Source organism: Homo sapiens, chromosome 2 (assembly GCF_000001405.40).
Source record: "Homo sapiens chromosome 2, GRCh38.p14 Primary Assembly".
NCBI classification, from domain to species: domain Eukaryota; kingdom Metazoa; phylum Chordata; class Mammalia; order Primates; family Hominidae; genus Homo; species Homo sapiens.
In genome coordinates, this window is record NC_000002.12 from 93,619,898 (window position 1) to 93,691,986 (window position 72,089).

Sequence of the window (72,089 nt, forward strand, 5' to 3'; positions counted from 1 at the left end):
AGTGTATATTTGTCTAGCTTTGAGGATTTCGTTGGAAACGGGATTACATATAAAAAGCAGACAGCAGCATTCTCAGAAACTTATTTGTGATGTGCGCCCTCAACTAACAGTGTTGAAGCTTTCTTTTGATAGAGCAGTTTTGAAACACTCTTTTTGTAATATCTGCAAGAGGATATTTGGATAGCTTTGAGGATTTCGTTGGAAACGGGATTAATTATACAAAGCAGACAGCAGCATTCTCAGAAGCTTCATTGGGATGTTTCAATTGAAGTCACAGTGTTGAACAGTCCCTTTCATAGAGCAGGTTTGAAACACTCTTTTTGTAGTATCTGGAAGTGGACATTTGGAGCGCTCTCAGGACTACGGTGAAAAAGGAAATATCTTCCAATAAAAGCTACATAGAAGCAATGTCAGAAACTTTTTCATGATGTATCTACTCAGCTAACAGAGTTGAACCTTTCTTTTGAGAGAGCAGTTTTGAAACACTCTTTTTGTGGAATCTGCAAGTGGATATTTGTCTAGCTTTGAGGATTTCGTTGGAAACGGGATTACATATAAAAAGCAGACAGCAGCATTCCCAGAATCTTCTTTGTGATGTTTGCATTCAAGTCACAGAGTTGAACATTCCATTTCATAGAGCAGGTTTGAAACACTCTTTTTATAGTATCTGGATGTGGACATTTGGAGCGCTTTCAGGCCTATGGTGAAAAAGGAAATATATTCTCCTGAAAACTAGACAGAAGCATTCTCAGAATCTTATTTGTGATGTGCGCCCTCAACTAACAGTGTTGAACCTTTCTTTTGATAGAGCAGTTTTGAAACACTCTTTTTGTAAAATCTGCAAGAGGATATTTGGATAGCTTTGAGGATTTCGTTGGAAACGGGATTGTCTTCATATAAACTCTAGACAGAAGCATTCTCAGAAGCTTCATTGGGATGTTTCAATTGAAGTCACAGTGTTGAACAGTCCCTTTCATAGAGCAGGTTTGAAACACTCTTTTTGTAGTATCTGGATGTGGACATTTGGAGCGCTTTCAGGCCTATGGTGAAAAAGGAAATATCTTCCCCTGAAAACTAGACAGAAGCATTCTCAGAATCTTATTTGTGATGTGCGCCCTCAACTAACAGTGTTGAAGCTTTCTTTTGATAGAGCAGTTTTGAAACACTCTTTTTGTAAAATCTGCAAGAGGATATTTGGATAGCTTTGAGGATTTCGTTGGAAACGGGATTACATATAAAAAGCAGACAGCAGCATTCTCAGAAACTTATTTGTGATGTGCGCCCTCAACTAACAGTGTTGAAGCTTTCTTTTGATAGAGCAGTTTTGAAACACTCTTTTTGTAATATCTGCAAGAGGATATTTGGATAGCTTTGAGGATTTCGTTGGAAACGGGATTAATTATACAAAGCAGACAGCAGCATTCTCAGAAGCTTCATTGGGATGTTTCAATTGAAGTCACAGTGTTGAACAGTCCCTTTCATAGAGCAGGTTTGAAACACTCTTTTTGTAGTATCTGGAAGTGGACATTTGGAGCGCTCTCAGGACTACGGTGAAAAACGAAATATCTTCCAATAAAAGCTACATAGAAGCAATGTCAGAAACTTTTTCATGATGTATCTACTCAGCTAACAGAGTTGAACCTTTCCTTTGAGAGAGCAGTTTTGAAACACTCTTTTTGTGGAATCTGCAAGTGGATATTTGTCTAGCTTTGAGGATTTCGTTGGAAACGGGATTACATATAAAAAGCAGACAGCAGCATTCCCAGTAACTTCTTTGTGATGTTTGCATTCAAGTCACAGAGTTGAACATTCCCTTTCATAGAGCAGGTTTGAAACACTCTTTTTGTAGTATCTGGATGTGGACATTTGGAGCGCTTTCAGGCCTATTGTGAAAAAGGAAATATCTTCCCCTGAAAACTAGACAGAAGCATTCTCAGAATCTTATTTGTGATGTGCGCCCTCAACTAACAGTGTTGAAGCTTTCTTTTGATAGAGCAGTTTTGAAACACTCTTTTCGTAAAATCTGCAAGAGGATATTTTGATAGCTTTGAGGATTACGTTGGAAACGGGATTGTCTTCATATAAACTCTAGACAGAAGCATTCTCAGAAGCATCATGGGGATGTTTCAATTGAAGTCACAATGTTGAACAGTCCCTTTCATAGAGCAGGATTGAAACACTCTTTTTGTAGTATCTGGATGTGGACATTTGAGCGCTTTCAGGCCTATGGTTTAAAAGGAAATATCTTCCCCTGAAAACTAGACAGAAGCATTCTCAGAAACTTATTTGTGATGTGCGCCCTCATCTAACAGTGTTGAAGCTTTCTTTTGATAGAGCAGTTTTGAAACACTCTTTTTATGGAATCTGCAAGAGGATATTTGTCTAGCTTTGAGGATTTCGTTGGAAACGGGATTACATATAAAAAGCAGACAGCAGCATTCTCAGTAAACTTATTTGTGATGTGCGCCCTCAACTAACAGTGTTGAACCTTTCTTTTGATAGAGCAGTTTTGAAACACTCTTTTTGTAATATCTGCAAGAGGATATTTGGATAGCTTTGAGGATTTCGTTGGAAACGGGATTGTCTTCATATAAACTCTAGACAGAAGCATTCTCAGAAGCTTCATTGGGCATGTTTCAATTGAAGTCACAGTGTTGAACAGTCCCTTTCATAGCAGCAGGTTTGAAACACTCTTTTTGTAGTATCTGGAAGTGGACTTTTGGAGAGATCTCAGGAATACGGTGATAAAGGAAATATCTTCCAATAAAAGCTACATAGAAGCAATGTCAGAAAATTTCTCATGATGTATCTGTTCAGCTAACAGAGTTGAACCTTTCTTTTGACAGAGCAGTTTTGAAACACTCTTTTGGTGGAATCTGCAAGTGGATATTTGTCTAGCTTTGAGGATTTCGTTGGAAACGGGATTACATATAAAAAGCAGACAGCAGCATTCCCAGAATCTTCTTTGTGATGTTTGCATTCAAGTCACAGAGTTGAACATTCCCTTTCATAGAGCAGGTTTGAAACACTCTTTTTGTAGTATCTGGATGTGGACATTTGGAGCGCTTTCAGGCCTATGGTGAAAAAGGAAATATCTTCCCCTGAAAACTAGACAGAAGCATTCTCAGAAACTTATTTGTGATGTGCGCCCTCAACTAACAGTGTTGAACCTTTCTTTTGATAGAGCAGTTTTGAAACACTCTTTTTGTAATATCTGCAAGACGATATTTGGATAGCTTTGAGGATTTCGTTGGAAACGGGATTGTCTTCATATAAACTCTAGACAGAAGCATTCTCAGAAGCTTCATTGGGATGTTTCAATTGAAGTCACAGTGTTGAACAGTCCCTTTCATAGAGCAGGTTTGAAACACTCTTTTTGTAGTATCTGGATGTGGACATTTGGAGCGCTTTCAGGCCTATGGTGAAAAAGGAAATATCTTCCCCTGAAAACTAGACAGAAGCATTCTCAGAATCTTATTTGTGATGTGCGCCCTCAACTAACAGTGTTGAAGCTTTCTTTTGACAGAGCAGTTTTGAAACACTCTTTTTATCTGCAAGTGGATATTTGTCTAGCTTTGAGGATTTCGTTGGAAACGGGATTACATATAAAAAGCAGACAGCAGCATTCTCAGAAACTTATTTGTGATGCGCACCCTCAACTAACAGTGTTGAAGCTTTCTTTTGATAGAGCAGTTTTGAAACACTCTTTTTGTAAAATCTGCAAGAGGATATTTGGATAGCTTTGAGGATTTCGGTGGAAATGGGATTGTCTTCATATAAACTCTAGACAGTAGCATTCTCAGAAGATTCATTGGGGTGTTTCAATTGAAGTCACAGTGTTGAACATTCCCTTTCATAGAGCAGGTTTGAAACACTCTTTTTGTAGTATCTGGAAGTGGACATTTGGAGCGCTCTCAGGACTACGGTGAAAAAGGAAATATCTTCCAATAAAAGCTAGATAGAAGCAATGTCAGAAACTTTTTCATGATGTATCTACTCAGCTAACAGAGTTGAACCTTTCTTTTGAGAGAGCAGTTTTGAAACACTCTTTTTGTGGAATCTGCAAGTGGATATTTGTCTAGCTTTGAGGATTTCGTTGGAAACGGGATTACATATAAAAAGCAGACAGCAGCATTCCCAGAAACTTCTTTGTGATGTTTGCATTCAAGTCACAGAGTTGAACATTCCCTTTCATAGAGCAGGTTTGAAACACTCTTTTTGTAGTATCTGGATGTGGACATTTGGAGCGCTTTCAGGCCTATGGTGAAAAAGGAAATATCTTGCCCTGAAAACTAGACAGAAGCATTCTCAGCAATCTTATTTGTGATGTGCGCCCTCAACTAACAGTGTTGAACCTTTCTTTTGATAGAGCAGTTTTGAAACACTCTTTTTGTAAAATCTGCAAGAGGATATTTGGATAGCTTTGAAGATTTCGTTGGAAACGGGATTGTCTTCATATAAACTCTAGACAGAAGCATTCTCAGAAGCTTCATTGGGATGTTTCAATTGAAGTTGCAGTGTTGAACAGTCCCTTTCATAGAGCAGGTTTGAAACACTCTTTTTGTAGTATCTGGATGTGGACATTTGGAGCGCTTTCAGGCCTATGGTTTAAAAGGAAATATCTTCCCCTGAAAACTAGACAGAAGCATTCTCAGAAACTTATTTGTGATGTGCGCCCTCAACTAACAGTGTTGAAGCTTTCTTTTGATATAGCAGTTTTGAAACACTCTTTTTGTGGAATCTGCAGGTGGATATTTGTCTAGCTTTGAGGATTTCGTTGGAAACGGGATTACATATAAAAAGCAGACAGCAGCATTCTCAGTAAACTTATTTGTGATGTGCGCCCTCAACTAACAGTGTTGAACCTTTCTTTTGATAGAGCAGTTTTGAAACACTCTTTTTGTAATATCTGCAAGAGGATATTTGGATAGCTTTGAGGATTTCGTTGGAAACGGGATTGTCTTCATATAAACTCTAGACAGAAGCATTCTCAGAAGCTTCATTGGGATGTTTCAATTGAAGTCACAGTGTTGAACAGTCCCTTTCATAGAGCAGGTTTGAAACACTCTTTTTGTAGTATCTGGAAGTGGACATTTGGAGCGCTCTCAGGACTGCGGTGAAAAAGGAACTATCTTCCAATAAAAGCTAGATAGAAGCAATGTCAGAAACTTTTTCATGATGTATCTACTCAGCTAACAGAGTTGAACCTTCCTTTGAGAGAGCAGTTTTGAAACACTCTTTTTGTGGAATTTGCAAGTGGATATTTGTCTAGCTTTGAGGATTTCGTTGGAAACGGGATTACATATAAAAAGCAGACAGCAGCATTCCCAGAAACTTCTTTGTGATGTTTGCATTCACGTCACAGAGTTGAACATTCCCTTTCATAGAGCAGGTTTGAAACACTCTTTTTGTAGTATCTGGATGTGGACATTTGGAGCGCTTTCAAGCCTATGGTGAAAAAGGAAATATCTTCCCCTGAAAACTAGACAGAAGCATTCTCAGAAACTTATTTGTGATGTGCGCCCTCAACTAACAGTGTTGAAGCTTTCTTTTGATAGAGCAGTTTTGAAACACTCTTTTTGTAAAATCTGCAAGAGGATATTTGGATAGCTTTGAGGATTTCGTTGGAAACGGGATTGTCTTCATATACAATCTAGACAGAAGCATTCTCAGAAGCGTCATTGGGATGTTTCAATTGAAGTCACAGTGTTGAACAGTCCCTTTCATAGAGCAGGTTTGAAACACTCTTTTTGTAGTATCTGGATGTGGACATTTGGAGCGCTTTCAGGCCTATGGTTTAAAAGGAAATATCTTCCCCTGAAAACTAGACAGAAGCATTCTCAGAAACTTATTTGTGATGTGCGCCCTCAACTAACAGTGTTGAAGCATTCTTTTGATAGAGCAGTTTTGAAACACTCTTTTTGTGGAATCTGCAAGTGGATATTTGTCTAGCTTTGAGGATTTCGTTGGAAACGGGATTAATTATAAAAAGCAGACAGCAGCATTCTCAGAAACTTATTTGTGATGTGCGCCCTCAACTAACAGTGTTGAACCTTTCTTTTGATAGAGCAGTTTCGAAACATTCTTTTTGTAAAATCTGCAAGAGGATATTTGCATAGCTTTGAGGATTTCGTTGGAAACGGGATTGTCTTCATATAGAATCTAGACAGAATCATTCTCAGAAGCTTCATTGGGATGTTTCAATTGAAGTCACAGTGTTGAACAGTCCCTTTCATAGAGCAGATTTGAAACACTCTTTTTGTAGTATCTAGAAGTGGACATTTGGAGCGTTCTCAGGACTACAGTGAAAAAGGAAATATCTTCCAATAAAAGCTAGATAGAAGCAATGTCAGAAAATTGTTCATGATGTATCTACTCAGCTAACAGAGTTGAACCTTTCTTTTGAGAGAGCAGTTTTGAAACACTCTTTTTGTGGAATCTGCAAGTGGATATTTGTCTAGCTTTGAGGATTGCGTTGGAAACGGGATTACATATAAAAAGCAGACAGCAGCATTCCCAGAAACTTCTTTGTGATATTTGCCTTCAAGTTCCAGAGTTGAACATTCCCTTTCATAGAGCAGGTTTGAAACACTGTTTTTGTAGTATCTGGATGTGGACATTTGGAGCGCTTTCAGGCCTATGGTGAAAAAGGAAATATCTTCCCCTGAAAACTAGACAGAAGCATTCTCAGAATGTTATTTGTTATGTGCGCCCTCAACTAACAGTGTTGAAGCTTTCTTTTGATAGAGCAGTTTTGAAACACTCTTTTTGTAAAATCTGCAAGAGGATATTTGGATAGCTTTGAGGATTTCTTTGGAAACGGGATTGTCTTCATATAAACTCTAGACAGAAGCATTCTCAGAAGCTTCATTGGGATGTTTCAATTGAAGTCACAGTGTTGAACAGTCCCTTTCATAGAGCAGGTTTGAAACACTCTTTTTGTAGTATCTGGATGTGGACATTTCGAGCGCTTTCAGGCCTATGGTGAAAAAGGAAATATCTTCCCCTGAAAACTAGACAGAAGCATTCTCAGAAACTTATTTGTGATGTGCGCCTTCAACTAACAGTGTTGAAGCATTCTTTTGATAGAGCAGTTTTGAAACACTCTTTTTGTGGAATCTGCAAGTGGATAATTGTCTAGCTTTGAGGATTTCGTTGGAAACGGGATTACATATAAAAAGCAGACAGCAGCATTCTCAGAAACTTATTTGTGATGTGCGCCCTCAACTAACAGTGTTGAAGCTTTCTTTTGATAGAGCAGTTTTGAAACACTCTTTTTGTAATATCTGCAAGAGGATATTTGGATAGCTTTGAGGATTTCGTTGGAAACGGGATTAATTATACAAAGCAGACAGCAGCATTCTCAGAAGCTTCATTGGGATGTTTCAATTGAAGTCACAGTGTTGAACAGTTCCTTTCATAGAACAGGTTTGAAACACTCTTTTTGTAGTATCTGGAAGTGGACATTTGGAGCGCTCTCAGGACTACGGTGAAAATGGAAATATCTTCCAATAAAAGCTACATAGAAGCAATGTCAGAAACTTTTTCATGATGTATCTACTCAGCTAACAGAGTTGAACCTTTCCTTTGAGAGAGCAGTTTTGAAACACTCTTTTTGTGGAATCTGCAAGTGGATATTTGTCTAGCTTTGAGGATTTCGTTGGAAACGGGATTACATATAAAAAGCAGACAGCAGCATTCCCAGAAACTTCTTTGTGATGTTTGCATTCAAGTCACAGATTTGAACATTCCCTTTCATAGAGCAGGTTTGAAACACACTTTTTGTAGTATCTGTATGTGGACATTTGGAGCGCTTTCAGGCCTATGGTGAAAAAGGAAATATCTTCCCCTGAAAACTAGACAGAAGCATTCTCAGAATCTTATTTGTGATGTGCGCCCTCAACTAACACTGTTGAAGCTTTCTTTTGATAGAGCAGTTTTGAAACACTCTTTTCGTAAAATCTGCAAGAGGATATTTGGATAGCTTTGAGGATTACGTTGGAAACGGGATTGTCTTCATATAAACTCTAGACAGAAGCATTCTCAGAAGCTTCATTGGGATGTTTCAATTGAAGTCACAGTGTTGAACAGTCCCTTTCATAGAGCAGGTTTGAAACACTCTTTTTGTAGTATCTGGATGTGGACATTTGGAGCGCTTTCAGGCCTATGGTGAAAAAGGAAATATCTTCCCCTGAAAACTAGACAGAAGCATTCTCAGAAACTTATTTGTGATGTGCGCCCTCAACTCACAGTGTTGAAGCATTCTTTTGATAGAGCAGTTTTGAAACACTCTTTTTGTGGAATCTGCAAGTGGATATTTGTCTAGCTTTGAGGATTTCGTTGGAAACGGGATTACATATGAAAAGCAGACAGCAGCATTCTCAGTAAACTTATTTGTGATGTGCGCCCTCAACTAACAGTGTTGAACCTTTCTTTTGATAGAGCAGTTTTGAAACACTCTTTTTGTAATATCTGCAAGAGGATATTTGGATAGCTTTGAGGATTTCGTTGGAAACGGGATTGTCTTCATATAAACTCTAGACAGAAGCATTCTCAGAAGCTTCATTGGGATGTTTCAATTGAAGTCACAGTGTTGAACAGTCCCTTTCATAGAGCAGGTTTGAAACACTCTTTTTGTAGTATCTGGAAGTGGACATTTGGAACGCTCTCAGGACTGCGGTGAAAAAGGAAATATCTTCCAATAAAAGCTAGATAGAAGCAATGTCAGAAACTTTTTCATGATGGATCTACTCAGCTAACACAGTTGAACCTTTCTTTTGAGAGAGCAGTTTTGAAACACTCTTTTTGTGGAATCTGCAAGTGGATATTTGTCTAGCTTTGAGGATTTCGTTGGAAACGGGATTACATATAAAAAGCAGACAGCAGCATTCCCAGAAACTTCTTTGTGATGTTTGCATTCAAGTCACAGAGTTGAACATTCCCTTTCATAGAGCAGGTTTGAAACACTCTTTTTGAAGTATCTGGATGTGGACATTTGGAGCGCTTTCAGGCCTATGGTGAAAAAGGAAATATCTTCCCCTTAAAACTAGACAGAAGCATTCTCAGAAACTTATTTGTGATGTGCGCCCTCAACTAACACTGTTGAACCTTTCTTTTGATAGAGCAGTTTTGAAACACTCTTTTTGTAATATCTGCAAGAGGATATTTGGATAGCTTTGAGGATTTCGTTGGAAACGGGATTGTCTTCATATAAACTCTAGACAGAAGCATTCTCAGAAGCTTCATTGGGATGTTTCAATTGAAGTCACAGTGTTGAACAGTCCCTTTCATAGAGCAGGTTTGAAACACTCTTTTTGTAGTATCTGGATGTGGACATTTGGAGCGCTTTCAGGCCTATGGTTTAAAAGGAAATATCTTCCCCTGAAAACTAGACAGAAGCATTCTCAGAAACTTATTTGTGATGTGCGCCCTCAACTAACAGTGTTGAAGCTTTCTTTTGATAGAGCAGTTTTGAAACACTCTTTTTGTGGAATCTGCAAGTGGATATTTGTCTAGCTTTGAGGATTTCGTTGGAAACGGGATTACATATAAAAAGCAGACAGCTAAGCATTCTCCGAAACTTATTTGTGATGGGCGCCCTCAACTAACAGTGTTGAAGCTTTCTTTTGATAGAGCAGTTTTGAAACACTCTTTTTGTAATATCTGCAAGAGGATATTTGGATAGCTTTCAGGATTTCGTTGGAAACGGGATTGTCTTCATATAAACTCTAGACATAAGCATTCTCAGAAGCTTCATTGGGATGTTTCAATTGAAGTCACATTGTTGAACAGTTCCTTTCATAGAGCAGGTTTGAAACACTCTTTTTGTAGTATCTGGAAGTGGACATTTGGAGCGCTCTCAGGACTAAGGTGATAAAGGAAATATCTTCCAATAAAAGCTAGATTGAAGCAATGTCAGAAAATTTTTCATGATGTATCTACTCAGCTAACAGAGTTGAACCTTTCTTTTGAGAGAGCTGTTTTGAAACACTCTTTTTGTGGAATCTGCAAGTGGATATTTGTCTAGCTTTGAGGATTTCGTTGGAAACGGGATTACATATAAAAAGCAGACAGCAGCATTCCCAGAAACTTCTTTGTGATGTTTGCATTCAGGTCACAGAGTTGAACATTCCCTTTCATAGAGCAGGTTTGAAACACTCTTTTTGTAGTATCTGGATGTGGACATTTGGAGCGCTTTCAGGCCTATGGTGAAAAAGGAAATATCTTCCCCTGAAAACTAGACAGAAGCATTCTCAGAAACTTATTTGTGATGTGCGCCCTCAACTAACAGTGATGAACCTTTCTTTTGATAGAGCCGTTTTGAAACACTCTTTTTGTAAAATCTGCAAGAGGATATTTGGATAGCTTTGAGGATTTCGGTGGAAATGGGATTGTCTTCATATAAACTCTAGACAGTAGCATTCTCAGATGCTTCATTGGGATGTTTCAATTGAAGTCACAGTGTTGAACAGTCCCTTTCATAGAGCAGGTTTGAAACACTCTTTTTGTAGTATCTGGATGTGGACATTTGGAGCGCTTTCAGGCCTATGGTGAAAAAGGAAATATCTTCCCCTGAAAACTAGACAGAAGCATTCTCAGAAACTTATTTGTGATTTGCGCCCTCAACTAACAGTGTTGAAGCTTTCTTTTGATAGAGCAGTTTTGAAACACTCTTTTTGTGGAATCTGCAAGGGGATATTTGTCTAGCTTTGAGGATTTCGTTGGAAACGGGATTACATATAAAAAGCAGACAGCAGCATTCCCAGAATCTTGTTTGTGATGTTTGCATTCCAGTCACAGAGTTAAACATTCCCTTTCAGAGAGCAGGTTTGAAACACTCTTTTTGTAGTATCTGGATGTGGACATTTGGAGCGCTTTCAGGCCTATGGTGAAAAAGGAAATATCTTCTCCTGAAAACTAGACAGAAGCATTCTCAGAAGCTTCATTGGGATGTTTCACTTGAAGTCACAGTGTTGAACAGTCCCTTTCATAGAGCAGGTTTGAAACACTCTTTTTGTAGTATCTGGAAGTGGACATTTGGAGGGCTCTCAGGACTGCGGTGAAAAAGGAAATATCTTCCAATAAAAGCTAGATAGAAGCAATGTCAGAAACTTTTTCATGATGTATCTACTCAGCTAAAAGAGTTGAACCTTTCTTTTGAGAGAGCAGTTTTGAAACACTATTTTTGTGGAATCTGCAAGTGGATATTTGTCTAGCTTAGAGGATTTCGTTGGAAACGGGATTACATATAAAAAGCAGACAGCAGCATTCCCAGAAACTTCTTTGTGATGTTTGCATTCAAGTCACAGAGTTGAACATTCCCTTTCATAGAGCAGGTTTGAAACACTCTTTTTGTAGTATCTGGATGTGGACATTTGCAGCGCTTTCAGGCCTAAGGTGAAAAAGGAAATATCTTCCCCTGAAAAATAGACAGAAGCATTCTCAGAATCTTATTTGTGATGTGAGCCCTCAACTAACAGTGTTGAAGCTTTCTTTTGATAGAGCAGTTTTGAAACACTCTTTTCGTAAAATCTGCAAGAGGATATTTTGATAGCTTTGAGGATTTCGTTGGAAACGGGATTGTCTTCATATAAACTCTAGACAGAAGCATTCTCAGAAGCTTCAGTGGGATGTTTCAATTGAAGTCACAGTGTTGAACAGTCCCTTTCATAGAGCAGGTTTGAAACACTCTTTTTGTAGTATCTGGAAGTGGACATTTGGAGAGATCTCAGGAATACGGTGATAAAGGAAATATCTTCCAATAAAAGCTAGATAGAAGCATTCTCAGAAACTTATTTGTGATGTGCGCCCTCAACTAACAGTGTTGAACCTTTCTTTTGATAGAGCAGTTTTGAAACACTCTTTTTGTAATATCTGCAAGAGGATATTTGGATAGCTTTGAGGATTTCGTTGGAAACGGGATTACATATAAAAAGCAGACAGCAGCATTCTCAGAAACTTATTTGTGATGTGCGCCCTCAACTAACAGTGTTGAAGCTTTCTTTTGATAGAGCAGTTTTGAAACACTCTTTTTGTAATATCTGCAAGAGGATATTTGGATAGCTTTGAGGATTTCGTTGGAAACGGGATTAATTATACAAAGCAGACAGCAGCATTCTCAAAAGCTTCATTGGGATGTTTCAATTGAAGTCACAGTGTTGAACAGTTCCTTTCATAGAACAGGTTTGAAACACTCTTTTTGTAGTATCTGGAAGTGGACATTTGGAGCGCTCTCAGGACTATGGTGAAAAAGGAAATATCTTCCAATAAAAGCTACATAGAAGCAATGTCAGAAACTTTTTCATGATGTATCTACTCAGCTAACAGAGTTGAACCTTTCCTTTGAGTGAGCAGTTTTGAAACAGTCTTTTTGTGGAATCTGCAAGTGGATATTTGTCTAGCTTTGAGGATTTCGTTGGAAACGGGATTACATATAAAAAGCAGACAGCAGCATTCCCAGAAACTTCTTTGTGATGTTTGCATTCAAGTCACAGAGTTGAACATTCCCTTTCATAGAGCAGGTTTGAAACACTCTTTTTGTAGTATCTGGTTGTGGACATTTGGAGCGCTTTCAGGCCTACGGTGAAAAAGGAAATATCTTCCCCTGAAAACTAGACAGAAGCATTCTCAGAATCTTATTTGTGATGTGCGCCCTCAACTAACAGTGTTGAACCTTTCTTTTGATAGAGCAGTTTTGAAACACTCTTTTTGTAATATCTGCAAGAGGATATTTGGATAGCTTTGAGGATTTCGTTGGAAACGGGATTGTCTTCATATAAACTCTAGACAGAAGCATTCTCAGAAGCTTCATTGGGATGTTTCAATTGAAGTCACAGTGTTGAACAGTCCCTTTCATAGAGCAGGTTTGAAACACTCTTTTTGTAGTATCTGGATGTGGACATTTCGAGCGCTTTCAGGCCTATGGTGAAAAAGGAAATATCTTCCCCTGAAAACTAGACAGAAGCATTCTCAGAAACTTATTTGTGATGTGCCCCCTCAACTAACAGTGTTGAAGCTTTCTTTTGATAGAGCAGTTTTGAAACACTCTTTTTGTGGAATCTGCAAGTGGATATTTGTCTAGCTTTGAGGATTTCGTTGGAAACGGGATTACATATAAAAAGCAGACAGCAGCATTCTCAGAAACTTATTTGTGATGTGCGCCCTCAACTAACAGTGTTGAAGCTTTATTTTGATAGAGCAGTTTTGAAACACTCTTTTTGTAATATCTGCAAGAGAATATTTGGATAGCTTTGAGGATTTCGTTGGAAACGGGATTGTCTTCATATAAACTCTAGAAAGAAGCATTCTCAGAAGCTTCATTGGGATGTTTCAATTGAAGTCACAGTGTTGAACAGTCCCTTTCATAGAGCAGGTTTGAAACACTCTTTTTGTAGTATCTGGAAGTGGACATTTGGAGAGATCTCAGGAATACGGTGATAAAGGAAATATCTTCCAATAAAAGCTAGATAGAAGCAATGTCAGAAACTTTTTCATGATGTATCTACTCAGCTAACAGCAGTTGAACCTTTCTTTTGAGACAGCAGTTTTGAAACACTCTTTTTGTGGAATCTGGAAGTGGATATTTGTCTAGCTTTGAGGATTTCGTTGGAAACGGGATTACATATAAAAAGCAGACAGCAGCATTCCCAGAAACTTCTTTGTGATGTTTGCTTTCAAGTCACAGAGTTGAACATTCCCTTTCGTAGAGCAGGTTTGAAACACTCTTTTTGTAGTATCTGGATGTGGACATTTGGAGCGCTTTCAGGCCTATGGTGAAAAAGGAAATATCTTCCCCTGAAAACTAGACAGAAGCTTTCTCAGAATCTTATTTGTGATGTGCGCCCTCAACTAACAGTGTTGAAGCTTTCTTTTGATAGAGCAGTTTTGAAACACTCTTTTCGTAAAATCTGCAAGAGGATATTTTGATAGCTTTGAGGATTTCGTTGGAAACGGGATTGTCTTCATATAAACTCTAGACAGAAGCATTCTCAGAAGCTTCATTGGGATGTTTCAATTGAAGTCACAGTGTTGAACAGTCCCTTTCATAGAGCAGGTTTGAAACACTCTTTTTGTAGTATCTGGATGTGGACATTTGGAGCGCTTTCAGGCCTATGGTGAAAAAGGAAATATCTTCCCCTGAAAACTAGACAGAAGCATTCTCAGAAACTTATTTGTGATGTGCGCCTTCAACTAACAGTGTTGAAGCATTCTTTTGATAGAGCAGTTTTGAAACACTCTTTTTGTGGAATCTGCAAGTGGATATTTGTCTAGCTTTGAGGATTTCGTTGGAAACGGGATTACATATAAAAAGCAGACAGCAGCATTCTCAGAAACTTATTTGTGATGTGCGCCCTCAACTAACAGTGTTGAAGCTTTCTTTTGATAGAGCAGTTTTGAAACACTCTTTTTGTAATATCTGCAAGAGGATATTTGGATAGCTTTGAGGATTTCGTTGGAAACGGGATTAATTATACAAAGCAGACAGCAGCATTCTCAGAAGCTTCATTGGGATATTTCAATTGAAGTCACAGTGTTGAACAGTCCCTTTCATAGAGCAGGTTTGAAACACTCTTTTTGTAGTATCGGGAAGTGGACATTTGGAGAGATCTCAGGACTACGGTGAAAAAGGAAATATCTTCCAATAAAAGCTAGATAGAAGCAATGTCAGAAACTTTTTCATGATGTATCTACTCAGCTAAAAGAGTTGAACCTTTCTTTTGAGAGAGCAGTTTTGAAACACTCTTTTTGTGGAATCTGCAAGTGGATATTTGTCTAGCTTTGAGGATTTCGTTGGAAACGGGATTACATATAAAAAGCAGACAGCAGCAATCCCAGTAACTTCTTTGTGATGTTTGCATTCAAGTCACAGAGTTGAACATTCCCTTTCATAGAGCAGTTTTGAAACTCTCTTTTTGTAGTATCTGGATGTGGACATTTGGAGCGCTTTCAGGCCTATGGTGAAAAAGGAAATATCTTCCCCTGAAAACTAGACAGAAGCATTCTCAGAATCTTATTTGTGATGTGCGCCCTCAACTAACAGTGTTGAAGCTTTCTTTTGATAGAGCAGTTTTGAAACAGTCTTTTTGTAAAATCTGCAAGAGGATATTTGGATAGCTTTGAGGATTTCGTTGGAAACGGGATTGTCTTCATATAAACTCTAGACAGAAGCATTCTCAGAAGCGTCATTGGGATGTTTCAATTGAAGTCACAGTGTTGAACAGTCCCTTTCATAGAGCAGGTTTGAAACACTCTTTTTGTAGTATCTGGATGTGGACATTTGGAGCGCTTTCAGGCCTATGGTTTAAAAGGAAATATCTTCCCCTGAAAACTAGACAGAAGCATTCTCAGAAACTTATTTCTGATGTGCCCCCTCAACTAACAGTGTTGAAGCTTTCTTTTGATAGAGCAGTTTTGAAACACTCTTTTTGTGGAATCTGCAAGTGGATATTTGTCTAGCTTTGAGGATTTCGTTGGAAACGGGATTACATATAAAAAGCAGACAGCAGCATTCTCAGCAAACTTATTTGTGATGTGCGCCCTCAACTAACAGTGTGGAACTTTTCTTTTGATAGAGCAGTTTTGAAACACTCTTTTTGTAAAATCTGCAAGAGGATATTTGGATAGCTTTGAGGATTTCGTTGGAAACGGGATTGTCTTCATATAGAATCTAGACAGAAGCATTCTCAGAAGCTTCATTGGGATGTTTCAATTGAAGTCACAGTGTTGAACAGTCCCTTTCATAGAGCAGGTTTGAAACACTCTTTTTGTAGTATCTGGAAGTGGACAATTGGAGCGCTCTCAGGACTACGGTGAAAAAGGAAATATCTTCCAATAAAAGCTAGATAGAAGCAATGTCAGAAACTTTTTCATGATGTATCTACTCAGCTAACAGAGTTGAAACTTTTTTTTGACAGAGCAGTTTTGAAACACTCTTTTTGTGGAATCTGCAGGTGGATATTTGTCTAGCTTTGAGGATTTCGTTGGAAACGGGATTACATATAATAAGCAGACAGCAGCATTCCCAGAAACTTCATTGTGATGTTTGCATTCAAGTCACAGAGTTGAACATTCCCTTTCATAGAGCAGGTTTGAAACATTCTTTTTGTAGTATCTGGATGTGGACATTTGGAGCGCTTTCAGGCCTATGGTGAAAAAGGAAATATCTTCCCCTGAAAACTAGACAGAAGCATTCTCAGAAACTTATTTGTGATGTGCGCCCTCAACTAACAGTGTTGAAGCTTTCTTTTGATAGAGCAGTTTTGAAACACTCTTTTTGTAAAATCTGCAAGAGGATATTTGGATAGCTTTGAGGATTTCGTTGGAAACGGGATTGTCTTCATATAAAATCTAGACAGAAGAATTCTCAGAAGCTTCATTGGGATGTTTCAATTGAAGTCACAGTGTTGAACAGTCCCTTTCATAGAGCAGGTTTGAAACACTCTTTTTGTAGTATCTGGATGTGGACATTTGGAGCGTTTGCAGGCCTATGGTTTAAAAGGAAATATCTTCCCCTGAAAACTAGACAGAAGCATTCTCAGAAACTTATTTGTGATGTGCACCCTCAACTAACAGTGTTGAACCTTTCTTTTGATAGAGCACTTTTGAAACACTCTTTTTGTAATATCTGCAAGAGGATATTTGGATAGCTTTGAGGATTTCGTTGGAAACGGGATTACATATAAAAAGCAGACAGCAGCATTCTCAGCAAACTTATTTGTGATGTGCGCCCTCAACTAACAGTGTGGAACTTTTCTTTTGATAGAGCAGTTTTGAAACACTCTTTTTGTAAAATCTGCAAGAGGATATTTGGATAGCTTTGAGGATTTCGTTGGAAACGGGATTGTCTTCATATAGAATCTAGACAGAAAGCATTCTCAGAAGCTTCATTGGGATGTTTCAATTGAAGTCACAGTGTTGAACAGTCCCTTTCATAGAGCAGGTTGGAAACACTCTTTTTGTAGTATCTGGAAGTGGACATTTGGAGCACTCTCAGGACTACGGTGAAAAAGGAAATATCTTCCAATAAAAGCTAGATAGAAGCAATGTCAGAAACTTTTTCATGATGTATCTACTCAGCTAACAGAGTTGAACCTTCCTTTGAGAGAGCAGTTTTGAAACACTCTTTTTGTGGAATCTGCAAGTGGATATTTGTCTAGCTTTGAGGATTTCGCTGGAAACCGGATTACATATAAAAAGCAGACAGCAGCATTCCCAGAAACTTCTTTGTGATGTTTGCATTCAACTCACAGAGTTGAACATTCCCTTTCATAGAGCAGGTTTGAAACACTCTTTTTGTAGTATCTGGATGTGGACATTTGGAGCGCTTTCAGGCCTATGGTGAAAAAGGAAATATCTTCCCCTGAAAACTAGACAGAAGCATTCTCAGAATCTTATTTGTGATGTGCGCCCTCAACTAACAGTGTTGAAGCTTTCTTTTGATAGAGCAGTTTTGAAACACTCTTTTTGTAAAATCTGCAAGAGGATATTTGGATAGCTTTGAGGATTTCGTTGGAAACGGGATTGTCTTCATATAAACTCCAGACAGAAGCATTCTCAGAAGCTTCATTGGGATGTTTCAATTGAAGTCACAGTGTTGAACAGTCCCTTTCATAGAGCAGGTTTCAAACACTCTTTTTGTAGTATCTGGATGTGGACATTTGGAGCGCTTTCAGGCCTATGGTTTAAAAGGAAATATCTTCCCCTGAAAACTAGACAGAAGCATTCTCAGAAACTTATTTGTGATGTGCGCCCTCAACTAACAGTGTTGAAGCATTCTTTTGATAGAGCAGTTTTGAAAAACTCTTTTTGTGGAATCTGCAAGTGGATATTTGTCTAGCTTTGAGGATTTCGTTGGAAACGGGATTTCATATAAAAAGCAGACAGCTAAGCATTCTCCGAAACTTATTTGTGATGGGCGCCCTCAACTAACAGTGTTGAAGCTTTCTTTTGATAGAGCAGTTTTGAAACACTCTTTTTGTAATATCTGCAAGAGGATATTTGGATAGCTTTCAGGATTTCGTTGGAAACGGGATTGTCTTCATATAAACTCTAGACATAAGCATTCTCAGAAGCTTCATTGGGATGTTTCAATTGAAGTCACAGTGTTGAACAGTTCCTTTCATAGAACAGGTTTGAAACACTCTTTTTGTAGTATCTGGAAGTGGACATTTGGAGCGCTCTCAGGACTATGGTGAAAAAGGAAATATCTTCCAATAAAAGCTACATAGAAGCAATGTCAGGAAACATTTTCATGATGTATCTACTCAGCTAACAGAGTTGAACCTTTCTTTTGAGAGAGCAGTTTTGAAACACTCTTTTTGTGGAATCTGCAAGTGGATATTTGTCTAGCTTTGAGGATTTCGTTGGAAACGGGATTACATATAAAAAGCAGACAGCAGCATTCCCAGAATCTTGTTTGTGATGTTTGCATTCAAGTCACAGAGTTGAACATTCCCTTTCAGAGAGCAGGTTTGAAACACTCTTTTTGTAGTATCTGTATGTGGACATTTGGAGCGCTTTCAGGCCTATGGTGAAAAAGGAAATATCTTCCCCTGAAAACTAGACAGAAGCATTCTCAGAATCTTATTTGTGATGTGCGCCCTCAACTAACAGTGTTGAAGCTTTCTTTTGATAGAGCAGTTTTGAAACACTCTTTTTGTGAAATCTGCAAGAGGATATTTGGATAGCTTTGAGGATTTAATTGGAAACGGGATTGTCTTCATATAAACTCTAGACAGAAGCATTCTCAGAAGCTTCATTGGGATGTTTCAATTGAATTCACAGTGTTGAACAGTCCCTTTCATAGAGCAGGTTTGAAACACTCTTTTTGTAGTATCTGGAAGTGGACCTTTGGAGCGCTCTCAGGACTGCAGTGAAAAAGGAAATATCTTCCAATAAAAGGTAGATAGAAGCAATGTCAGAAACTTTTTCATGATGTATCTACTCAGGTAACAGAGTTGAACCTTTCTTTTGAGAGAGCAGTTTTGAAACACTCTTTTTGTGGAATCTGCAAATGGATATTTGTCTAGCTTTGAGGATTTCGTTGGAAACGGGATTACATATGAAAAGCAGACAGCAGCATTCCCAGTAACTTCTTCGTGGTGTTTGCATTCAAGTCACAGAGTTGAACATTCCCTTTCATAGAGCAGGTTTGAAACACTCTTTTTGTAGTATCTGGATGTGGACATTTGGAGCGCTTTCAGGCCTATGGTGAAAAAGGAAATATCTTCCCCTGAAAACTAGACAGAAGCATTCTCAGAATCTTATTTGTGATGTGCGCCCTCAACTAACAGTGTTGAAGCTTTCTTTTGATAGAGCAGTTTTGAAACACTCTTTTTGTAAAATCTGCAAGAGGATATTTGGATAGCTTTGAGGATTTCGTTGGAAACGGGATTGTCTTCATATAAACTCTAGACAGAAGCATTCTCACAAGCTTCATTGGGATGTTTCAATTGAAGTCACAGTGTTGAACAGTCCCTTTCATAGAGCAGGTTTGAAACACTCTTTTTGTAGTATCTGGAAGTGGACATTTGGAGAGATCTCAGGAATACGGTGATAAAGGAAATATCTTCCAATAAAAGCTAGATAGAAGCAATGTCAGAAACTTTTTCATGATGTATCTACTCAGCTAACAGAGTTGAACCTTTCTTTTGAGAGAGCAGTTTTGAAACACTCTTTTTGTGGAATCTGCAAGTGGATATTTGTCTAGCTTTGAGGACTTCGTTGGAAACGGGATTACATATAAAAAGCAGACAGCAGCATTCCCAGAAACTTCTTTGTGATATTTGCATTCAAGTCACAGACTTGAACATTCCCTTTCATAGAGCAGGTTTGAAACACTCTTTTTGTAGTATCTGGATGTGGACATTTGGAGCGCTTTCAGGCCTATGGTGAAAAAGGAAATATCTTCCCCTGAAAACTAGACAGAAGCATTCTCAGAAACTTATTTGTGATGTGCGCCCTCAACTAACAGTGTTGAAGCTTTCTTTTGATAGAGCAGTTTTGAAACACTCTTTTTGTAAAATCTGCAAGAGGATATTTGGATAGCTTTGAGGATTTCTTTGGAAACTGGATTGTCTTCATATAAACTCTAGACAGAAGCATTCTCAGAAGCTTCATTGGGATGTTTCAATTGAAGTCACAGTGTTGAACAGTCCCTTTCATAGAGCAGGTTTGAAACACTCTTTTTGTAGTATCTGGATGTGGACATTTGGAGCGCTTTCAGGCATATGGTGAAAAAGGAAATATCTTCCCCTGAAAACTAGACAGAAGCATTCTCAGAAACTTATTTGTGATGTGCGCCCTCAACTAACAGTGTTGAAGCATTCTTTTGATAGAGCAGTTTTGAAACACTCTTTTTGTGGAATCTGCAAGTGGATATTTGTCTAGCTTTGAGGATTTCGTTGGAAACGGGATTACATATAAAAAGCAGACAGCAGCATTCTCAGTAAACTTATTTGTGATGTGCGCCCTCAACTAACAGTGTTGAACCTTTCTTTTGATAGAGCAGTTTTGAAACACTCTTTTTGTAATATCTGCAAGAGGATATTTGGATAGCTTTGAGGATTTCGTTGGAAACGGGATTGTCTTCATATAAACTCTAGACAGAAGCATTCTCAGAAGCTTCATTGGGATGTTTCAATTGAAGTCACAGTGTTGAACAGTCCCTTTCATAGAGCAGGTTTGAAACACTCTTTTTGTAGTATCTGGAAGTGGACATTTGGAGAGATCTCAGGACTACGGTGAAAAAGGAAATATCTTCCAATAAAAGCTAGATAGAAGCAATGTCAGAAACACTTTCATGATGTATCTACTCAGCTAACAGAGTTGAAACTTTCTTTTGAGAGAGCAGTTTTGAAACATTCTTTTTGTGGAATCTGCAAGTGGATATTTTTCTAGCTTTGAGGATTTCGTTGGAAACGGGATTACATATAAAAAGCAGACAGCTGCATTCCCAGAAACTTCTTTGTGATGTTTGCATTCAAGTCACAGAGTTTAACATTCCCTTTCATAGAGCAGGTTTGAAACACTCTTTTTGTAGTATCTGGATGTGGACATTTGGAGCGCTTTCAGGCCTATGGTGAAAAAGGAAATATCTTCCCCTGAAAACTAGACAGAAGCATTCTCAGAATCTTATTTGTGATGTGCGCCCTCAATTAACAGTGTTGAAGCTTTCTTTTGATAGAGCAGTTTTGAAACACTCTTTTTGTAAAATCTGCAAGAGGATATTTGGATAGCTTTGAGGATTTCGTTGGAAACGGGATTGTCTTCATATAGAATCTAGACAGAAGCATTCTCAGAAGCTTCATTGGGATGTTTCAATTGAAGTCACAGTGTTGAACAGTCCCTTTCATAGAGCAGGTTTGAAACACTCTTTTTGTAGTATCTGGATGTGGACATTTGGAGTGCTTTCAGGCCTATGGTTTAAAAGGAAATATCTTCCCCTGAAAACTGGACAGAAGCATTCTCAGAAACTTATTTGTGATGTGCGCCCTCAACTAACAGTGTTGAAGCATTCTTTTGATAGAGCAGTTTTGAAACACTCTTTTTGTGGAATCTGCAAGTGGATGTTTGTCTAGCTTTGAGGATTTCGTTGGAAACGGGATTACATATAAAAAGCAGACAGCAGCATTCTCAGAAACTTATTTGTGATGTGCTCCCTCAACTAACAGTGTTAAACCTTTCTATTGATAGAGTAGTTTTGAAACACTCTTTTTGTAAAATCTGCAAGAGGATATTTGGATAGCTTTGAGGATTTCGTTGGAAACGGGATTGTCTTCATATAAAATCTAGACAGAAGCATTCTCAGAAGCTTCATTGGGATGTTTCAATTGAAGTCACAGTGTTGAACAGTCCCTTTCATAGAGCAGGTTTGAAACACTCTTTTTGTAGTATCTGGAAGTGGACATTTGGAGCAGTCTCAGGACTACGGTGAAAAGGGAATTATCTTCCAATAAAAGCTAGATAGAAGCAATGTCAGAAACTTTTTCATGATGTATCTACTCAGCTAACAGAGGTGAACCTTTCCTTTGAGAGAGCAGTTTTGAAACACTCTTTTTGTGGAATCTGCAAGTGGATATTTGTCTAACTTTGAGGATTTCGTTGGAAACGGGATTACATATAAAAAGCAGACAGCAGCATTCCCAGAAAGCTCTTTGTGAAATTTGCATTCAAGTCACAGACTTGAACATTCCCTTTCATAGAGCAGGTTTGAAACACTCTTTTTGTAGTATCTGGATGTGGACATTTGGAGCGCTTTCAGGCCTATGGTGAAAAAGGAAATATCTTCCCCTGTAAACTAGACAGAAGCATTCTCAGAAACTTATTTGTGATGTGCGCCCTCAACTAAAAGTGTTGAACCTTTCTTTTGATAGAGCAGTTTTGAAACACTCTTTTGTAAAATCTGCAAGAGGATATTTGGATAGCTTTGAGGATTTCGTTGGAAACGGGATTGTCTTCATATAGAATCTAGACAGAAGCATTCTCAGAAGCTTCATTGGGATGTTTCAATTGAAGTCACAGTGTTGAACAGTCCCTTTCATAGAGCAGGTTTGAAACACTCTTTTTGTAGTATCTGGAAGTGGACATTTGGAGCGTTCTCAGGACTAGAGTGAAAAAGGAAATATCTTCCAATAAAAGCTAGATAGAAGCAATGTCAGAAACTTTTTCATGATGTATCTACTCAGCTAACAGAGTTGAACCTTCCTTTGAGAGAGCAGTTTTGAAACACTCTTTTTGTGGAATCTGCAAGGGGATATTTGCCTAGCTTTGAGGATTTCGTTGGAAACGGGATTACATATAAAAAGCAGACAGCAGCATTCCCAGAATCTTGTTTGTGATGTTTGCATTCAAGTCACAGAGTTGAACATTCCCTTTCAGAGAGCAGGTTTGAAACACTCTTTTTGTAGTATCTGGAAGTGGACATTTTGAGAGATCTCAGGAATACGGTGATAAAGGAAATATCTTCCAATAAAAGCTAGATAGAAGCATTCTCAGAAACTTATTTGTGATGTGCGCCCTCAGCTAACAGTGTTGAAGCTTTCTTTTGATAGAGCAGTTTTGAAACACTCTTTTTGTAAAATCTGCAAGAGGATATTTGGATAGCTTTGAGGATTTCGTTGGAAACGGGATTGTCTTCATATAAACTCTAGACAGAAGCATTCTCAGAAGCTTCATTGGGATGTTTCAATTGAAGTTGCAGTGTTGAACAGTCCCTTTCATAGAGCAGGTTTGAAACACTCTTTTTGTAGTATCTGGATGTGGACATTTGGAGCGCTTTCAGGCCTATGGTTTAAAAGGAAATATCTTCCCCTGAAAACTAGACAGAAGCATTCTCAGAAACTTATTTGTGATGTGCGCCTTCAACTAACAGTGTTGAAGCATTCTTTTGATAGAGCAGTTTTGAAACACTCTTTTTGTGGAATCTGCAAGTGGATATTTGTCTAGCTTTGAGGATTTCGTTGGAAACGGGATTACATATAAAAAGCAGACAGCAGCATTCTCAGTAAACTTATTTGTGATGTGCGCCCTCAACTAACAGTGTTGAACCTTTCTTTTGATAGAGCAGTTTTGAAACACTCTTTTTGTAATATCTGCAAGAGGATATTTGGATAGCTTTGAGGATTTCGTTGGAAACGGGATTGTCTTCATATAAACTCTAGACAGAAGCATTCTCAGAAGCTTCATTGGGATGTTTCAATTGAAGTCACAGTGTTGAACAGTCCCTTTCATAGAGCAGGTTTGAAACACTCTTTTTGTAGTATCTGGAAGTGGACATTTGGAGCGCTCTCAGGACTACGGTGAAAAAGGAAATATCTTCCAATAAAAGCTACATAGAAGCAATGTCAGAAACTTTTTCATGATGTATCTACTCAGCTAACAGAGTTGAACCTTTCTTTTGAGAGAGCAGTTTTGAAACACTCTTTTTGTGGAATCTGCAAGTGGATATTTGTCTAGCTTTGAGGATTTCGTTGGAAACGGGATTACATATAAAAAGCAGACAGCAGCATTCCCAGAATCTTCTTTGTGATGTTTGCATTCAAGTCACAGAGTTGAACATTCCCTTTCATAGAGCAGGTTTGAAACACTCTTTTTGTAGTATCTGGATGTGGACATTTGGAGCGCTTTCAGGCCTATTGTGAAAAAGGAAATATCTTCCCCTGAAAACTAGACAGAAGCATTCTCAGAATCTTATTTGTGATGTGCGCCCTCAACTAACAGTGTTGAAGCTTTCTTTTGATAGAGCCGTTTTGAAACACTCTTTTTGTAATATCTGCAAGAGGATATTTGGATAGCTTTGAGGATTTCGTTGGAAACGGGATTGTCTTCATATAAACTCTAGACAGAAGCATTCTCAGAAGCTTCATTGGGATGTTTCAATTGAAGTCACAGTGTTGAACAGTCCCTTTCATAGAGCAGGTTTGAAACACTCTTTTTGTAGTATCTGGATGTGGACATTTGGAGCGCTTTCAGGCCTATGGTTTAAAAGGAAATATCTTCCCCTGAAAACTAGACAGAAGCATTCTCAGAAACTTATTTGTGATGTGCGCCCTCAACTAACAGTGTTGAAACTTTCTTTTGATAGAGCAGTTTTGAAACACTCTTTTTGTGGAATCTGCAAGTGGATATTTGTCTAGCTTTGAGGATTTCGTTGGAAACGGGATTACATATAAAAAGCAAACAGCAGCATTCTCAGAAACTTATTTGTGATGTGCGCCCTCAACTAACACTGTTGAACCTTTCTTTTGATAGAGCAGTTTTGAAACACTCTTTTTGTAATATCTGCAAGAGGATATTTGGATAGCTTTGAGGATTTCGTTGGAAACGGGATTGTCTTCACATAAACTCTAGACAGAAGCATTCTCAGAAGCTTCATTGGGATGTTTCAATTGAAGTCACAGTGTTGAACAGTCCCTTTCATAGAGCAGGTTTGAAACACTCTTTTTGTAGTATCTGGAAGTGGACATTTGGAGAGATCTCAGGAATACGGTGATAAAGGAAATATCTTCCAATAAAAGCTAGATAGAAGCAATGTCAGAAACTTTTTCGTGATGTATCTACTCAGCTAACAGCTTTGAACCTTTCTTTTGAGAGAGCAGTTTTGAAACACTCTTTTTGTGGAATCTGCAAGTGGATATTTGTCTAGCTTTGAGGATTTCGTTGGAAACGGGATTACATATAAAAAGCAGACAGCAGCATTCCCAGAAACTTCTTTGTGATGTTTGCATTCAAGTCACAGAGTTGAACATTCCCTTTCATAGAGCAGGTTTGAAACACTCTTTTTGTAGTATCTGGATGTGGACATTTGCAGCGCTTTCAGGCCTAAGGTGAAAAAGGAAATATCTTCCCCTGAAAACTAGACAGAAGCATTCTCAGAATCTTATTTGTGATGTGCGCCCTCAACTAACAGTGTTGAAGCTTTCTTTTGATAGAGCAGATTTGAAACACTCTTTTTGTAAAATCTGCAAGAGGATATTTGCATAGCTTTGAGGATTTCGTTGGAAACGGGATTGTCTTCATAGAAACTCTAGACAGAAGCATTCTCAGATGCTTCATTGGGATGTTTCAATTGAAGTCACAGTGTTGAACAGTCCCTTTCATAGAGCAGGTTTGAAACACTCTTTTTGTAGTATCTGGATGTGGACATTTGGAGCGCTTTCAGGCCTATGGTAAAAAAGGAAATATCTTCCCCTGAAAACTAGACAGAAGCATTCTCAGAAACTTATTTGTGATGTGCGCCCTCAACTAACAGTGTTGAAGCTTTCTTTTGATAGAGCAGTTTTGAAACACTCTTTTTGTGGAATCTGCAAGTGGATATTTGTCTAGCTTTGAGGATTTCGTTGGAAACGGGATTACATATAAAAAGCAGACAGCAGCATTCTCAGTAAACTTATTTGTGATGTGCGCCCTCAACTAACAGTGTTGAACCTTTCTTTTGATAGAGCAGTTTTGAAACACTCTTTTTGTAATATCTGCAAGAGGATATTTGGATAGCTTTGAGGATTTCGTTGGAAACGGGATTGTCTTCATATAAACTCTAGACAGAAGCATTCTCAGAAGCTTCATTGGGATGTTTCAATTGAAGTCACAGTGTTGAACAGTCCCTTTCATAGAGCAGGTTTGAAACACTCTTTTTGTAGTATCTGGAAGTGGACATTTGGAACGCTCTCAGGACTGCGGTGAAAAAGGAAATATCTTCCAATAAAAGCTAGATAGAAGCAATGTGAGAAACTTTTTCATGATGTATCTACTCAGCTAAAAGAGTTGAACCTTTCTTTTGAGAGAGCAGTTTTGAAACACTCTTTTTGTGGAATCTGCAAGTGGATATTTGTCTAGCTTTGAGGATTTCTTTGGAAACGGGAATACATATAAAAAGCAGACAGCAGCATTCCCAGAATCTTGTTTGTGATGTTTGCATTCAAGTCACAGAGTTGAACATTCCCTTTCATAGAGCAGGTTTGAAACACTCTTTTTATAGTATCTGGATGTGGACATTTGGAGCGCTTTCAGGCCTATGGTGAAAAAGGAAATATCTTCTCCTGAAAACTAGACAGAAGCATTCTCAGAAACTTATTTGTGATGTGCGCCGTCAAGTAACAGTGTTAAACCTTTCCTTTGATAGAGTAGTTTTGAAACACTCTTTTTGTAAAATCTGCAAGAGGATATTTGGATAGCTTTGAGGATTTCGTTGGAAACGGGATTGTCTTCATATAAAATCTAGACAGAAGCATTCTCAGAAGCTTCATTGGGATGTTTCAATTGAAGTCACAGTGTTGAACAGTCCCTTTCATAGAGCAGGTTTGAAACACTCTTTTTGTAGTATCTGGATGTGGACATTTGGAGCGCTTTCAGGCCTATGGTTTAAAAGGAAATATCTTCCCCTGAAAACTAGACAGAAGCATTCTCAGAAACTTATTTGTGATGTGCGCCCTCAACTAACAGTGTTGAAGCTTTCTTTTGATAGAGCAGTTTTGAAACACTCTTTTTGTGGAATCTGCAGGTGGATATTTGTCTAGCTTTGAGGATTTCGTTGGAAACGGGATTACATATAAAAAGCAGACAGCAGCATTCTCAGTAAACTTATTTGTGATGTGCGCCCTCAACTAACAGTGTTGAACCTTTCTTTTGATAGAGCAGTTTTGAAACACTCTTTTTGTAATATCTGCAAGAGGATATTTGGATAGCTTTGAGGATTTCGTTGGAAACGGGATTGTCTTCATATAAACTCTAGACAGAATCATTCTCAGAAGCTTCATTGGGATGTTTCAATTGAAGTCACAGTGTTGAACAGTCCCTTTCATAGAGCAGATTTGAAACACTCTTTTTGTAGTATCTGGAAGTGGACATTTGGAGCGTTCTCAGGACTACAGTGAAAAAGGAAATATCTTCCAAGAAAAGCTAGATAGAAGCAATATCAGAAACTTTTTCATGATGTATCTACTCAGCTAAAAGAGTTGAACCTTTCTTTTGGGAGAGCAGTTTTGAAACACTATTTTTGTGGAATCTGCAAGTGGATATTTGTCTAGTTTTGAGGATCGCATTGGAAACGGGATTACATATAAAAAGCAGACAGCAGCATTCCCAGAAATTTCTTTGTGAAATTTGCATTCAAGTCACAGACTTGAACATTCCCTTTCATAGAGCAGGTTTGAAACACTCTTTTTGTAGTATCTGGATGTGGACATTTGGAGCGCTTTCAGGCCTATGGTGAAAAAGGAAATATCTTCCCCTGAAAACTAGACAGAAGCATTCTCAGAAACTTATTTGTGATGTGCGCCCTCAACTAACAGTGTTGAAGCTTTCTTTTGATAGAGCAGTTTTGAAACACTCTTTTTGTAATATCTGCAAGAGGATATTTGGATAGCTTTGAGGATTTCGTTGGAAACGGGATTGTCTTCATATAAACTCTAGACAGAAGTATTCTCAGAAAGCTTCATTGGGATGTTTCAATTGAAGTCACAGTGTTGAACAGTCCCTTTCATAGAGCAGGTTTGAAACACTCTTTTTGTAGTATCCGGATGTGGACATTTGGAGCGCTTTCAGGCCTATGGTGAAAAAGGAAATATCTTCCCCTGAAAACTAGACAGAAGCATTCTCAGAAACTTATTTGTGATGTGCGCCCTCAACTAACAGTGTTGAAGCATTCTTTTGATAGAGCAGTTTTGAAACACTCTTTTTGTGGAATCTGCAAGTGGATATTTGTCTAGCTTTGAGGATTTCGTTGGAAACGGGATTACATATAAAAAGCAGACAGCAGCATTCTCAGCAAACTTATTTGTGATGTGCGCCCTCAACTAACAGTGTGGAACTTTTCTTTTGATAGAGCAGTTTTGAAACACTCTTTTTGTAAAATCTGCAAGAGGATATTTGGATAGCTTTGAGGATTTCGTTGGAAACGGGATTGTCTTCATATAGAATCTAGACAGAAGCATTCTCAAAAGCTTCATTGGGATGTTTCAACTGAAGTCACAGTGTTGAACAGTCCCTTTCATAGAGCAGGTTTGAAACACTCTTTTGGTAGTATCTGGAAGTGGACATTTGGAGCGCTCTCAGGACTGCGGTGAAAAAGGAATTATCTTCCAATAAAAGCTAGATAGAAGCAATGTCAGAAACTTTTTCATGACGTATCTACTCAGCTAACAGAGTTAAACCTTTCTTTTGAGAGAGCAGTTTTGAAACACTCTTTTTGTGGAATCTGCAAGTGGATATTTGTCTAGATTTGAGGATTTCGTTGGAAACGGGATTACATATAAAAAGCAGACAGCAGCATTCCCAGAATCTTCTTTGTGATGTTTGCATTCAAGTCACAGAGTTGAACATTCCCTTTCAGAGAGCAGGTTTGAAACACTCTTTTTATAGTATCTGGATGTGGACATTTGGAGGGCTTTCAGGCCTATGGTGAAAAAGGAAATATCTTCTCCTGAAATCTAGACAGAAGCTTTCTCAGAATCTTATTTGTGATGTGCGCCCTCAACTAACAGTGTTGAAGCTTTCTTTTGATAGAGCAGTTTTGAAACACTCTTTTTGTAAAATCTGCAAGAGGATATTTGGATAGCTTTGAGGATTTCGTTGGAAACGGGATTGTCTTCATATAAACTCTAGACAGAAGCATTCTCAGAAGCTTCATTGGGATGTTTCAATTGAAGTCACAGTGTTGAACAGTCCCTTTCATAGAGCAGGTTTGAAACACTCTTTTTGTAGTATCTGGATGTGGACATTTGGAGCGCTTTCAGGCCTATGGTGAAAAAGGAAATATCTTCCCCTGAAAACTAGACAGAAGCATTCTCAGAAACTTATTTGTGATGTGTGCCCTCAACTAACAGTGTTGAAGCTTTCTTTTGATAGAGCAGTTTTGAAACACTCTTTTTGTAATATCTGCAAGAGGATATTTGGATAGCTTTGAGGATTTCGTTGGAAACGGGATTAATTATACAAAGCAGACAGCAGCATTCTCAGAAACTTATTTGTGATGTGCGCCCTCAACTAACAGTGTTGAAGCTTTCTTTTGATAGAGCAGTTTTGAAACACTCTTTTTGTAATATCTGCAAGAGGATATTTGGATAGCTTTGAGGATTTCGTTGGAAACGGGATTAATTATACAAAGCAGACAGCAGCATTCTCAGAAGCTTCATTGGGATGTTTCAACTGAAGTCACAGTCTTGAACATTCCCTTTCATAGAGCAGGTTTGAAACACTCTTTTTGTAGTATCTGGAAGTGGACATTTGGAGCGCTCTCAGGACTACGGTGAAAAAGGAAATATCTTCCAATAAAAGCTAGATAGAAGCAATGTCAGAAACTTTTTCATGATGTATCTACTCAGCTAACAGAGTTGAACCTTTCTTTTGAGAGAGCAGTTTTGAAACACTCTTTTTGTGGAATCTGCAAGTGGATATTTGTCTAGCATTGAGGATTTCGTTGGAAACGGGATTACATATAAAAAGCAGACAGCAGCATTCCCAGAAACTTCTTTGTGATATTTGCATTCAAGTCACAGAGTTGAACATTCCCTTTCATAGAGCAGGTTTGAAACACTCTTTTTGTAGTATCTGGATTTGGACATTTGGAGCGCTTTCAGGCCTATGGTGAAAACGGAAATATCTTCCCCTGAAAACTAGACAGAAGCATTCTCAGAATCTTATTTGTGATGTGCGCCCTCAACTAACAGTGTTGAAGCTTTCTTTTGATAGAGCAGTTTTGAAACACTCTTTTTGTAAAATCTGCAAGAGGATATTTGGATAGCTTTGAGGATTTCGTTGGAAACGGGATTGTCTTCATATAAACTCTAGACAGAAGCATTCTCAGATGCTTCATTGGGATGTTTCAATTGAAGTCACAGTGTTGAACAGTCCCTTTCATAGAGCAGGTTTGAAACACTCTTTTTGTAGTATCTGGATGTGGACATTTGGAGCGCTTTCAGGCCTATGGTGAAAAAGGAAATATCTTCCCCTGAAAACTAGACAGAAGCATTCTCAGAAACTTATTTGTGATGTGTGCCCTCAACTAACAGTGTTGAAGCTTTCTTTTGATAGAGCAGTTTTGAAACACTCTTTTTGTAATATCTGCAAGAGGATATTTGGATAGCTTTGAGGATTTCGTTGGAAACGGGATTAATTATACAAAGCAGACAGCTAAGCATTCTCCGAAACTTATTTGTGATGGGCGCCCTCAACTAACAGTGTTGAAGCTTTCTTTTGATAGAGCAGTTTTGAAACACTCTTTTTGTAATATCTGCAAGAGGATATTTGGATAGCTTTCAGGATTTCGTTGGAAACGGGATTGTCTTCATATAAACTCTAGACATAAGCATTCTCAGAAGCTTCTTTGGGATGTTTCAATTGAAGTCACAGTGTTGAACAGTTCCTTTCATAGAACAGGTTTGAAACACTCTTTTTGTAGTATCTGGAAGTGGACATTTGGAGCGCTCTCAGGACTATGGTGAAAAAGGAAATATCTTCCAATAAAAGCTACATAGAAAGCAATGTCAGAAACTTTTTCATGATGTATCTACTCAGCTAACAGAGTTGAACCTTTCCTTTGAGAGAGCAGTTTTGAAACACTCTTTTTGTGGAATCTGCAAGTGGATATTTGTCTAGCTTTGAGGATTTCGTTGGAAACGGGATTACATATAAAAAGCAGACAGCAGTATTCCCAGAAACTTCTTTGTGATGTTTGCATTCAAGTCACAGAGTTGAACATTCCCTTTCATAGAGCAGGTTTGAAACACTCTTTTTGTAGTATCTGGATGTGGACATTTGGAGCACTTTCAGGCCTATGGTGAAAAAGGAAATATCTTCCCCTGAAAACTAGACAGAAGCATTCTCAGAAACTTATTTGTGATGTGCACCCTCAACTAACAGTGTTGAAGCTTTCTTTTGACAGAGCAGTTTGAAACACTCTTTTTGTAAAATCTGCAAGAGGATATTTGGATTGTTTGAGGATTTCGGTGGAAATGGGATTGTCTTCATATAAACTCTAGACAGTAGCATTCTCAGAAGCTTCATTGGGATGTTTCAATTGAAGTCACAGTGTTGAACAGTCCCTTTCATAGAGCAGGTTTGAAACACTCTTTTTGTAGTATCTGGATGTGGACATTTGGAGCGCTTTCAGGCCTACGGTTTAAAAGGAAATATCTTCCCCTGAAAACTAGACAGAAGCATTCTCAGAAACTTATTTGTGATGTGCGCCCTCAACTAACAGTGTTGAAGCTTTCTTTTGATAGAGCAGTTTTGAAACACTCTTTTTGTAATATCTGCAAGAGGATATTTGGATAGCTTTGAGGATTTCGTTGGAAACGGGATTAATTATAAAAAGCAGACAGCAGCATTCTCAGAAACTTATTTGTGATGTGCGCCCTCAACTAACAGTGTTGAAGCTTTCTTTTGATAGAGCAGTTTTGAAACACTCTTTTTGTAATATCTGCAAGAGGATATTTGGATAGCTTTGAGGATTTCGTTGGAAACGGGATTAATTATACAAAGCAGACAGCAGCATTCTCAGAAGCTTCATTGGGATGTTTCAATTGAAGTCACAGTGTTGAACAGTCCCTTTCATAGAGCAGGTTTGAAACACTCTTTTTGTAGTATCTGGAAGTGGACATTTGGAGAGATCTCAGGAATACGGTGATAAAGGAAATATCTTCCAATAAAAGCTAGATAGAAGCAATGTCAGAAACTTTTTCATGATGTATCTACTCAGCTAACAGAGTTGAACCTTTCCTTTGAGAGAGCAGTTTTGAAACACTCTTTTTGTGGAATCTGCAAGTGGATATTTGTCTAGCTTTGAGGATTTCGTTGGAAACGGGATTACATATAAAAAGCAGACAGCAGCATTCCCAGAAACTTCTTTGTGTTGTTTGCATTCAAGTCACAGAGTTGAACATTCCCTTTCATAGAGCAGGTTTGAAACACTCTTTTTGTAGTATCTGGATGTGGACATTTGCAGCGCTTTCAGGCCTAAGGTGAAAAAGGAAATATCTTCCCCTGAAAACTAGACAGAAGCATTCTCAGAATCTTATTTGTGATGTGCGCCCTCAACTAACAGAGTTGAAGCTTTCTTTTGATAGAGCAGTTTTGAAACACTCTTTTTGTAAAATCTGCAAGAGGATATTTGGATAGCTTTGAGGATTTCGTTGGAAACGGGATTGTCTTCATATAAACTCTAGACAGAAGCATTCTCAGAAGCTTCATTGGGATGTTTCAATTGAAGTCACAGTGTTGAACAGTCCCTTTCATAGAGCAGGTTTGAAACACTCTTTTTGTAGTATCTGGAAGTGGACATTTGGAGAGATCTCAGGAATACGGTGAAAAAGGAAATATCTTCTCCCTGAAAACTAGACAGAAGCATTCTCAGAAACTTATTTGTGATGTGCGCCCTCAACTAACAGTGTTGAAGCATTCTTTTGATAGAGCAGTTTTGAAACACTCTTTTTGTGGAATCTGCAAGTGGATATTTGTCTAGCTTTGAGGATTTCGTTGGAAACGGGATTACATATAAAAAGCAGACAGCAGCATTCTCAGAAACTTATTTGTGATGTGCGCCCTCAACTAACAGTGTTGAAGCTTTCTTTTGATAGAGCAGTTTTGAAACACTCTTTTTGTAATATCTGCAAGAGGATATTTGGATAGCTTTGAGGATTTCGTTGGAAACGGGATTAATTATACAAAGCAGACAGCAGCATTCTGATAAGCTTCATTGGGATGTTTCAATTGAAGTCACAGTGTTGAACAGTCCCTTTCATAGAGCATGTTTGAAACACTCTTTTTGTAGTATCTGGAAGTGGACATTTGGAGCGTTCTCAGGACTACGGTGAAAAAGGAAATATCTTCCAAATAAAGCTAGATAGAAGCAATGTCAGAGAATTTTTCATGATGTATCTACTCAGCTAACAGAGTTCAACCTTTCTTTTGAGAGAGCCGTTTTGAAACACTCTTTTTGTGGAATCTGCAAGTGGATATTTGTCTAGATTTGAGGATTTCGTTGGAAACGGGATTACAAATAAAAAGCAGACAGCAGCATTCCCAGAAACTTCTTTGTGATGTTTGCATTCAAGTCACAGAGTTGAACATTCCCTTTCATAGAGCAGGTTTGAAACACTCTTTTTGTAGTATCTGGATGTGGACATTTGGAGCGCTTTCAGGCCTATGGTGAAAAAGGAAATATCTTCCCCTGAAAACTAGACAGAAGCATTCTGAGAATCTTATTTGTGATGTGCGCCCTCAACTAACAGTGTTGAAGCTTTCTTTTGATAGAGCAGTTTTGAAACACTCTTTTTGTAATATCTGCAAGAGGATATTTGGATAGCTTTGAGGATTTCGTTGGAAACGGGATTGTCTTCATATAAACTCTAGACAGAAGCATTCTCAGAAGCTTCATTGGGATGTTTCAATTGAAGTCACAGTGTTGAACAGTCCCTTTCATAGAGCAGGTTTGAAACACTCTTTTTGTAGTATCTGGATGTGGACATTTGGAGCGCTTTCAGGCCTATGGTGAAAAAGGAAATATCTTCCCCTGAAAACTAGACAGAAGCATTCTCAGAAACTTATTTGTGATGTGCGCCCTCAACTAACAGTGTTGAAGCTTTCTTTTGATAGAGCAGTTTTGAAACACTCTTTTTGTGGAATCTGCAAGTGGATATTTGTCTAGCTTTGAGGATTTCGTTGGAAACGGGATTACATATAAAAAGCAGACAGCAGCATTCTCAGAAACTTATTTGTGATGTGCGCCCTCAACTAACAGTGTTGAAGCTTTCTTTTGATAGAGCAGTTTTGAAACACTCTTTTTGTAATATCTGCAAGAGGATATTTGGATAGCTTTGAGGATTTCGTTGGAAACGGGATTAATTATACAAAGCAGACAGCAGCATTCTCAGAAGCTTCATTGGGATGTTTCAATTGAAGTCACAGTGTTGAACAGTTCCTTTCATTGAACAGGTTTGAAACACTCTTTTTGTAGTATCTGGAAGTGGACATTTGGAGCGCTCTCAGGACTAAGGTGAAAAAGGAAATATCTTCCAATAAAAGCTACATAGAAGCAATGTCAGAAACTTTTTCATGATGTATCTACTCAGCTACGAGAGTTGAACATTTTTTTTCAGAGAGCAGTTTTGAAACACTCTTTTTGTGGAATCTGCAGGTGGATATTTGTGTAGCTTTCAGGATTTCGTTGGAAACGGGATTACATATAAAAAGCAGACAGCAGCATTCCCAGAAACTTCTTTGTGATGTTTGCATTCAAGTCACAGAGTTGAACATTCCCTTTCATAGAGCAGGTTTGAAACACTCTTTTTGTAGTATCTGGATGTGGACATTTGGAGCGCTTTCAGGCCTATGGTGAAAAAGGAAATATCTTCCCCTGAAAACTAGACAGAAGCATTCTCAGAATCTTATTTGTGATGTGCGCCCTCAACTAACAGTGTTGAAGCTTTCTTTTGATAGAGCAGTTTTGAAACACTCTTTTCGTAAAATCTGCAAGAGGATATTTTGATAGCTTTGAGGATTTCGTTGGAAACGGGATTGTCTTCTTATAAACTCTAGACAGAAGCATTCTCAGAAGCATCATTGGGATGTTTCAATTGAAGTCACAGTGTTGAACAGTCCCTTTCATAGAGCAGGTTTGAGACACACTTTTTGTAGTATCTGGATGTGGACATTTGGAGCGCTTTCAGGCCTATGGTTTAAAAGGAAATATCTTCCCCTGAAAACTAGACAGAAGCATTTTCAGAAACTTATTTGTGATGTGCGCCCTCAACTAACAGTGTTGAAGCTTTCTTTTGATAGAGCAGTTTTGAAACACTCTTTTTGTGGAATCTGCAAGTGGATGTTTGTCTAGCTTTGGGGATTTCGTTGGAAACGGGATTACATATATAAAGCAGACAGCAGCATTCTCAGAAACTTATTTGTGATGTGCGCCCTCAACTAACAGTGTTGAAGCTTTCTTTTGATAGAGCAGTTTTGAAACACTCTTTTTGTAATATCTGCAAGAGGATATTTGGATAGCTTTGAGGATTTCGTTGGAAACGGGATTAATTATACAAAGCAGACAGCAGCATTCTCATAAATTTCTTTGGGATGTTTTAATTGAAGTCACAGTGTTGAACATTCCCTGTCATAGAGCAGGTTTGAAACACTCTTCTTGTAGTATCTGGAAGTGGACATTTGGAGCGCTCTCAGGACTACAGTGAAAAAGGAAATATCTTCCAATAAAAGCTAGATAGAAGCAATGTCAGAAACTTTTTCATGATGTATCTGCTCAGCTAACAGAGTTGAACCTTTCTTTTGAGAGAGCAGTTTTTAAACACTCTTTTTGTGGAATCTGCAAGTGGATATTTGTCTAGCTTTGATGATTTCGTTGGAAACGGGATTACATATAAAAAGCAGACAGCAGCATTCCCAGAAACTTCTTTGTGACGTTTGCATTCAAGTCACAGAGTTGAACATTCCCTTTCATAGAGCAGGTTTGAAACACTCTTTTTGTAGTATCTGGATGTGGACATTTGGAGCGCTTTCAGGCCTATGGTGAAAAAGGAAATATCTTCCCCTGAAAACTAGACAGAAGAATTCTCAGAATCTTATTTGTGATGTGCGCCCTCAACTAACAGTGTTGAAGCTTTCTTTTGATAGAGCAGTTTTGAAACACTCTTTTTGTAAAATCTGCAAGAGGATATTTGGATAGCTTTGAGGATTTCGTTGGAAACGGGATTATCTTCATATAAACTCTAGACAGAAGCATTCTCAGAAGCTTCATTGGGATGTTTCAATTGAAGTCACAGTGTTGAACAGTCCCTTTCATAAAGCAGGTTTCAAACACTCTTTTTGTAGTATCTGGATGTGGACATTTGGAGCGCTTTCAGGCCTATGGTTTAAAAGGAAATATCTTCCCCTGAAAACTAGACAGAAGCATTCTCAGAAACTTATTTGTGATGTGCGCCCTCAACTAACAGTGTTGAAGCATTCCTTTGATAGAGCAGTTTTGAAACACTCTTTTTGTGGAATCTGCAAGTGGATATTTGTCTATCTTTGAGGATTTCGTTGGAAACGGGATTATATATAAAAAGCAGACAGCAGCATTCTCAGAAACTTATTTGTGATGTGCGCCCTCAACTAACAGTGTTGAAGCTTTCTTTTGATAGAGCAGTTTTGAAACACTCTTTTTGTAATATCTGCAAGAGGATATTTGGATAGCTTTGAGGATTTCGTTGGAAACGGGATTAATTATACAAAGCAGACAGCAGCATTCTCAGAAGCTTCATTGGGATGTTTCAATTGAAGTCACAGTGTTGAACAGTCCCTTTCATAGAGCAGGTTTGAAACACTCTTTTTGTAGTATCTGGAAGTGGACATTTGGAACGCTCTCAGGACTGCGGTGAAAAAGGAAATATCTTCCAATAAAAGCTAGATAGAAGCAATGTCAGAAACTTTTTCATGATGTATCTACTCAGCTAACAGAGTTGAACCTTTCTTTTGAGAGAGCAGTTTTGAAACACTCTTTTTGTGGAATCTGCAAGTGGATATTTGTCTAGTTTTGAGGATTTCGTTGGAAACGGGATTACATATAAAAAGCAGACAGCACCATTCCCAGTAACTTCTTTGTGATGTTTGCATTCAAGTCAGAGAGTTGAACATTCCCTTTCATAGAGCAGGTTTGAAACACTCTTTTTGAAGTATCTGGATGTGGACATTTGGAGCGCTTTCAGGCCTATGGTGAAAAAGGAAATATCTTCCCCTGAAAACTAGACAGAAGCATTCTCAGAAACTTATTTGTGATGTGCGCCCTCAACTAACACTGTTGAACCTTTCTTTTGATAGAGCAGTTTTGAAACACTCTTTTTGTAATATCTGCAAGAGGATATTTGGATAGCTTTGAGGATTTCGTTGGAAACGGGATTGTCTTCATATAAACTCTAGACAGAAGCATTCTCAGAAGCGTCATTGGGATGTTTCAATTGAAGTCACAGTGTTGAACAGTCCCTTTCATAGAGCAGGTTTGAAACACTCTTTTTGTAGTATCTGGATGTGGACATTTGGAGCGCTTTCAGGCCTATGGTTTAAAAGGAAATATCTTCCCTTGAAAACTAGACAGAAGCATTCTCAGAAACTTATTTGTGATGTGCGCCCTCAACTAACAGTGTTGAAGCTTTCTTTTGATAGAGCAGTTTTGAAACACTCTTTTTGTGGAATCTGCAAGTGGATATTTGTCTAGCTTTGAGGATTTCGTTGGAAACGGGATTACATATAAAAAGCAGACAGCTAAGCATTCTCCGAAACTTATTTGTGATGGGCGCCCTCAACTAACAGTGTTGAAGCTTTCTTTTGATAGAGCAGTTTTGAAACACTCTTTTTGTAATATCTGCAAGAGGATATTTGGATAGCTTTCAGGATTTCGTTGGAAACGGGATTGTCTTCATATAAACTCTAGACATAAGCATTCTCAGAAGCTTCATTGGGATGTTTCAATTGAAGTCACAGTGTTGAACATTTCCTTTCATAGAACAGGTTTGAAACACTCTTTTTGTAGTATCTGGAAGTGGACATTTGGAGCGCTCTCAGGACTATGGTGAAAAAGGAAATATCTTCCAATAAAAGCTACATAGAAGCAATGTCAGAAACTTTTTCATGATGTATCTACTCAGCTAACAGAGTTGAACCTTCCTTTGAGAGAGCAGTTTTGAAACACTCTTTTTGTGGAATCTGCAAGTGGATATTTGTCTAGCTTTGAGGATTTCGTTGGAAACGGGATTGTCTTCATATAAACTCTAGACAGAAGCATTCTCAGAAGCGTCATTGGGATGTTTCAATTGAAGTCACAGTGTAGAACATTCCCTTTCATAGAGCAGGTTTGAAACACTCTTTTTGTAGTATCTGGATGTGGACATTTGGAGCGCTTTCAGGCCTGTGGTTTAAAAGGAAATATCTTCCCCTGAAAACTAGACAGAAGCATTCTCAGAAACTTATTTGTGATGTGCGCCCTCAACTAACAGTGTTGAACCTTTCTTTTGATAGAGCAGTTTTGAAACACTCTTTTTGTAATATCTGCAAGAGGATATTTGGATAGCTTTGAGGATTTCGTTGGAAACGGGATTACATATAAAAAGCAGACAGCAGCATTCTCAGAAACTTATTTGTGATGTGCGCCCTCAACTAACAGTGTTGAAGCTTTATTTTGATAGAGCAGTTTTGAAACACTCTTTTTGTAATATCTGCAAGAGAATATTTGGATAGCTTTGAGGATTTCGTTGGAAACGGGATTGTCTTCATATAAACTCTAGAAAGAAGCATTCTCAGAAGCTTCATTGGGATGTTTCAATTGAAGTCACAGTGTTGAACAGTCCCTTTCATAGAGCAGGTTTGAAACACTCTTTTTGTAGTATCTGGAAGTGGACATTTGGAGAGATCTCAGGAATACGGTGATAAAGGAAATATCTTCCAATAAAAGCTAGATAGAAGGAATGTCAGAAACTTTTTCATGATGTATCTACTCAGCTAAAAGGGTTGAACCTTTCTTTTGAGAGAGCAGTTTTGAAACACTCTTTTTGTGGAATCTGCAAGTGGATATTTGTCTAGCTTTGAGGATTTCGTTGGAAACGGGATTACATATAAAAAGCAGACAGCAGCATTCCCAGAATCTTCTTTGTTATGTTTGCATTCAAGTCACGGAGTTGAACATTCCCTTTCATAGAGCAGGTTTGAAACACTCTTTTTGTAGTATCTGGATGTGGACATTTGGAGCGCTTTCAGGCCTATGGTGAAAAAGGAAATATCTTCCCCTGAAAACTAGACAGAAGCATTCTCAGAATCTTATTTGTGATGTGCGCCCTCAACTAACAGTGTTGAAGCTTTCTTTTGATAGAGCAGTTTTGAAACTCTCTTTTTGTAAAATCTGCAAGAGGATATTTTGATAGCTTTGAGGATTTCGTTGGAAACGGGATTGTCTTCATATAAACACTAGACAGAAGCATTCTCAGAAGCTTCATTGGGATGTTTCAATTGAAGTCACAGTGTTGAACAGTCCCTTTCATAGAGCAGGTTTGAAACACTCTTTTTGTAGTATCTGGAAGTGGACATTTGGAACGCTCTCAGGACTGCGGTGAAAAAGGAAATATCTTCCAATAAAAGCTAGATAGAAGCAATGTCAGAAACTTTTTCATGATGTATCTACTCAGCTAACAGAGTTGAACCTTTCCTTTGAGAGAGCAGTTTTGAAACACTCTTTTTGTGGAATCTGCAAGTGGATATTTGTGTAGCTTTGAGGATTTCGTTGGAAACGGGATTACATATAAAAAGCAGACAGCAGCATTCCCAGAAACTTCTTTGTGTTGTTTGCATTCAAGTCACAGAGTTGAACATTCCCTTTCATAGAGCAGGTTTGAAACACTCTTTTTGTAGTATCTGGATGTGGACATTTGCAGCGCTTTCAGGCCAAAGGTGAAAAAGGAAATATCTTCCCCTGAAAACTAGACAGAAGCATTCTCAGAAACTTATTTGTGATGTGCGCCCTCAACTAACAGTGTTGAAGCTTTCTTTTGATAGAGCAGTTTTGAAACACTCTTTTTGTAATATCTGCAAGAGGATATTTGGATAGCTTTGAGGATTTCGTTGGAAACGGGATTGTCTTCATATAAACTCTAGACAGAAGCATTCTCAGAAGCTTCATTGGGATGTTTCAATTGAAGTCACAGTGTTGAACAGTCCCTTTCATAGAGCAGGTTTGAAACACTCTTTTTGTAGTATCTGGATGTGGACATTTGGAGCGCTTTCAGGCCTATGGTGAAAAAGGAAATATCTTCCCCTGAAAACTAGACAGAAGCATTCTCAGAAACTTATTTGTGATGTGCGCCCTCAACTAACAGTGTTGAAGCATTCTTTTGATAGAGCAGTTTTGAAACACTCTTTTTGTGGAATCTGCAAGTGGATATTTGTCTAGCTTTGAGGATTTCGTTGTTATCGGGATTACATATAAAAAGCAGACAGCAGCATTCTCAGAAACTTATTTGTGATGTGCGCCCTCAACTAACAGTGTTGAAGCTTTATTTTGATAGAGCAGTTTTGAAACACTCTTTTTGTAATATCTGCAAGAGAATATTTGGATAGCTTTGAGGATTTCGTTGGAAACGGGATTGTCTTCATATAAACTCTAGAAAGAAGCATTCCCAGAAGCTTCATTGGGATGTTTCAATTGAAGTCACAGTGTTGAACAGTCCCTTTCATAGAGCAGGTTTGAAACACTCTTTTTGTAGTATCTGGAAGTGGACTTTTGGAGAGATCTCAGGAATACGGTGATAAAGGAAATATCTTCCAATAAAAGCTACATAGAAGCAATGTCAGAAAATTTTTCATGATGTTTCTACTCAGCTAACAGAGTTGAACCTTTCTTTTGAGAGAGCAGTTTTGAAACCCTCTTTTTGTGGAATCTGCAAGTGGATATTTGTCTACCTTTGAGGATTGCGTTTGAAACGGGATTACATATAAAAAGCAGACAGCAGCATTCCCAGTAAACTTCTTTGTGAAATTTGCATTCAAGTCACAGACTTGAACATTCCCTTTCATAGAGCAGGTTTGAAACACTCTTTTTGTAGTATCTGGATGTGGACATTTGGAGCGCTTTCAGGCCTATGGTGAAAAAGGAAATATCTTCCCCTGAAAACTATACAGAAGCATTCTCAGAAACTTATTTGTGATGTGCGCCCTCAACTAACAGTGTTGAACCTTTCTTTTGATAGAGCAGTTTTGAAACACTCTTTTTGTAAAATCTGCAAGAGGATATTTGGATAGCTTTGAGGATTTCGTTGGAAACGGGATTGTCTTCATATAAAATCTAGACAGAAGCATTCTCAGAAGCTTCATTGGGATGTTTCAATTGAAGTCACAGTGTTGAACAGTCCCTTTCATAGAGCAGGTTTGAAACACTCTTTTTGTAGTATCTGGATGTGGACATTTGGAGCGCTTTCAGGCCTATGGTTTAAAAGGAAATATCTTCCCCTGAAAACTAGACAGAAGCATTCTCAGAAACTTATTTGTGATGTGCGCCCTCAACTAACAGTGTTGAAGCTTTCTTTTGATAGAGCAGTTTTGAAACACTCTTTTTGTAATATCTGCAAGAGGATATTTGGATAGCTTTGAGGATTTCGTTGGAAACGGGATTAATTATAAAAAGCAGACAGCTAAGCATTCTCCGAAACTTATTTGTGATGGGCGCCCTCAACTAACAGTGTTGAAGCTTTCTTTTGATAGAGCAGTTTTGAAACACTCTTTTTGTAATATCTGCAAGAGGATATTTGGATAGCTTTCAGGATTTCGTTGGAAACGGGATTGTCTTCATATAAACTCTAGACATAAGCATTCTCATCAGCTTCATTGGGATGTTTCAATTGAAGTCACAGTGTTGAACAGTCCCTTTCATAGAGCATGTTTGAAACACTCTTTTTGTAGTATCTGGAAGTGGACATTTGGAGCGTTCTCAGGACTACGGTGAAAAAGGAAATATCTTCCAAATAAAGCTAGATAGAAGCAATGTCAGAAACTTTTTCATGATGTATCTACTCAGCTAACAGAGTTGAACATTTTTTCTGAGAGAGCAGTTTTCAAACACTCTTTTTGTGGAATCTGCAGGTGGATATTTGTCTAGCTTTCAGGATTATGTTGGAAACGGGATTACATATAAAAAGCAGACAGCAGCATTCCCAGTAACTACTTTGTGATGTTTGCATTCAAGTCACAAAGTTGAACATTCCCTTTCATAGAGCAGGTTTGAAACACTCTTTTTGTAGTATCTGGATGTGGACATTTGGAGCACTTTCAGGCCTATGGTGAAAAAGGAAATATCTTCCCCTGAAAACTAGACAGAAGCATTCTCAGAAACTTATTTGTGATGTGCGCCCTCACCTAACAGTGTTGAAGCTTTCTTTTGATAGAGCAGTTTTGAAACACTCTTTTTGTAAAATCTGCAAGAGGATATTTGGATAGCTTTGAGGATTTCGTTGGAAACGGGATTGTCTTCATATAAACTCTAGACAGAAGCATTCTCAGAAGCTTCATTGGGATGTTTCAATTGAAGTCACAGTGTTGAACAGTCCCTTTCATAGAGCAGGTTTGAAACACTCTTTTTGTAGTATCTGGAAGTGGACATTTGGAGAGATCTCAGGAATACGGTGAAAAAGGAAATATCTTCTCCTGAAAACTAGACAGAAGCATTCTCAGAAACTTATTTGTGATGTGCGCCCTCAACTAACAGTGTTGAAGCTTTCTTTTGATAGAGCAGTTTTGAAACACTCTTTTTGTGGAATCTGCAAGTGGATATTTGTCTAGCTTTGAGGATTTCGTTGGAAACGGGATTACATATAAAAAGCAGACAGCAGCATTCTCAGCAAACTTATTTGTGATGTGCGCCCTCAACTAACAGTGTGGAACTTTTCTTTTGATAGAGCAGTTTTGAAACACTCTTTTTGTAAAATCTGCAAGAGGATATTTGGATAGCTTTGAGGATTTCGTTGGAAACGGGATTGTCTTCATATAGAATCTAGACAGAAGCATTCTCAGAAGCTTCATTGGGATGTTTCAATTGAAGTCACAGTGTTGAACAGTCCCTTTCATAGAGCAGGTTTGAAACACTCTTTTTTTAGTATCTGGAAGTGGACATTTGGAGAGATCTCAGGAATACGGTGATAAAGGAAATATCTTCCAATAAAAGCTAGATAGAAGCAATGTCAGAAAATTTTTCATGATGTATCTACTCAGCTAACAGGGTTGAACCTTTCTTTTGAGAGAGCAGTTTTGAAACACTCTTTTTTGTGGAATCTGCAAGTGGATATTTGTCTAGCTTTGAGGATTGCGTTGGAAACGGGATTACATATAAAAAGCAGACAGCAGCATTCCCAGAAACTTCTTTGTGATGTTTGCATTCAAGTCACAGAGTTGAACATTCCCTTTCATAGAGCAGGTTTGAAACACTCTTTTTGTAGAATCTGTATGTGGACATTTGGAGCGCTTTCAGGCCTATGGTGAAAAAGGAAATATCTTCCCCTGAAAACTAGACAGAAGCATTCTCAGAAACTTATTTGTGATGTGCGCCCTCAACTAACAGTGTTGAACCTTTCTTTTGATAGAGCCGTTTTGAAACACTCTTTTTGTAATATCTGCAAGAGGATATTTGGATAGCTTTGAGGATTTCGTTGGAAACGGGATTGTCTTCATATAAACTCTAGACAGAAGCATTCTCAGAAGCATCATGGGGATGTTTCAATTGAAGTCACAATGTTGAACAGTCCCTTACATAGAGCAGGTTTGAAACACTCTTTTTGTAGTATCTGGATGTGGACATTTGAGCGCTTTCAGGCCTATGGTTTAAAAGGAAATATCTTCCCCTGAAAACTAGACAGAAGCATTCTCAGAAACTTATTTGTGATGTGCGCCCTCAACTAACAGTGTTGAAGCTTTCTTTTGATAGAGCAGTTTTGAAACACTCTTTTTGTGGAATCTGCAAGTGGATATTTGTCTAGCTTTGAGGATTTCGTTGGAAACGGGATTACATATAAAAAGCAGACAGCAGCATTCTCAGTAAACTTATTTGTGATGTGCGCCCTCAACTAACAGTGTTGAACCTTTCTTTTGATAGAGCAGTTTTGAAACACTCTTTTTGTAATATCTGCAAGAGGATATTTGGATAGCTTTGAGGATTTCGTTGGAAACGGGATTGTCTTCATATAAACTCTAGACAGAAGCATTCTCAGAAGCTTCATTGGGATGTTTCAATTGAAGTCACAGTGTTGAACAGTTCCTTTCATAGAACAGGTTTGAAACACTCTTTTTGTAGTATCTGGAAGTGGACATTTGGAGCGCTCTCAGGACTACGGTGAAAAAGGAAATATCTTCCAATAAAAGCTACATAGAAGCAATGTCAGAAAATTTTTCATGATGTATCTACTCAGCTAACAGAATTGAAACTTTCTTTTGAGAGAGCAGTTTTGAAACACTCTTTTTGTGGATTCTGCAAGTGGATATTTGTCTAGCTTTGAGGATTTCGTTGGAAACGGGATTACATATAAAAAGCAGACAGCAGCATTCCCAGAAACTTCTTTGTGATATTTGCATTCAAGTCACAGACTTGAACATTCCCTTCCATAGAGCGGGTTTGAAACACTCTTTTTGTAGTATCTGGATGTGGACATTTGGAGCGCTTTCAGGCCTATGGTGAAAAAGGAAATATCTTCCCCTGAAAACTAGACAGAAGCATTCTCAGAATCTTATTTGTGATGTGCGCCCTCAACTAACAGTGTTGAAGCTTTCTTTTGATAGAGCAGTTTTGAAACACTCTTTTCGTAAAATCTGCAAGAGGATATTTGGATAGCTTTGAGGATTTCGTTGGAAACGGGATTGTCTTCATATAAACTCTAGACAGAAGCATTCTCAGAAGCTTCATTGGGATGTTTCAATTGAAGTCACAGTGTTGAACAGTCCCTTTCATAGAGCAGGTTTGAAACACTCTTTTTGTAGTATCTGGATGTGGACATTTGGAGCGCTTTCAGGCCTATGGTGAAAAAGGAAATATCTTCCCCTGAAAACTAGACAGAAGCATTCTCAGAAACTTATTTGTGATGTGCGCCCTCAACTAACAGTGTTGAAGCTTTCTTTTTATACAGCAGTTTTGAAACACTCTTTTTGTGGAATCTGCAAGTGTATATTTGTCTAGCTTTGAGGATTTCGTTGGAAACGGGATTACATATAAAAAGCAGACAGCAGCATTCCCAGAATCTTGTTTGTGATGTTTGCATTCAAGTCACAGAGTTCAACATTCCCTTTCAGAGAGCAGGTTTGAAACACTCTTTTTATAGTATCTGGATGTGGACATTTGGAGCGCTTTCAGGCCTATGGTGAAAAAGGAAATATCTTCTCCTGAACACTAGACAGAAGAATTCTCAGAAGCTTCATTGGGATGTTTCAATTGAAGTCACAGTGTTGAACAGTCCCTTTCATAGACCAGGTTTGAAACACTCTTTTTGTAGTATCTGGAAGTGGACATTTGGAGCGCTCTCAGGACTGCGGTGAAAAAGGAAATATCTTCCAATAAAAGCTAGATAGAAGCAATGTCAGAAACTTTTTCATGATGTATCTATTCAGCTAACAGAGTTGAACCTTCCTTTGAGAGAGCAGTTTTGAAACACTCTTTTTGTGGAATCTGCAAGTGGATATTTGTCTAGCTTTGAGGATTTCGTTGGAAATGGGATTACATATAAAAAGCAGACAGCAGCATTCCCAGAAACTTCTTTGTGAAGTTTGCATTCAAGTCACAGAGTTGAACATTCCCTTTCATAGAGCAGGTTTGAAACACTCTTTTTGTAGTATCTGGATGTGGACATTTGGAGCGCTTTCAGGCCTATGGTGAAAAAGGAAATATCTTCCCCTGAAAACTAGACAGAAGCATTCTCAGAATCTTATTTGTGATGTGCGCCCTCAACTAACAGTGTTGAAGCTTTCTTTTGATAGAGCAGTTTTGAAACACTCTTTTTGTAAAATCTGCAAGAGGATATTTGGATAGCTTTGAGGATTTCGTTGGAAACGGGATTGTCTTCATATAAACTCTAGACAGAAGCATTCTCAGAAGCTTCATTGGGATGTTTCAATTGAAGTCACAGTGTTGAACAGTCCCTTTCATAGAGCAGGTTTGAAACACTCTTTTTGTAGTATCTGGATGTGGACATTTGGAGCGCTTTCAGGCCTATGGTTTAAAAGGAAATATCTTCCCCTGAAAACTAGACAGAAGCATTCTCAGAAACTTATTTGTGATGTGCCCCCTCAACTAACAGTGTTGAAGCTTTCTTTTGATAGAGCAGTTTAGAAACACTCTTTTTGTGGAATCTGCAAGTGGATATTTGTCTAGCTTTGAGGATTTCGTTGGAAACGGGATTACATATAAAAAGCAGACAGCAGCATTCTCAGTAAACTTATTTGTGATGTGCGCCCTCAACTAACAGTGTTGAACCTTTCTTTTGATAGAGCAGTTTTGAAACACTCTTTTTGTAATATCTGCAAGAGGATATTTGGATAGCTTTGAGGATTTCGTTGGAAACGGGATTGTCTTCATATAAACTCTAGACAGAAGCATTCTCAGAAGCTTCATTGGGATGTTTCAATTGAAGTCACAGTGTTGAACAGTCCCTTTCATAGAGCAGGTTTGAAACACTCTTTTTGTAGCATCTGGAAGTGGACATTTGGAGCGTTCTCAGGAGTACGGAGCAAAAGGAAATATCTTCCAATAAAAGCTACATAGAAGCAATGTCAGTAAACTTTTTCATGATGTATCTACTCAGCTAACAGAGTTGAACCTTTCTTTTGAGAGAGCAGTTTTGAAACACTCTTTTTGTGGAATCTGCAAGTGGATATTTGTCTAGTTTTGAGGATTTCGTTGGAAACGGGATTACATATAAAAAGCAGACAGCAGCATTCCCAGAAACTTCTTTGTGATGTTTGCATTCAAGTCACAGAGTTGAACATTCCCTTTCATAGAGCAGGTTTGAAACACTCTTTTTGTAGTATCTGGATGTGGACATTTGGAGCGCTTTCAGGCCTATGGTGAAAAAGGAAATATCTTCCACTGAAAATTAGACAGAAGCATTCTCAGAATCTTATTTGTGATGTGCGCCCTCAACTAACAGTGTTGAAGCTCTCTTTTGATAGAGCAGTTTTGAAACACACTTTTTGTAAAATCTGCAAGAGGATATTTGATTAGCTTTGAGGATTTCGTTGGAAATGGGATTGTCTTCATATAAACTCTAGACAGAAGCATTCTCAGAAGCTTCATTGGGATGTTTCAATTGAAGTCACAGTGTTGAACAGTCCCTTTCATAGAGCAGGTTTCAAACACTCTTTTTGTAGTATCTGGATGTGGACATTTGGAGCGCTTTCAGGCCTATGGTTTAAAAGGAAATATCTTCCCCTGAAAACTAGACAGAAGCATTCTCAGAAACTTATTTGTGATGTGCGCCCTCAACTAACAGTGTTGAAGCTTTCTTTTGATACAGCAGTTTTGAAACACTCTTTTTGTGGAATCTGCAAGTGTATATTTGTCTAGCTTTGAGGATTTCGTTGGAAACGGGATTACATATAAAAAGCAGACAGCAGCATTCTCAGAATCTTATTTGTGATGTGCGCCCTCAACTAACAGTGTTGAAGCTTTCTTTTGATAGAGCAGTTTTGAAACACTCTTTTTGTAAAATCTGCAAGAGGATATTTGGATAGCTTTGAGGATTTCGTTGGAAACGGGATTGTCTTCATATAAATTCTAGACAGAAGCATTCTCAGAAGCTTCATTGGGATGTTTCAATTGAAGTCACAGTGTTGAACAGTCCCTTTCATAGAGCAGGTTTGAAACACTCTTTTTGTAGTATCTGGAAGTGGACATTTGGAGCGCTCTCAGGACTACGGTGAAAAAGGAAATATCTTCCAATAAAAGCTACATAGAAGCAATGTCAGAAACTTTTTCATGATGTATCTACTCAGCTAAAAGAGTTGAAACTTTCTTTTGTGAGAGCAGTTTTGAAACACTATTTTTGTGGAATCTGCAAGTGGATATTTGTCTAGGTTTGAGGATTTCGTTGGAAACGGGATTACATATAAAAACAGACAGCAGCATTCCCAGAAACTTCTTTGTGATGTTTGCATTCAAGTCACAGAGTTGAACATTCCCTTTCATAGAGCAGGTTTGAAACACTGTTTTTGTAGTATCTGGATGTGGACATTTGCAGCGCTTTCAGGCCTAAGGTGAAAAAGGAAATATCTTCCCCTGAAAACTAGACAGAAGCATTCTCAGAAACTTATTTGTGATGTGCGCCCTCAACTAACAGTGTTGAAGCTTTCTTTTGATAGAGCAGTTTTGAAACACTCTTTTTGTGGAATCTGCAAGTGGATATTTGTCTAGCTTTGAGGATTTCGTTGGAAACGGGATTACATATAAAAAGCAGACAGCAGCAATGTCAGAAACTTTTTCATGATGTATCTACTCAGCTAACAGAGTTGAACCTTCTTTTGAGAGAGCAGTTTTGAAACACTCTTTTTGTGGAATCTGCAAGAGGATATTTGTCTAGCTTTGAGGATTTCGTTGGAAACGGGATTGTCTTCATATAAACTCTAGACAGAAGCATTCTCAGAAGCTTCATTGGGATGTTTCAATTGAAGTCACAGTGTTGAACAGTTCCTTTCATAGAACAGGTTTGAAACACTCTTTTTGTAGTATCTGGAAGTGGACATTTGGAGCGCTCTCAGGACTACGGTGAAAAAGGAAATATCTTCCAATAAAAGCTACATAGAAGCAATGTCAGAAACTTTTTCATGATGTATCTACTCAGCTAACAGAGTTGAACCTTTCTTTTGAGAGAGCAGTTTTGACACACTCTTTTTGTGGAATCTGGAAGTGGATATTTGTCTAGCTTTGAGGATTTCGTTGGAAACGGGATTACATATAAAAAGCAGACAGCAGCATTCCCAGTAACTTCTTTGTGATGTTTGCATTCAAGTCACAGAGTTGAACATTCCCTTTCATAGAGCAGGTTTGAAAAACTCTTTTTGTAGTATCTGGATGTGGACATTTGGAGCGCTTTCAGGCCTATGGTGAAAAAGGAAATATCTTCCCCTGAAAACTAGACAGAAGCATTCTCAGAATCTTATTTGTGATGTGCGCCCTCAGCTAACAGTGTTGAAGCTTTCTTTTGATAGAGCAGTTTTGAAACACTCTTTTCGTAAAATCTGCAAGAGGATAATTGGTAGCTTTTGAGGATTTCGTTGGAAACGGGATTGTCTTCATATAAACTCTAGACAGAAGCATTCTCAGAAGCCTCATTGGGATGTTTCAATTGAAGTCACAGTGTTGAACAGTCCCTTTCATAGAGCAGGTTTGAAACACTCTTTTTGTAGTATCTGGAAGTGGACATTTGGAGCGCTTTCAGGCCTATGGTGAAAAAGGAAATATCTTCCTCTGAAAACTAGACAGAAGCATTCTCAGAAACTTATTTGTGATGTGCGCCCTCAACTAACAGTGTTGAAGCTTTCTTTTGATAGAGCAGTTTTGAAACACTCTTTTTGTGGAATCTGCATCTGGATATTTTTCTAGCTTTGAGGATTTCGTTGGAAACGGGATTACATATAAAAAGCAGACAGCAGCATTCTCAGAAACTTATTTGTGATGTGCGCCCTCAAGTAACAGTGTTGAACCTGTCTTTTGATAGAGCAGTTTTGAAACACTCTTTTTGTAAAATCTGCAAGAGGATATTTGGATAGCTTTGAGGATTTCGTTGGAAACGGGATTGTCTTCATATAAACTCTAGACAGAAGCATTCTCATAAATTTCTTTGGGATGTTTCAATTGAAGTCACAGTGTTGAACATTCCCTGTCATAGAGCAGGTTTGAAACACTCTTCTTGTAGTATCTGGAAGTGGACATTTGGAGCGCTCTCAGGACTACAGTGAAAAAGGAAATATCTTCCAATAAAAGCTAGATAGAAGCAATGTCAGAAACTTTTTCATGATGTATCTACTCAGCTAACAGAGTTGAACCTTTCCTTTGAGAGAGCAGTTTTGAAACACTCTTTTTGTGGAATCTGCAAGTGGATATTTGTCTAGCTTTGAGGATTTCTTTGGAAACGGGATTACATATAAAAAGCAGCCAGCAGCATTCCCAGAAACTTCTTTGTGACGTTTGCATTCAAGTCACAGAGTTGAACATTCCCTTTCATAGAGCAGGTTTGAAACACTCTTTTTGTAGTATCTGGATGTGGACATTTGGAGCGCTTTCAGGCCTATGGTGAAAAAGGAAATATCTTCCCCTGAAAACTAGACAGAAGCATTCTCAGAATCTTATTTGTGATGTGCGCCCTCAACTAACAGTGTTGAAGCTTTCTTTTGATAGAGCAGTTTTGAAACACTCTTTTCGTAAAATCTGCAAGAGGATATTTTGATAGCTTTGAGGATTTCGTTGGAAACGGGATTGTCTTCATATAAACTCTAGACAGAAGCATTCTCAGAAGCTTCATTGGGATGTTTCAATTGAAGTCACAGTGTTGAACAGTCCCTTTCATAGAGCAGGTTTGAAACACTCTTTTTGTAGTATCTGGAAGTGGACATTTGGAGAGATCTCAGGAATACGGTGAAAAAGGAAATATCTTCTCCCTGAAAACTAGACAGAAGCATTCTCAGAAACTTATTTGTGATGTGCGCCCTCAACTAACAGTGTTGAAGCTTTCTTTTGATAGAGCAGTTTTGAAACACTCTTTTTGTGGAATCTGCAAGTGGATATTTGTCTAGCTTTGAGGATTTCGTTGGAAACGGGATTACATATAAAAAGCAGACAGCAGCATTCTCAGTAAACTTATTTGTGATGTGCGCCCTCAACTAACAGTGTTGAACCTTTCTTTTGATAGAGCAGTTTTGAAACACTCTTTTTGTAATATCTGCAAGAGGATATTTGGATAGCTTTGAGGATTTCGTTGGAAACGGGATTGTCTTCATATAAACTCTAGACAGAAGCATTCTCAGAAGCTTCATTGGGATGTTTCAATTGAAGTCACAGTGTTGAACAGTCCCTTTCATAGAGCAGGTTTGAAACACTCTTTTTGTAGTATCTGGAAGTGGACATTTGGAGCGCTCTCAGGACTACGGTGAAAAAGGAAGTATCTTCCAATAAAAGCTAGATAGAAGCAATGTCAGAAACTTTTTCATGATGTATCTACTCAGCTAACAGAGTTGAACCTTCCTTTGAGAGAGCAGTTTTGAAACACTCTTTTTGTGGAATCTGCAAGTGGATATTTGTCTAGCTTTGAGGATTTCGTTGGAAACGGGATTGTCTTCATATAAACTCTAGACAGAAGCATTCTCAGAAGCTTCATTGGGATGTTTCAATTGAAGTCACAGTGTTGAACAGTTCCTTTCATAGAACAGGTTTGAAACACTCTTTTTGTAGTATCTGGAAGTGGACATTTGGAGCGCTCTCAGGACTACGGTGAAAAAGGAAATATCTTCCAATAAAAGCTACATAGAAGCAATGTCAGAAACTTTTTCATGATGTATCTACTCAGCTAACAGAGTTGAACCTTTCCTTTGAGAGAGCAGTTTTGAAACACTCTTTTTGTGGAATCTGCAAGTGGATATTTGTCTAGCTTTGAGGATTTCGTTGGAAACGGGATTACATATAAAAAGCAGACAGCAGCATTCCCAGTAACTTCTTTGTGGTGTTTGCATTCAAGTCACAGAGTTGAACATTCCCTTTCATAGAGCAGGTTTGAAACACTCTTTTTGTAGTATCTGGATGTGGACATTTGGAGTGCTTTCAAGCCTATGGTGAAAAAGGAAATATCTTCCCCTGAAAACTAGACAGAAGCATTCTCAGAAACTTATTTGTGATGTGCGCCCTCAACTAACAGTGTTGAAGCTTTCTTTTGATAGAGCAGTTTTGAAACACTCTTTTTGGAATATCTGCAAGAGGGTATTTGGATAGCTTTGAGGATTTCGTTGGAAACGGGATTGTCTTCATATAAACTCTAGACAGAAGCATTCTCAGAAGCTTCATTGGGATGTTTCAATTGAAGTCACAGTGTTGAACAGTCCCTTTCATAGAGCAGGTTTGAAACACTCTTTTTGTAGTATGTGGATGTGGACATTTCGAGCGCTTTCAGGCCTATGGTGAAAAAGGAAATATCTTCCCCTGAAAACTAGACAGAAGCATTCTCAGAAACTTATTTGTGATGTGCGCCCTCAACTAACAGTGTTGAAGCTTTCTTTTGATAGAGCAGTTTTGAAACACTCTTTTTGTGGAATCTGCAAGTGGATATTTGTCTAGCTTTGAGGATTTCGTTGGAAACGGGATTACATATAAAAAGCAGACAGCAGCATTCTCAGAAACTTATTTGTGATGTGCGCCCTCAACTAACAGTGTTGAAGCTTTCTTTTGATAGAGCAGTTTTGAAACACTCTTTTTGTAATATCTGCAAGAGGATATTTGGATAGCTTTGAGGATTTCGTTGGAAACGGGATTAATTATACAAAGCAGACAGCAGCATTCTCAGAAGCTTCATTGGGATTTTTCAATTGAAGTCACAGTGTTGAACAGTCCCTTTCATAGAGCAGGTTTGAAACACTCTTTGTAGTATCTGGAAGTGGACATTTGGAGCGCTCTCAGGACTACGGTGAAAAAGGAAGTATCTTCCAATAAAAGCTAGATAGAAGCAATGTCAGAAACTTTTTCATGATGTATCTACTCAGCTAACAGAGTTGAACCTTTCTTTTGAGAGAGCAGTTTTGAAACACTCTTTTTGTGGAATCTGCAAGTGGATATTTGTCTAGTTTTGAGGATTTCGTTGGAAACGGGATTACATATAAAAAGCAGACAGCAGCATTCCCAGAAACTTCTTTGTGATGTTTGCATTCAAGTCACACAGTTGAACTTTCCCTTTCATAGAGCAGGTTTGAAACACTCTTTTTGTAGTATCTGGATGTGGACATTTGGGGCGCTTTCAGGCTTATGGTGAAAAAGGAAATATCTTCCCCTGAAAACTAGACAGAAGCACTCTCAGAATTTTATTTGTGATGTGCGCCCTCAACTAACAGTGTTGAAGCTTTCTTTTGATAGAGCAGTTTTGAAACACTCTTTTTGTAAAATCTGCAAGAGGATATTTGGATAGCTTTGAGGATTTCTTTGGAAACTGGATTGTCTTCATATAAACTCTAGACAGAAGCATTCTCAGAAGCTTCATTGGGATGTTTCAATTGAAGTCACAGTGTTGAACAGTCCCTTTCATAGAGCAGGTTTGAAACACTCTTTTTGTAGTATCTGGATGTGGACATTTGGAGCGCTTTCAGGCCTATGGTGAAAAAGGAAATATCTTCCCCTGAAAACTAGACAGAAGCATTCTCAGAAACTTATTTGTGATGTGCGCCCTCAACTAACAGTGTTGAAGCTTTCTTTTGATAGAGCAGTTTTGAAACACTCTTTTTGTGGAATCTGCAAGTGGATATTTGTCTAGCTTTCAGGATTTCGTTGGAAACGGGATTACATATAAAAAGCAGACAGCAGCATTCCCAGTAACTTCTTTGTGATGTTTGCATTCAAGTCCCAGAGTTGAACATTCCCTTTCATAGAGCAGGTTTGAAACACTCTTTTTATAGTATCTGGATGTGGACATTTGGAGCGCTTTCAGGCCTATGGTGAAAAAGGAAATATCTTCTCCTGAAAACTAGACAGAAGCATTCTCAGAAGCTTCATTGGGATGTTTCAATTGAAGTCACAGTGTTGAACAGTCCCTTTCATAGAGCAGGTTTGAAACACTCTTTTTGTAGTATCTGGAAGTGGACATTTGGAGAGATCTCAGGAATACGGTGATAAAGGAAATATCTTCCAATAAAAGCTAGATAGAAGCAATGTCAGAAAATTTTTCATGATGTATCTACTCAGCTAACAGAATTTAACCTTTCTTTTGAGAGAGAAGTTTTGAAACACTCTTTTTGTGGAATCTGCAAGTGGATATTTGTCTAGGTTTGAGGATTTCGTTGGAAACCGGATTACATATGAAAAGCAGACAGCAGCATTCCCAGAAACTTCTTTGTGATGTTTGCATTCAAGTCACAGAGTTGAACATTCCCTTTCATAGAGCAGGTTTGAAACACTCTTTTTGTAGTATCTGGATGTGGACATTTGGAGCGCTTTCAGGCCTATGGTGAAAAAGGAAATATCTTCCCCTGAAAACTAGACAGAAGCATTCTCAGAATCTTATTTGTGATGTGCGCCCTCAACTAACAGTGTTGAAGCTTTCTTTTGATAGAGCAGTTTTGAAACACTCTTTTTGTAAAATCTGCAAGAGGATATTTGGATAGCTTTGAGGATTTCCTTGGAAACGGGATTGTCTCCATATAAACTCTAGACAGAAGCATTCTCAGAAGCGTCATTGGGATGTTTCAATTGAAGTCACAGTGTTGAACAGTCCCTTTCATAGAGCAGGTTTGAAACACTCTTTTTGTAGTATCTGGATGTGGACATTTGGAGCGCTTTCAGGCCTATGGTTTAAAAGGAAATATCTTCCCCTGAAAACTAGACAGAAGCATTCTCAGAAACTTATTTCTGATGTGCGCCTTCAACTAACAGTGTTGAAGCATTCTTTTGATAGAGCAGTTTTGAAACACTCTTTTTGTGGAACCTGCAAGTGGATATTTGTCTAGCTTTGAGGATTTCGTTGGAAACGGGATTACATATAAAAAGCAGACAGCAGCATTCTCAGAAACTTATTTGTGATGTGCGCCCTCAACTAACAGTGTTGAAGCTTTCTTTTGATAGAGCAGTTTTGAAACACTCTTTTTGTAATATCTGCAAGAGGATATTTGGATAGCTTTGAGGATTTCGTTGGAAACGGGATTAATTATACAAAGCAGACAGCAGCATTCTCAGAAGCTTCATTGGGATGTTTCAATTGAAGTCACAGTGTTGAACAGTTCCTTTCATAGAACAGGTTTGAAACACTCTTTTTGTAGTATCTGGAAGTGGACATTTGGAGCGCTCTCAGGACTATGGTGAAAAAGGAAATATCTTCCAATAAAAGCTACATAGAAGCAATGTGAGAAACTTTTTCATGATGTATCTACTCAGCTAAAACAGTTGAACCTTTCTTTTGAGAGAGCAGTTTTGAAACACTCGTTTTGTGGAATCTGCAAGTGGATATTTGTCTAGCTTTGAGGATTTCTTTGGAAACGGGATTACATATAAAAAGCAGACAGCAGCATTCCCAGTAACTTCTTTGTGATGTTTGCATTCAAGTCACAGAGTTGAACATTCCCTTTCATAGAGCAGGTGTGAAACACTCTTTTTGTAGTATCTGGATGTGGACATTTGGAGCGCTTTCAGGCCTATGGTGAAAAAGGAAATATCTTCCCCTGAAAACTAGACAGAAGCATTCTCAGAATCTTATTTGTGATGTGCGCCCTCAACTAACAGTGTTGAACCTTTCTTTTGATAGAGCAGTTTTGAAACACTCTTTTTGTAATATCTGCAAGAGGATATTTGGATAGCTTTGAGGATTTCGTTGGAAACGGGATTGTCTTCATATAAACTCTAGACAGAAGCATTCTCAGAAGCGTCATTGGGATGTTTCAATTGAAGTCACAGTGTTGAACAGTCCCTTTCATAGAGCAGGTTTGAAACACTCTTTTTGTAGTATCTGGATGTGGACATTTGGAGCGCTTTCAGGCCTATGGTTTAAAAGGAAATATCTTCCCTTGAAAACTAGACAGAAGCATTCTCAGAAACTTATTTGTGATGTGCGCCCTCAACTAACAGTGTTGAACCTTTCTTTTGATAGAGCAGTTTTGAAACACTCTTTTTGTAATATCTGCAAGAGGATATTTGGATAGCTTTGAGGATTTCGTTGGAAACGGGATTACATATAAAAAGCAGACAGCAGCATTCTCAGTAAACTTATTTGTGATGTGCGCCCTCAACTAACAGTGTTGAACCTTTCTTTTGATAGAGCAGTTTTGAAACACTCTTTTTGTAATATCTGCAAGAGGATATTTGGATAGCTTTGAGGATTTCGTTGGAAACGGGATTGTCTTCATATAAACTCTAGACAGAAGCATTCTCAGAAGCTTCATTGGGATGTTTCAATTGAAGTCACAGTGTTGAACAGTCCCTTTCGTAGAGCAGGTTTGAAACACTCTTTTTGTAATATCTGGAAGTGAACATTTGGAGCGTTCTCAGGACTACGGTGAAAAAGGGAATATCTTCCAATAAAAGCTAGATAGAAGCAATGTCAGAAAATTTTTCATGATGTATCTACTCAGCTAACAGAGTTGAACCTTTCTTTTGACAGAGCAGTTTTGAAACACTCTTTTTGTGGAATCTGCAAGTGGATATTTGTCTAGCTTTGAGGATTTCGTTGGAAACGGGATTACATATAAAAAGCAGACAGCAGCATTCCCAGTAACTTCTTTGTGATGTTTGCATTCAAGTCACAGAGTTGAACATTCCCTTTCATAGAGCAGGTTTGAAACACTCTTTTTGAAGTATCTGGATGTGGACATTTTGAGCGCTTTCAGGCCTATGGTGAAAAAGGAAATATCTTCCCCTGAAAACTAGACAGAAGCATTCTCAGAAACTTATTTGTGATGTGCGCCCTCAACTAACAGTGTTGAACCTTTCTTTTGATAGAGCAGTTTTGAAACACTCTTTTTGTAAAATCTGCAAGAAGATATTTGGATAGCTTTGAGGATTTCGTTGGAAACGGGATTGTCTTCATATAAACTCTAGACAGAAGCATTCTCAGAAGCTTCATTGGGATGTTTCAATTGAAGTCACAGTGTTGAACAGTCCCTTTCATAGAGCAGGTTTGAAACACTCTTTTTGTAGTATCTGGATGTGGACATTTCGAGCGCTTTCAGGCCTATGGTGAAAAAGGAAATATCTTCCCCTGAAAACTAGACAGAAGCATTCTCAGAAACTTATTTGTGATGTGCGCCCTCAACTAACAGTGTTGAAGCATTCTTTTGATAGAGCAGTTTTGAAACACTCTTTTTGTGGAATCTGCAAGTGGATATTTGTCTAGCTTTGAGGATTTCGTTGGAAACGGGATTACATATAAAAAGCAGACAGCAGCATTCTCAGTAAACTTATTTGTGATGTGCGCCCTCAACTAACAGTGTTGAACCTTTCTTTTGATAGAGCAGTTTTGAAACACTCTTTTTGTAATATCTGCAAGAGGATATTTGGATAGCTTTGAGGATTTCGTTGGAAACGGGATTGTCTTCATATAAACTCTAGACAGAAGCATTCTCAGAAGCTTCATTGGGATGTTTCAATTGAAGTCACAGTGTTGAACAGTCCCTTTCATAGAGCAGGTTTGAAACACTCTTTTTGTAGTATCTGGAAGTGGACATTTGGAGAGTTCTCAGGAATACGGTGAAAAAGGAAATATCTTCCAATAAAAGCTAGATAGAAGCAATGTCAGAATCTTTTTCATGATGTGTCTACTCAGCTAACAGAGTTGAACCTTCCTTTGAGAGAGCAGTTTTGAAACACTCTTTTTGTGGAATCTGCAAGTGGATATTTGTCTAGCTTTGAGGATTTCGTTGGAAACGGGATTACATATAAAAAGCAGACAGCAGCATTCCCAGAAACTTCTTTGTGATGTTTGCATTCAAGTCACAGAGTTGAACATTCCCTTTCATAGAGCAGGTTTGAAACACTCTTTTTGTAGTATCTGGATGTGGACATTTGGAGCGCTCTCAGGCCTATGGTGAAAAAGGAAATATCTTCCCCTGCAAACTAGACAGAAGCATTCTCAGAAACTTATTTGTGATGTGCGCCCTCAACTAACAGTGTTGAACCTTTCTTTTGATACAGCAGTTTTGAAACACTCTTTTTGTAAAATCTGCAAGAGGATATTTGGATAGCTTTGAGGATTTCGTTGGAAACGGGATTGTCTTCATATAAACTCTAGACAGAAGCATTCTCAGATGCTTCATTGGGATGTTTCAATTGAAGTCACAGTGTTGAACAGTCCCATTCATAGAGCAGGTTTGAAACACTCTTTTTGTAGTATCTGGATGTGGACATTTGGAGCGCTTTCAGGCCTATGGTAAAAAAGGAAATATCTTCCCCTGAAAACTAGACAGAAGCATTCTCAGAAACTTATTTGTGATGTGCGCCCTCAACTAACAGTGTTGAAGCTTTCTTTTGATAGAGCAGTTTTGAAACACTCTTTTTGTAATATCTGCAAGAGGACATTTGGATAGCTTTGAGGATTTCGTTGGAAACGGGATTAATTATAAAAAGCAGACAGCAGGATTCTCAGAATCTTATTTGTGATGTGCGCCCTCAACTAACAGTGTTGAAGCTTTCTTTTGATAGAGCAGTTTTGAAACACTCTTTTTGTAAAATCTGCAAGAGGATATTTGGATAGCTTTGAGGATTTCGTTGGAAACGGGATTGTCTTCATATAAACTCTAGACAGAAGCATTCTCAGAAGCTTCATTGGGATGTTTCAATTGAACTCACAGTGTTGAAAAGTCCCTTTCATAGAGCAGGTTTGAAACACTCTTTTTGTAGTATCTGGAAGTGGACATTTGGAGAGGTCTCAGGAATACGGTGATAAAGGAAATATCTTCCTATAAAAGCTAGATAGAAGCAATGTCAGAAACTTTTTCATGATGTATCTACACAGCTAACAGAGTTGAACCTTTCTTTTGAGAGAGCAGTTTTGAAACACTCTTTTTGTGGAATCTGCAAGTGGATATTTGTCTAGCTTTGAGGATTTCGTTGGAAACGGGATTACATATAAAAAGCAGACAGCAGCATTCCCAGAAACTTCTTTGTGATGTTTGCATTCAAGTCACAGAGTTGAACATTCCCTTTCAGAGAGCAGGTTTGAAACACTCTTTTTGTAGTATCTGGATGTGGACATTTGGAGCGCTTTCAGGCCTATGGTGAAAAAGGAAATATCTTCCCCTGAAAACTAGACAGAAGCATTCTCAGAATCTTATTTGTGATGTGCGCCCTCAACTAACAGTGTTGAAGCTTTCTTTTGATAGAGCAGTTTTGAAACACTCTTTTTGTAAAATCTGCAAGAGGATATTTGGATAGCTTTGAGGATTTAATTGGTAACGGGATTGTCTTCATATAAACTCTAGACAGAAGCATTCTCAGAAGCTTCATTGGGATGTTTCAATTGAAGTCACAGTGTTGAACAGTCCCTTTCATAGAGCAGGTTTGAAACACTCTTTTTGTAGTATCTGGAAGTGGACATTTGGAGAGATCTCAGGAATACGGTGATAAAGGAAATATCTTCCAATAAAAGCTAGATAGAAGCAATGTCAGAAACTTTTTCATGATGTATCTACTCAGCTAACAGAGTTGAACCTTTCTTTTGAGAGAGCAGTTTTGAAACACTCTTTTTGTGGAATCTGCAAGTGGATATTTGTCTAGCTTTGAGGATTTCATTGGAAACGGGATTACATATAAAAAGCAGACAGCAGTATTCCCAGAAACTTCTTTGTGATGTTTGCATTCACGTCACAGAGTTGAACATTCCCTTTCATAGAGCAGGTTTGAAACACTCTTTTTGTAGTATCTGGAAGTGGACATTTGGAGCGCTCTCAGGACTACGGTGAAAAAGGAAATATCTTCCAATAAAAGCTAGATAGAAGCATTCTCAGAAACTTATTTGTGATGTGCGCCCTCAACTAACAGTGTTGAAGCTTTCTTTTGATAGAGCAGTTTTGAAACACTCTTTTTGTAAAATCTGCAAGAGGATATTTGGATAGCTTTGAGGATTTCGTTGGAAACGGGATTGTCTTCATATAAACTCTAGACAGAAGCATTCTCAGAAGCTTCATTGGGATGTTTCAATTGAAGTCACAGTGTTGAACAGTCCCTTTCATAGAGCAGGTTTGAAACACTCTTTTTGTAGTATCTGGATGTGGACATTTGGAGCGCTTTCAGGCCTATGGTGAAAAAGGAAATATCTTCCCCTGAAAACTAGAGAGAAGCATTCTCAGAATCTTATTTGTGATGTGCGCCCTCAACTAACAGTGTTGAAGCTTACTTTTGATAGAGCAGTTTTGAAACACTCTTTTTGTGGAATCTGCAAGTGGATATTTGTCTAGCTTTGAGGATTTCGTTGGAAACGGGATTACATATAAAAAGCAGACAGCAGCATTCTCAGAAACTTATTTGTGATGTGCACCCTCAACTAACAGTGTTGAAGCTTTCTTTTGACAGAGCTGTTTGAAACACTCTTTTTGTAAAATCTGCAAGAGGATATTTGGATAGCTTTGAGGATTTCGTTGGAAACGGGATTGTCTTCATATAAACTCTAGACAGAAGCATTCTCAGAAGCTACATTGGGATGTTTCAATTGAAGTCACAGTGTTGAACAGTCCCTTTCATAGAGCAGGTTTGAAAAACTCATTTTGTAGTATCTGGAAGTGGACATTTGGAGCGCTCTCAGGACTACGGTGAAAAAAGAAATATCTTCCAATAAAAGCTAGATAGAAGCAATGTCAGAAACTTTTCATGAAGTATCTACTCAGCTAACAGAGTTGAACATTTTTTTTGAGAGAGCAGTTTTGAAATACGCTTTTTGTGGAATCTGCAGGTGGATATTTGTCTAGCTTTCAGGATTTCGTTGGAAACGGGATTACATATAAAAAGCAGACAGCAGCATTCCCAGGAACTTCTCTGTGATGTTTGCATTCAAGTCAGAGAGTTGAACATTCCCTTTCAGAGAGCAGGTTTGAAACACTCTTTTTGTAGTATCTCGATGTGGACATTTGGAGCGCTTTCAGGCCTATGGTGAAAAAGGAAATATCTTCCCCTGAAAACTAGACAGAAGCATTCTCAGTAATCTTATTTGTGATGTGCGCCCTCAACTAACAGTGTTGAAACTTTCTTTTGATAGAGCAGTTTTGAAACACTCTTTTTGTAAAATCTGTAAGAGGATATTTCGATAGCTTTGAGGATTTCGTTGGAAACGGGATTGTCTTCATATAAACTCTAGACAGAAGCATTCTCAGAAGCTTCATTGGGATGTTTCAATTGAAGTCACAGTGTTGAACAGTCCCTTTCATAGAGCAGGTTTGAAACACTCTTTTTGTAGTATCTGGATGTGGACATTTGGAGCGCTTTCAGGCCTATGGTGAAAAAGGAAATATCTTCCCCTGAAAACTAGACAGAAGCATTCTCAGAAACTTATTTGTGATGTGCGCCCTCAACTAACAGTGTTGAAGCATTCTTTTGATAGAGCAGTTTTGAAACACTCTTTTTGTGGAATCTGCAAGTGGATATTTGTCTAGCTTTGAGGATTTCGTTGGAAACGGGATTACATATGAAAAGCAGACAGCAGCATTCTCAGAAACTTATTTGTGATGTGCGCCCTCAACTAACAGTGTTGAAGCTTTCTTTTGATAGAGCAGTTTTGAAACACTCTTTTTGTAATATCTGCAAGAGGATATTTGGATAGCTTTGAGGATTTCGTTGGAAACGGGATTAATTATACAAAGCAGACAGCAGGATTCTCAGAAGCTTCATTGGGATGTTTCAATTGAAGTCACAGTGTTGAACAGTCCCTTTCATAGAGCAGGTTTGAAACACTCTTTTTGTAGTATCTGGAAGTGGACTTGTGGAGCGTTCTCAGGACTACAGTGAAAAAGGAAATATCTTCCTATAAAAGCTAGATAGAAGCAATGTCAGAAACTTTTTCATGATGTATCTACTCAGCTAACAGAGTTGAACCTTCCTTTGAGAGAGCAGTTTTGAAACACTCTTTTTGTGGAATCTGCAAGTGGATATTTGTCTAGCTTTGAGGATTTCGTTGGAAACGGGATTACATATAAAAAGCAGACAGCAGCATTCCCAGAAACTTCTTTGTGATGTTTGCATTCAAGTCACAGAGTTGAACATTCCCTTTCAGAGAGCAGGTTTGAAACACTCTTTTTGTAGTATCTGGATGTGGACATTTGGAGCGCTTTCAGGCCTATGGTGAAAAAGGAAATATCTTCCCCTGAAAACTAGACAGAAGCATTCTCAGAATTTTATTTGTGATGTGCGCCCTCAACTAACAGTGTTGAAGCTTTCTTTTGATAGAGCAGTTTTGAAACACTCTTTTTGTAAAATCTGCTAGAGAATATTTGGATAGCTTTGAGGATTTCTTTGGAAACGGGATTGTCTTCATATAAACTCTAGACAGAAGCATTCTCAGAAGCTTCATTGGGATGTTTCAATTGAAGTCACAGTGTTGAACAGTCCCTTTCATAGAGCAGGTTTGAAACACTCTTTTTGTAGTATCTGGATGTGGACATTTGGAGCGCTTTCAGGCCTATGGTGAAAAAGGAAATATCTTCCCCTGAAAACTAGACAGAAGCATTCTCAGAAACTTATTTGTGATGTGCGCCCTCAACTAACAGTGTTGAAGCTTTCTTTTGATAGAGCAGTTTTGAAACACTCTTTTTGTAATATCTGCAAGAGGATATTTGGATAGCTTTGAGGATTTCGTTGGAAACGGGATTAATTATAAAAAGCAGACAGCAGCATTCTCAGAAACTTATTTGTGATGTGCGCCCTCAACTAACAGTGTTAAAGCTTTCTTTTGATAGAGCAGTTTTGAAACACTCTTTTTGTAATATCTGCAAGAGGATATTTGGATAGCTTTGAGGATTTCGTTGGAAACGGGATTGTCTTCATATAAACTCCAGACAGAAGCATTCTCAGAAGCTTCATTGGGATGTTTCAACAGAAGTCACAGTGTTGAACAGTCCCTTTCATAGAGCAGGTTTGAAACACTCTTTTTGTAGTATGTGGAAGTGGACATTTGGAGAGTTCTCAGGAATACCGTGAAAAAGGAACTATCTTCCAATAAAAGCTAGATAGAAGCAATGTCAGAAACTTTTTCATGATGTATCTACTCAGCTAACAGAGTTGAACCTTTCTTTTGAGAGAGCAGTTTTGAAACACTCTTTTTGTGGAATCTGCAAGTGGATATTTGACTAGCTTTGAGGATTTCGTTGGAAACGGGATTACATATAAAAAGCAGACAGCCAGCATTCCCAGTAACTTCTTTGTGATGTTTGCATTCAAGTCACAGTAGTTGAACATTCCCTTTCATAGAGCAGGTTTGAAACACTCTTTTTGAAGTATCTGGTTGTGGACATTTGGAGCGCTTTCAGGCCTATGGTGAAAAAGGAAATATCTTCCCCTGAAAACTAGACAGAGCATTCTCAGAATCTTATTTGTGATGTGCGCCCTCAACTAACAGTGTTGAAGCTTTCTTTTGATAGAGCAGTTTTGAAACACTCTTTTTGTAAAATCTGCAAGAGGATATTTGGATAGCTTTGAGGATTTCGTTGGAAACGGGATTGTCTTCATATAAACTCTAGACAGAAGCATTCTCAGATGCTTCATTGGGATGTTTCAATTGAAGTCACAGTGTTGAACAGTCCCTTTTATAGAGCAGGTTTGAAACACTCTTTTTGTAGTATCTGGATGTGGACATTTGGAGCGCTTTCAGGCCTATGGTGAAAAAGGAAATATCTTCCCCTGAAAACTAGACAGAAGCATTCTCAGAAACTTATTTGTGATGTGCGCCCTCAACTAACAGTGTTGAAGCATTCTTTTGATAGAGCAGTTTTGAAACACTCTTTTTGTGGAATCTGCAAGTGGATATTTGTCTAGCTTTGAGGATTTCGTTGGAAACGGGATTACATATAAAAAGCAGACAGCAGCATTCCCAGAAACTTCTTTGTGATGTTTGCACTCAAGTCACAGAGTTGAACATTCCCTTTCATAGAGCAGGTTTGAAACACTCTTTTTGTAGTATCTGAATGTGGACATTTGGAGCGCTTTCAGGCCTATGGTGAAAAAGGAAATATCTTCCCCTGAACACTAGACAGAAGCATTCTCAGAAGCTTCATTGGGATGTTTCAATTGAAGTCACAGTGTTGAACAGTCCCTTTCATAGAGCAGGTTTGAAACACTCTTTTTGTAGTATCTGGAAGTGGACATTTGGAGCGCTCTCAGGACTACGGTGAAAAAGGAAGTATCTTCCAATAAAAGCTAGATAGAAGCAATGTCAGAAACTTTTTCATGATGTATCTACTCAGCTAACAGAGTTGAACCTTTCTTTTGAGAGAGCAGTTTTGAAACACTCTTTTTGTGGAATCTGCAAGTGGATATTTGTCTAGCTTTGAGGATTTCGTTGGAAACGGGATTACATATAAAAACTAGACAGCAGCATTCCCAGAAACTTCTTTGTGATGTTTGCATTCAAGTCACAGAGTTGAACATTCCCTTTCATAGAGCAGGTTTGAAACACTCTTTTTGTAGTATCTGGATGTGGACATTTGGAGTGCTTTCAAGCCTATGGTGAAAAAGGAAATATCTTCCCCTGAAAACTAGACAGAAGCATTCTCAGAATCTTATTTGTGATGTGCACCCTCAACTAACAGTGTTGAAGCTTTCTTTTGATAGAGCAGTTTTGAAACACTCTTTTTGTAAAATCTGCAAGAGGATATTTGGATAGCTTTGAGGATTTCTTTGGAAACGGGATTGTCTTCATATAAACTCTAGACAGAAGCATTCTCAGAAGCTTCATTGGGATGTTTCAATTGAAGTCACAGTGTTGAACAGTCCCTTTCATAGAGCAGGTTTGAAACACTCTTTTTGTAGTATCTGGAAGTGGACATTTGGAGCGCTCTCAGGACTGCGGTGAAAAAGGAAATATCTTCCAATAAAAGCTACATAGAAGCAATGTCAGAAACTTTTTCAGGATGTATCTACTCAGCTAAAAGAGTTGAAACTTTCTTTAGAGAGAGGAGTTTTGAAACACTATTTTTGTGGAATCTGCAAGTGGATATTTGTCTAGCTTTGAGGATTTCGTTGGAAACGGGATTACATATAAAAAGCAGACAGCAGCATTCCCAGAAACTTCTTTGTGATGTTTGCATTCAAGTCACAGAGTTGAACATTCCCTTTCATAGAGCAGGTTTGAAACACTCTTTTTGTAGTATCTGGATGTGGACATTTGCAGCGCTTTCAGGCCTAAGGTGAAAAAGGAAATATCTTCCCCTGAAAACTAGACAAAAGCATTCTCAGAAACTTATTTGTGATGTGCGCCCTCAACTAACAGTGTTGAAGCTTTCTTTTGATAGAGCAGTTTTGAAACACTCTTTTTGTAATATCTGCAAGAGGATATTTGGATAGCTTTGAGGATTTCGTTGGAAACGGGATTGTCTTCATATAAACTCTAGACAGAAGCATTCTCAGAAGCTTCATTGGGATGTTTCAATTGAAGTCACAGTGTTGAACAGTCCCTTTCATAGAGCAGGTTTGAAACACTCTTTTTGTAGTATCTGGATGTGGACATTTGGAGCGCTTTCAGGCCTATGGTTTAAAAGGAAATATCTTCCCCTGAAAACTAGACAGAAGCATTCTCAGAAACTTATTTGTGATGTGCGCCCTCAACTAACAGTGTTGAAGCTTTCTTTTGATAGAGCAGTTTTGAAACACTCTTTTTGTGGAATCTGCAAGTGGATATTTGTCTAGCTTTGAGGATTTCGTTGGAAACGGGATTACATATAAAAAGCAGACAGCAGCATTCTCAGTAAACTTATTTGTGATGTGCGCCCTCAACTAACAGTGTTGAACCTTTCTTTTGATAGAGCAGTTTTGAAACACTCTTTTTGTAATATCTGCAAGAGGATATTTGGATAGCTTTGAGGATTTCGTTGGAAACGGGATTGTCTTCATATAAACTCTAGACAGAAGCATTCTCAGAAGCTTTATTGGGATGTTTCAATTGAAGTCACAGTGTTGAACAGTCCCTTTCATAGAGCAGGTTTGAAACACTCTTTTTGTAGTATCTGGAAGTGGACATTTGGAGCGCTCTCAGGACTGCGGTGAAAAAGGAAATATCTTCCAATAAAAGCTAGATAGAAGCAATGTCAGAAAATTTTTCATGATGTATCTACTCAGCTAACAGAGTTGAAACTTTCTTTTGAGAGAGCAGGTTGGAAACACTCTTTTTGTGGAATCTGCAAGTGGATATTTGTCTAGCTTTGAGGATTTCGTTGGAAACGGGATTACATGTAAAAAGCAGACAGCAGCATTCCCAGAAACTTCTTTGTGATATTTGCATTCAAGTCACGGACTTGAACATTCCCTTTCATAGAGCATGTTTGAAACACTCTTTTTGTAGTATCTGGATGTGGACATTTGGAGCGCTTTCAGGCCTATGGTGAAAAAGGAAATATCTTCCCCTGAAAATTAGACAGAAGCATTCTCAGAATCTTATTTGTGATGTGCGCCCTCAACTAACAGTGTTGAAGCTTTCTTTTGATAGAGCAGTTTTGAAACACTCTTTTTGTAAAATCTGCAAGAGGATATTTGGATAGCTTTGAGGATTTCGTTGGAAACGGGGTTGTCTTCATATAAACTCTAGACAGAAGCATTCTCAGAAGCTTCATTGGGATGTTTCAATTGAAGTCACAGTGTTGAACAGTCCCTTTCATAGAGCAGGTTTGAAACACTCTTTTTGTAGTATCTGGATGTGGACATTTAGAGCGCTTTCAGGCCTATGGTGAAAAAGGAAATATCTTCCCCTGAAAACTAGACAGAAGCATTCTCAGAAACTTATTTGTGATGTGCGCCCTCAACTAACAGTGTTGAAGCTTTCTTTTGATAGAGCAGTTTTGAAACACTCTTTTTGTGGAATCTGCAAGTGGATATTTGTCTAGCTTTGAGGATTTCGTTGGAAACGGGATTACATATAAAAAGCAGACAGCAGCATTCTCAGAAACTTATTTGTGATGTGCGCCCTCAACTAACAGTGTTGAAGCTTTCTTTTGATAGAGCAGTTTTGAAACACTCTTTTTGTAATATCTGCAAGAGGATATTTGGATAGCTTTGAGGATTTCGTTGGAAACGGGATTAATTATACAAAGCAGACAGCAGCATTCTCAGAAGCTTCATTGGGATGTTTCAATTGAAGTCACAGTGTTGAACAGTCCCTTCCATAGAGCAGGTTTGAAACACTCTTTTTGTAGTATATGGAAGTGGACATTTGGAGCGTTCTCAGGACTACAGTGAAAAAGGAAATATCTTCCAATAAAAGCTAGATAGAAGCAATGTCAGAAACTTTTTCATGATGTATCTCCTCAGCTAACAGAGTTGAACCATTCTTTTGAGAGAGCAGTTTTGAAACACTCTTTTTGTGGAATCTGCAAGTGGATATTTGTCTAGCTTTGAGGATTTCGTTGGAAACGGGATTACATATAAAAAGCAGACAGCAGCATTCCCAGAAACTTCTTTGTGATGTTTGCATTCAAGTCACAGAGTTGAACATTCCCTTTCATAGAGCAGGTTTGATACACTCTTTTTGTAGTATCTGGATGTGGACATTTGGCGCGCTTTCAGGCCTATGGTGAAAAAGGAAATATCTTCCCCTGAAAACTAGACAGAAGCATTCTCAGAATCTTATTTGTGATGTGCGCCCTCAACTAACAGTGTTGAAGCTTTCTTTTGATAGAGCAGTTTTGAAACACTCTTTTTGTAAAATCTGCAAGAGGATATTTGGAAAGCTTTGAGGATTTCGTTGGAAACGGGATTGTCTTCATATAAACTCTAGACAGAAGCATTCTCAGAAGCTTCATTGGGATGTTTCAATTGAAGTCACAGTGTTGAACAGTCCCTTTCATAGAGCAGGTTTGAAACACTCTTTTTGTAGTATCTGGATGTGGACATTTCGAGCGCTTTCAGGCCTATGGTGAAAAAGGAAATATCTTCCCCTGAAAACTAGACAGAAGCATTCTCAGAAACTTATTTGTGATGTGCGCCCTCAACTAACAGTGTTGAAGCATTCCTTTGATAGAGCAGTTTTGAAACACTCTTTTTGTGGAATCTGCAAGTGGATATTTGTCTATCTTTGAGGATTTCGTTGGAAACGGGATTATATATAAAAAGCAGACAGCAGCATTCTCAGAAACTTATTTGTGATGTGCGCCCTCAACTAACAGTGTTGAAGCTTTATTTTGATAGAGCAGTTTTGAAACACTCTTTTTGTAATATCTGCAAGAGAATATTTGGATAGCTTTGAGGATTTCGTTGGAAACGGGATTGTCTTCATATAAACTCTAGAAAGAAGCATTCTCAGAAGCTTCATTGGGATGTTTCAATTGAAGTCACAGTGTTGAACAGTCACTTTCATAGAGCAGGTTTGAAACACTCTTTTTGTAGCATCTGGAAGTGGACATTTGGAGCGTTCTCAGGACTACGGTGAAAAAGGAAATATCTTCCAATAAAAGCTAGATAGAAGCAATGTCAGAAACTTTTTCATGATGTATCTACTCAGCTAACAGAGTTGAACCTTTCTTTTGAGAGAGCAGTTTTGAAACACTCTTTTTGTGGAATCTGCAAGTGCATATTTGTCTAGCTTTGAGGATTTCGTTGGAAACGGGATTACATATAAAAAGCAGACAGCAGCATTCCCAGTAACTTCTTTGTGATGTTTGCATTCAAGTCACAGAGTTGAACATTCCCTTTCATAGAGCAGGTTTGAAACACTTTTTTTGTAGTATCTGGATGTGGACATTTGGAGCGCTTTCAGGCCTATGGTGAAAAAGGAAATATCTTCCAATAAAAGCTACATAAAAGCATTCTCAGAATCTTATTTGTGATGTGCGCCCTCAACTAACAGTGTTGAAGGTTTCTTTTGATAGAGCAGTTTTGAAACACTCTTTTTGTAAAATCTGCAAGAGGATATTTGGATAGCTTTGAGGATTTCGTTGGAAACGGGATTGTCTTCATATAAACTCTAGACAGAAGCATTCTCAGAAGCTTCATTGGGATGTTTCAATTGAAGTCACAGTGTTGAACAGTCCCTTTCATAGAGCAGGTTTGAAACACTCTTTTTGTAGAATCTGGATGTGGACATTTGGAGCGCTTTCAGGCATAAGGTGAAAAAGGAAATATCTTCCCCTGAAAACTAGACAGAAGCATTCTCAGAAACTTATTTGTGATGTGCCCACTCAACTAACAGTGTTGAAGCATTCTTTTGATAGAGCAGTTTTGAAACACTCTTTTTGTGGAATCTGCAAGTGGATATTTGTCTAGCTTTGAGGATTTCGTTGGAAACGGGATTACATATAAAAAGCAGACAGCAGCATTCTCAGAAACTTATTTGTGATGTGCGCCCTCAACTAACAGTGTTGAAGCTTTATTTTGATAGAGCAGTTTTGAAACACTCTTTTTGTAATATCTGCAAGAGAATATTTGGATAGCTTTGAGGATTTCGTTGGAAACGGGATTGTCTTCATATAAACTCTAGAAAGAAGCATTCTCAGAAGCTTCATTGGGATGTTTCAATTGAAGTCACAGTGTTGAACAGTTCCTTTCATAGAACAGGTTTGAAACACTCTTTTTGTAGTATCTGGAAGTGGACATTTGGAGCGCTCTCAGGACTATGGTGAAAAAGGAAATATCTTCCAATAAAAGCTACATAGAAGCAATGTCAGAAACTTTTTCATGATGTATCTACTCAGCTAACAGAGTTGAACCTTTCTTTTGAGAGAGCAGTTTTGAAACACTCTTTTTGTAAAATCTGCAAGAGGATATTTGGATAGCTTTGAGGATTTCGTTGGAAACGGGATTGTCTTCATATAAACTCTAGACAGAAGCATTCCCAGAAACTTCTTTGTGACGTTTGCATTCAAGTCACAGAGTTGAACATTCCCTTTCATAGAGCAGGTTTGAAACACTCTTTTTGTAGTATCTGGATGTGGACATTTGGAGCGCTTTCAGGCCTATGGTGAAAAAGGAAATATCTTCCCCTGAAAACTAGACAGAAGCATTCTCAGAATCTTATTTGTGATGTGCGCCCTCAACTAACAGTGTTGAAGCTTTCTTTTGATAGAGCAGTTTTGAAACACTCTTTTTGTAAAATCTGCAAGAGGATATTTGGATAGCTTTGAGGATTTCGTTGGAAACGGGATTGTCTTCATATAAACTCTAGACAGAAGCATTCTCAGAAGCGTCATTGGGATGTTTCAATTGAAGTCACAGTGTTGAACAGTCCCTTTCATAGAGCAGGTTTGAAACACTCTTTTTGTAGTATCTGGATGTGGACATTTGGAGCGCTTTCAGCCCTATGGTGAAAAAGGAAATATCTTCCCCTGAAAACTAGACAGAAGCATTCTCAGAAACTTATTTGTGATGTGCGCCCTCAACTAACAGTGTTGAAGCTTTCTTTTGATAGAGCAGTTTTGAAACACTCTTTTTGTGGAATCTGCAAGTGGATATTTGTCTAGCTTTGAGGATTTCGTTGGAAACGGGATTACATATAAAAAGCAGACAGCAGCATTCTCAGCAAACTTATTTGTGATGTGCGCCCTCAACTAACAGTGTGGAACTTTTCTTTTGATAGAGCAGTTTTGAAACACTCTTTTTGTAAAATCTGCAAGAGGATATTTGGATAGCTTTGAGGATTTCGTTGGAAACGGGATTGTCTTCATATAGAATCTAGACAGAAGCATTCTCAGAAGCTTCATTGGGATGTTTCAATTGAAGTCACAGTGTTGAACAGTCCCTTTCATAGAGCAGGTTTGAAACACTCTTTTTGTAGTATCTGGAAGTGGACATTTGGAGCGCTCTCAGGACTCCGGTGATAAAGGAAATATCTTCCAATAAAAGCTAGATAGAAGCAATGTCAGAAACTTTTTCATGATGTATCTACTCAGCTAACAGAGTTGAACCTTTCTTTTGAGAGAGCAGTTTTGAAACACTCTTTTTGTGGAATCTGCAAGTGGATATTTGTCTAGCTTTGAGTATTTCGTTGGAAACGGGATTACATATAAAAAGCAGACAGCAGCATTCCCAGTAACTTCTTTGTGATGTTTGCATTCAAGTCACAGAGTTGAACATTCCCTTTCATAGAGCAGGTTTGAAACACTCTTTTTGTAGTATCTGGATGTGGACATTTGGAGCGCTTTCAGGCCTATGGTGAAAAAGGAAATATCTTCCCCTGAAAACTAGACAGAAGCATTCTCAGAATCTTATTTGTGATGTGCGCCCTCAACTAACAGTGTTGAAGCTTTCTTTTGATAGAGCAGTTTTGAAACACTCTTTTTGTAAAATCTGCAAGAGGATATTTCGATAGCTTTGAGGATTTCATTGGAAACGGGATTGTCTTCATATAAACTCTAGACAGAAGTATTCTCAGAAACTTATTTGTGATGTGCGCCCTCAACTAACAGTGTTGAAGCTTTGTTTTGATAGAGCAGTTTTGAAACACTCTTTTTGTAAAATCTGCAAGAGGATATTTGGATAGCTTTGAGGATTTCGTTGGAAACGGGATTGTCTTCATATTAACCCTAGACAGTAGCATTCTCAGAAGCTTCATTGGGATGTTTCAATTGAAGTCACAGTGTTGAACAGTCCCTTTCATAGAGCAGGTTTGAAACACTCTTTTTTTAGCATCTGGAAGTGGACATTTGGAGCGTTCTCAGGACTACGGTGAAAAAGGAAATATCTTCCAATAAAAGCTAGAAAGAAGCAATGTCAGAAACTTTTTCATCATGTATCTACTCAGCTAAAAGAATTGAACCTTTCTTTTGAGAGAGCAGTTTTGAAACACTCTTTTTGTAAAATCTGCAAGAGGATATTTGGATAGCTTTGAGGATTTCGTTGGAAACGGGATTGTCTTCATATAGAATCTAGACAGAAGCATTCTCAGAAGCTTCATTGGGATGTTTCAATTAAAGTCACAGTGTTGAATATTCCCTTTCATAGAGCAGGTTTGAAACACTCTTTTTGTAGTATCTGGAAGTGGACATTTGTAGCGCTCTCAGGACTATGGTGAAAAAGGAAATATCTTCCAATAAAAGCTAGATAGAAGCAATGACAGAAACTTTTTCATGATGTATCTACTCAGCTAACAGAGTTGAACCTTTCCTTTGAGAGAGCAGTTTTGAAACACTCTTTTTGTGGAATCTGCAAGTGGATATTTGTCTAGCTTTGAGGATTTCGTTGGAAACGGGATTACATATAAAAAGCAGACAGCAGCATTCCCAGTAACTTCTTTGTGATGTTTGCA

General features: G+C 38.3%; 1 annotated feature.

The window, feature by feature from the left end:
* Positions 1-72,089: part of a centromere (Linear centromere model derived predominantly from reads generated in PMID: 17803354. This region does not represent an actual centromere sequence, as long-range ordering of repeats and unmapped WGS contigs is not provided by the model. For details of model production, see http://arxiv.org/abs/1307.0035.) that runs on past both edges of the window.